A 72,089-nucleotide genomic window follows, 5' to 3' on the forward strand; every position below is an offset into this window, starting at 1 on the left:
ACGGGATGCTGAACTAGATGGCTCTTGGTTCAGTTTGGTATGGAAATGCTCATGCTCTTTTATCATGCTTTTCCATAGGTGTAATAGCTGAATGGGACATTTACATTTTCTGACATCATATAGCCGTAATTCTGTGTCCCGGTATAAATTCTGGTTGGTAGCATCTTCAAGTCATGTGACAGGGGAAAAGCAACTACTTAATCTGAAGGCAATCTATAGAGAGGAGGCTGAATGGGGCATTTCAGACTTCATTAAAGCATTGCTGTTGAAGAGTTTGAACTAAAGCGTTTTGTCTACTTAGATACAGACTGACTCTGTAACCCCACGCCATGGGTAGTGGTGCCAGCTCAGAGAGTAAACAGTCAGCCAAAAGATCAAAGGAATTGGAGAAGAAACTCCAGCAAGATGCAGAGCGGGATGCCAGGACTGTCAAACTTCTTTTGTTAGGTAAAACAAAAGTATATTATTCTATGATTTTATTTTAAAGTAAACAGTATTGTAAAGGGATAAATGCAAACATGCTTTCTGATCCTTCAGTGATACTAGACACTTGACTGAACAGGTTTATTATGCTGAATCTATTCCATTTTAAGTATCTTAAATCTCCAGCATAAAGGAAGGATTTAAGGAATGATCACTCCTGTCAGAACAATTATGAAGAGCAACCACTTTTTTTTAATGCAGCAGGTAGTGTAGAAACCAAAGGGTAAAGGTGCAGTGAATACAACACTTACACATGGACTTAAGGAGGCGATTGATTTAAGGTACAGAAATGACATGCCATCCGCTAATGAAATTAGCATTAACTTTTATTAATGATTGTGAACATCACATTGATTGTTAAGAAGCAGGAAATGACTGTAACAGGCGACAAGAACCCAAGCAATGAATATTGGGGCTATATATAAAAAAAGCTTTCAATTTACTAAGTCCCCATTAGGATGATATCCACTTCTATATATTTCTGAACATTATTCTTATTAATATCTAACAGTTAAATATTTTGCATCACTATACATTTGTTTGCTTGGGTGCATCAGAATACTGGTTGTGAACCAACATTCATATTTTTTGTTATAGCTGCATTTATTAAATACTTACTTAGGCAATAAAGGGGCCCAATAATATGAATATCTGGTAGATCCTCAGCTAATATAACTCAGCAGAGTTCCTCTGACTATAGTTTTAGCCTAAATTATTTAAACCAGATGTGAGTCTAACTATCATTATTTAAAAAAAAAATCTAGAATAAGTGAAACCACCCAGTTACCTTCGGCAACAAGGAGCAGTTTGGTTTCTGTCTTGAACATTCTGCATGGCATCTTCAGCCCTGCGGGGAATAAAAAGATCATTTGTGCTACAGCCACACAAGCTACTTGGAAAAATTAAACCTGTTTGAAAGACCTTTAAATATATATATATATATAGAAAATGTTGTATTTTGCCAAAACACCAAATGCTGAAAAACATTGTAACTTAAATGTGTGTGTGTCTCTCTCTCTTACTCTCGATACATGACTATTCTAGATACAAATCCTAATGTAGTCAAAATGACAGACAGAGGGACAGATACAGGATTTTCTGTAGTGAATTAAAACAGTCCATTTAGTCCACTATCCTGTTTCTGATGCCATTTCTATCCATTACTGAGAATTTGAGAGGAGATATGAGTAACCCAGCAGAAAGCATTCATTGAGTAAACTGTCTCTGAGGAAATTTTCTCCCTAAAACTTTATTATTTAAAGATATCCCATCCAAAAGTCTTAGGCTTTTTAGTATTTATCATCACCATTTGGGTGTTTTGTCTACTGTTCAGTCCTTTTTAGAACCTTTTTAACTATCCCTAGGGACTTTCTGGGCAACACGTCCTGCAGGTCAGTTGTATGCTATACGGAAAATAATTTCTTTTTTTTCAGATTTCAATTTTCTGTTTTCCAATGTCATTGAATGTCTCTTTGTTCTTATATACCAGGGGTAGGAAAATGAGAGTGACTGAACAACTTTCTTTAAACCATCCATTATTTTGTTTGCCTTCCTTAAGGTAGAGACAGAGTTTTTCAATAGAAAATATCCTGGCAAATTTTCTCCTGTAGAACTCTCACAATATGCATTATGAGTTGTCAGCCATCTACTAAAATCCATGTGAAAGTAGTGGAAAATTTACTTGATCCTTTTTAAAACAATATAAGAAGCTATTAAGACACTGTTGTGTGCTGGGTCTAGTAGAGAGAGCTTCCCCAGGCCCAGAACTGCAAAGCCACCCTGAGCTCTCAAGACTTACAGGGGTACAATGCATGGCTCTTTCTTGATCAACCAGAAATGTTGGCAAAGCTAGAGACTCTCCAGCCCCAACAACTTCGGTCTAGATGGGAAGCAGGGACAATCATAAAAAGGCCAAATTTGTTCACGTTATTTTACTTCCATTATCTGTGCCAGAGTGTTGACAGAAATGCTGATTACATCTTTTTCATGGAACAAGGGGTAAAGAAAACTGTAGTTTCCCAATTTACAAAAGTCTTCTAATGGACAGAAGCATAAAGTCCTTTTTAAAACAGAGTCCTGTCCAGGAAAAGCGGTCCCATCCCCTACCTCTCACCCAGACACGCCCATAGATAACACTTGCAGTTATCAGTTAGGGGTAAACTCCAGAATGATAATTAGTCTCCCCATGAACATGTTGAAAGCATAATCCAGAGCTATACTTTGTTCTGTTACATAACATCTAGCGCTCATACTTGACAAGGTGAGGACTTTCTATTTGTTTATACATCAAGTGCAATACGCACCCTTGACACCGCAAAAACAATCAGCACTAAGAATGCAGTAATAATAGGCAAATGTCAAAAATGGGAAAGCTCAGCTTCCATTTGAACAATCACAAACAAACTTAAAGAACTTGCCATGACTCAAAACCCATTCAAAAATATCACCCCACACATGGACACTGGTTCACCGGCCACTTCCAGCTCTCTGGGAAGTTGGAACATAGCCACTTACATCAGACAATAGCCTGTTCCCTAGAGAGGGCAAGGATTTAGATAGAAGCCGAAAAGCAAGAGAATAAGGTCTGTCAAGCATCTCCAGAAGGCTCTCTTATCTCCCAAGAACCCTGGATTTAAAGTTTCAAGAGTGACTAGTGATTTGGGTGCCCATGCTGAGATACCTCAAACAGGACTAGTTTCCAGAAAATGCTGAGCAACACATCTGCTAAATGCAGGTCTTGGTACGGCATCTCAAGCTGGACAGCCAAACTCTCATGTCACTACTTAAAATGTAAGCTTCAGGTAGCAACCCCTAGAGATCTCCTTTCAGACACTGAGGCTCATACACTTGGCTTTCTACTTTTGGAACGGCCCATTTATGCCTTCTACTCTTGTATGGAGGAATGAGAGAGGAAACGGAGAACTGGATCCCTTTATATTATTAGACACTAAGGAAGCAGAGCCCAAGAAACCACTCTGCCAGTTGGGCTGATTGTGCACATCAATATGGTCTCCTTCTCCCTGTGCTCCTGGGCAAGGACAGACTGGGACAGAAGCAGGGAGGGAAGGGCTAGTAAGATGGCTGCACCTACTCCTGAGTTTCTTATTCTCATCCTCATTCAACTACTGGAGATGCAGGTAACATGTGATTTCCAGCCCACTTTCCAGATTTCAGAGGTCTGAGTGATATTTGTTAAAACAAAACAAAAAAATGGAAGGAGACAGAAAAATCCAAAATTGTAGGCAGAAGGAGTCGAATAGTATCTTAATAATAAAGTCTCAGATATGATAATTGTCTTCCTCATTCTTCTTATTCACCCAGCTGTTAGATCAACTCATAGAATTTGCAAATTCAAAGAAACGTTGGTACATTTTGTGACTTTCAAATCAATTCTCAGGCAAAAAATATTTCCTCATGATTTGCCTGCCTAATGCTGAATGCTTATCCAAACAAAACCCTTAGTTTCCTGGATAGCAAAACAGGTGCTAATTTGGAAAAAAGAAGTGGGGGGGGGGGGGAGGAAAAAAAAAGCCAAAGCTCTACTGTTTTATCTCATTTTCATCACCAACCACATCATAGGTAAAGGTTCTTTAGGGGAATAGGGGAGTGTGGTATTCGAAATGAAGTTCATTTTTTTTTCCTCTAAGACTGAGTAAAAAGTTCAAAATGCCCAAAGTCCAGATGATCAAAGCCATTTATGGCCTATGTCCTCAAAATACTTGGGCAGCTAAGTAGTTTTGAGGATATAGGCCTCAGAGCTGGAATCCCGTTTTCACTTCAATGACACTTAGGCCCATACTTTCAAAATCAAATAGGCATTTCTTTACTCACCCTTGCAAGACCTATGGACTTCTTTAGCTACATATAAGCTGTTAACCCACTGTTAACCCTATTTTCATCCAAATGAGGCAATTTAACTGTTTCATGTTAACTGTGCAGTAAAGGCAGTACCCAAGTCTGTCATGAGTACACAAGTTGTATTAGAAACCAGCAAGATAACATCCAGTTGCTAAACACCACCTGGCACCCAGTACAGAACATCCATCTTCTTTAGCAACGTATTAACTAGTTATGGTTCCACCTACAATTGATCCATTATTGCCTAAATTTTAAGCACTACAATTGTCAACACTAGCTATGATTTGACAGAGTGGTAGAAAATAACATGCTAATTAAAGCATGTTGTTGAATAATATTTTCTAATATAGATTATTTTTCAGTGTAGATAACAATCAGCTCACTCCCCAGCCATTGCAGTCCTTCCTGTAGCTTTCAACTTCTTTCCTCGCTCTTGATTTTATGCCTTCCTTCATGATGTCTTTCATCTTCCTCAACATGCATAGCTGAGAATCCTCCTCCCCGACACACAAACACAGGGTACACAGGGTATGGACAGATACTACATTTGCAATGCTAAAAATGTGCTTGTAATCTAAAAGCACAGATCTCTGTATTGTGACAAAAATGGCAGACCCGCCACAAAAAGATTTTATGAGCCCATCTTTGAGGCTATTTCACATAGCAACGTTTCTGTAGCAAGATATTTTATAGCACTGTATGTAACATCTGGTTAGTTACAAGTAGTATTACAGGGGATTCCTTTGGTCCCACAAGAGCCCACAGTCCTCCACTTTCCTCTCCCTCTCCCACCCCCATGCTCCCAGTGGGGTAGGCAGGAAAGAGAACAGCCCACCAACCTAGCAAAATGCCAAAGAGCCTGCCAGGGCCCTGCTACTTCCAGATTGGTTGCCCTAGTGCCACTGGCAACAGTGCCAGAGCCACTATTCCCACCACAATGGCAATACCCAGCACTCTGGCAGCCACACTGAATGCCTGTATGAACCTTTGGTGAACAGGCTCCCCTGAGGAGAAGGGGACAGAGTAGTGCTCTGTTGCTGCAAGGCTGGAGAGCTCGTCTTTGGGGCACCATTATAGTCTTCCAATCAGGGGACTGGAATGCCTGTATGCTCCCATAGTGCTATATTTTTGTAGTGCTACAAAGTGCTCAGGCAAATTAACATCGGTCCACAACCACACACACTTCTTATTCACCATCCACATCCTTCAAATCCCACTTCAAAACATAATTATTCCATGAAGTCTCAACAATAATATCCCCATAACCACCCAATAAGAGGCAACGATATGTATAGGTGATATCTTCAATTGGACCAACTGCATAATTAAGAGGGATTTAAACAAGATTGTGGCCATAAAGCACCATTCTTCAATTCTATATTTGTTTATTTTACACTACTTATGCTTGGGAATGGTGGCTTGATTCTAATGCGCAATACACATTTATTTTGTATGAAACAGTGTGCAAGAACCAAGCTCAATTGGGTTCACTTTGCTTAATAAGTGACTAAATTTTTGAGCCTGTATAACCATTCATAACCTTTGGAAATGCTATCTTCCAGTTGTCAAGTCATTCCTAATCAACATTTGTCTTTAAACTGATCAAAGGGCCAAGTTATTCCTTCATAGGACTAATTTAGCAAAGGTCATTGGGAGTAACTTGGCTTAAAGCAATTTAAAGCAGTGCTGCAGTATCTCGTATTTTAAGAAACCATGCTGCCTGTACAATTTATACTAGTCTGGGCAGAAATTAAGAGTTAACATGGCCCAATATAGGTAAACTTTAAAAAAAAGCATAGTTTTGCTTCAAACCAAGACCCAAGCACTAAAAGCTTATTTAGTCTCTATCCTTCCAACTCAAATCTTTTGACTGTAATACCACAAGAACAAACTTACTGACAAGTTTCCCAGAACCATGTCAGAGAGAATAGGTCAGGAATGTTCAGCAACACGTTTCAGGTTAAGTCATTAGAAAGGTCACTTAAGTCTGTTACAGAATTTCTGGTGAGAACCAGAGAGGGGTACCTCCGAATGATGAGGGCACCCGGTTATTCCAGGTAAGTACTCTAGGTATTGAGCAACAGAGACAATCTCTGTCTCCCTTTCATGGGCAAGGATGAGCGTACACATGCATACAGACTGAATATTTGAGTGGCATGTTTTCACCAGAAAAATAGTTTTTTTTATGGCACTCACTAAGGATATAGCATACCCAGGTCAAATCTTTTGTTAAAAGAAAGCAGGTTGCCTTTGTAGCCCAATAAAAATGAAATCTCAAAATGTTTTATAACATAGAATTCTTGTTTGTTGGCCTTTTTCAAAAGTGGTCACTGACTCTTGGATGGCTCCATTCTTGAGAAGTCTTTTTTGAGGAACCTTTTGGTTTACTAAATTGAGGCACTAAAAACTTGAGACCACTTCTGAAAATGGTAGCTCTGATGTTTTTTAGGCATTGAAGACATGAAGTAAAAGATAAGAGTCATGATTGACTATATCTGGTTCCTGGCAAGCTGGGAAAATAGCCATTTAATATTTTTTAAAGTTAATTGAACTTTTCACAGAAAGAAATGAAGTTTGGATTGAGCTGTGGGCCCAGATGAACATCAGTTCTTTTTTATTCAGAACAGTTGAGCTATATTATCACTTCTTCCCTGGCTCTTCAGAAGGGAGCAGTGGTGACCAAAACCCTATAAACCCTTGGGCAGCAATTTAAGTGCTATTGTGGCTCTGAGCTCTTTGTGCTCAGTTATTGAAGTCCTGCTGCTGAGGGAGAGGAGGGGAATGTATGTAGAGTTATAGTTCTGTTATTTTTTACCTCATTCTGAATGACCTGGCAAATGGAGTTAGCTGGACTTGATGGAACAAGTACAGATGCAGAGTTGCAGTAGATTGTTTCTGTCCCATCCCCTTGAGAGCAAGTGCATCTATGAATGCCTGGGAACTGAGCTTAATTGCTCTATGTAGCCCATTATTTTGTTTTTATTGCTGAGTGATACATTAAAAATATATGCAGATGAGGAAAGATGCACCCATAGGATAGAAAACCCAGATCAGCTAATTTAACCTTGAACAGGAACTCATTTGCATATTATTTTCACTAACATCTTCCAGCTCCCTCCCTGTCCCTGGCCCCTGCAGCATGTGTACTTTGCATGAACGTCAATCCCATGAGTTTTCAAACTGAGGCCAGCAGGGGTGCATGGGGATTTGTTTCATCTTCCAAGGGTATTAGTAAGATACTGAATAACCTATACCAAATTTGCAATTTCCAGATGCAAAACTGATTGTTGACACAGTCATAATTATTCACAGTGAGTGGCAGAGGGCAGCAGCATCTAACTTTGCATAATCTCAGTATTTTTCACCAGCGCTTTCTGTAACTCATATTAAGGATTTCAGAAACTGTTTTGCATATGTCTTGCTATTGGTTGTGATTCATTTGCTTAAATTAATCACTGACATTTAAGTGCTATTCAATTCATAAAATCCGTTTAGAAAATGTTTGTAATCAATTCATTCAGTTCATCCAGTAAGCATCACTTAGAATAGCTACAGCCTGACTGGCCACAGGGCAAAACTGGATGCAAGTCAAAAATACATTGCATCCACTTTGCATTCTTGAAATAAATGACTACAGACAAGGCAGGGCAAAGGAGAATCACATACTTCAAAATTAGCTCCAAAATTATGGCCTTGTTCAACTTACAAACAGTTGGGCCAGATTGTTGTGGGTAATTTACTTACAAGGACTTGCTTCTCCCTGTTAGCAACTCAAGTGAGTAATTGCAGCTACCCTTGCTCTGCAGTAGGAGAAGCCATTCTTCTTCACCTGAATAGGAAGACTGGGGTCATACAGTTATATGAACCCAGACCTGACCAGATATAGATCTCAAATCCTCAACTGACTTTTAGTCAGCAGATGACTGCACCCAGTTAAAATCTGGAGGTGACATTATACATTACACTTAGACCATACTAAAGGCACTTAAAATGTGAAGATGCTTACAGATGTTATCAAACAAACTTTGCCAGAAGAAGCTGCGTGTCAGATCAACCCAGGTCCACAGCAACTGGACATTTCAGTGGAGCTTTTTTGACATTTTTATCCAATAGCTGATTCAATCAATTATTACATAAAAGAGTCAAAAAAGCCCCACTAATGCACCTGATCTATCATTGGGCAAGCTGTGTTCAACTAACGAAATGCCTGTCCTGGGTATGTACTGGACTCAGTATAAGAGCTTACGGAGTTTAAAGTGCCTTTTTTTAAATGTCTGTAAGCAGCCTGTGTATCCACACATTAAAGCTTGTTAATTCATGCTAAGTGCCCTCTCAAAGTTATACTATATCAGGCAAGGTTTAACTCTGGGCCATGCTACCAAGCACATGCCAGGGTCACTTCAGTCCTCTCCATGGAGATAAAACAAGCAATTTGCAGTACTCCAGCATCCCAGGATGCACCACTCCCAGTTCACAGTCCCTCCTCTTCTCCCCTCTCCCAAAGCCAGAGCAGCAATAGACCCCAAGTGTCCTGGCTCCTAACTACACCTGTAGTGGCAAGTCAGAGCTGCACAGGCAAGGCACAATATTAACCCTTAGAGTATGCGGTGAGCAGTCACATGGTATCTTCAATACTGCTTAACATTCAATAGCTTTACTATGGTCTACGTGTAACATACAGCTTCACCCTTGGTCAATACAGCTCCGGGAAGACATGAGCTGTGTCAGTGGCAAAATCAATTGGAATCCATGTTTCACACTCTCTGATTTTACCTCACAGTACTTGGTTATGGAAAACACAAGGCAGAGCAAGTTTGTGTCCATAATGTCTCTGAGTCCATCAGCTAGGGAAATATTAAATGTCCACACCCTCTTTCACAAAAGCCAGTTGCTTTCTTGTGCGGAGAGAGGCACCTGTTGCACTACGTGGAACAATCAGAAGTCAGACTTCTGTCACACTCCAGGGCGAGCGATTGTGGACGGCTCCCCCAGAAGGCAGCATGACCCAGAATTAAGGGCAGCATTTGCCTACTTCTATTCATTAAGAGCTTTCCGCTGCTTTACCCACCTCATTGGATATTGATAAAACCCAAATCTTTTATTTTTCTCTCTCCCTTTGTGCAGCCATATAAACTTAAGGAGTTTGCAAAAATTATGTTTAATGTCTAATAGAGTTAATCGTGCATCAGTCAACTTTTTGAACTTTTCCTTTCTGCAGGTGCTGGGGAGTCAGGGAAGAGCACTATTGTGAAGCAAATGAAGTAAGTTTATGAATATGTAGATGAAGCAGAGAATGTGACTATGGGAAGCATAAAGCTATGAGTTGTTACAGTGAATTTATTTTTCAATATCATGCAAAAGAAGTAATTAAAAAGATTGTCTTGATTATTCAGCCCAGTAAAACAAGGCCTGACAGGGAATCTGACTTCTCTTTACAAATATATCAGGGTAATAAACAGAACCGGGAGGGGGAAATACATTTAAATTAGAGGACAATGCTGACACAAAAACAAAGTTGTTAAACTAGTCTGGAATACCTGTAGACTAGAAACAAGAAGTTGTTTTTCATCATCAAAGGAGTAAGGTTCTGAAACAGCCTCCTACTACAAGGAATGGAATAGCTTTTTTAAAGAGGATGCTTGATCAATTAATGAAAGTCCTCTGCAATAGCAGAAGACTACATTCATTGAAGCAGGAGGTCACTGAATGCAGGTGGAGTCCTTTGAATTAGATTTGAACATACAAAGAGAGGGGAGGCAACCTATTAGCTTGCTAATGAAACCTATCTGATAAATCTTGCATTGATGCAACACCTACTGGAGTTAAAGGGAATCTTCCCACTAGCTTCAACAGGATTTGCATCAAACTAGATATCCTATTAGGGAGTGGCAGGCAGTAGATAAGCACTGATTTGTACACAATTGCTCTAATTCGTACTCATCACCCCACTCCCTTGCAAGAAGAAAGATTGTTTTTGGGCCCACCCTTGAAACACTCACCAGAGAGTGGAACAGAAGGGCTTTTGGATTTTGCTACCATCCAAATAGTAGTGTAAGCCTAGAGCTGTAACAGCTATGACAGCCATTTAAGGGCCTGGTTCTACTTGCATTGAACCTTGGCTTATTTCCATTGAATGCAAAGGGAATTGAATTACACAGTGAATAAACTTCATCATGGATTATTCTATTACAAATCATAACTTGACAGCTCAGGTTCTTTAAGATGTAATGAAACTGGCTAGGAGTTAATAAATCATTTCATTTTCTCATTTTCAAATAGCCAAAGTAGCCAAAGTAGAGACTGCATGTCTGATTTGAAGAAGTAGCTCAACCGTACCAAGTCACTAGCAACATAGCTCATACCTAAATGCATAACCCAAAATCTCTGTATATATAATCTTGTAAAACCTTATAGTTTTGTCTAGATTTCTTTTTCTAAATAGTCATTAGGCAAATTCAGAGAGATTGGAAAATTGCAGAACTGAGAGCACTGTGAACATATCCTCAGCTAATTAGCAGCAACCTGTTCCAAGGAAAACATTTTTTAGCAAGAGAAATTTTAATAGGTGGGCTACTTCAGCCCTTTTTGTTTTTCTCTCTCTCACGACCTTATTCACATATTTAAAGAGCAACTTAGACCGTATTATGTGTTTGAAAAAAATCACAGAATGATAGAAAAATGTTACAATAAAAATAATTTTCCTTTTTGTTCTACTGATTATGTGGAGACACAATCTCAGTATCACCAGCAATGCTTTCCCAACTTCCCATCTTCTGTAAGATGTCTTATGTTTTATTGTTCTCCTTGGGCACATCTACACATGCACTTTAACATGCAGTAGCCTATTTTACTGCGTATTATAGTGTCACAGCAAAAGCCATCCTAATATGGTAATGTGCAGTAAAATTAGGCCGCTATACAGTAAGCATCACTCAAAAGTATGATTTCACTACTGTACATTAGGGCACCCTAATACGTATTTCATTAGAGGACATTTATACATGTGCTCCAGGAGTGAGAGAGAGGGTGCTTTAATTAGAATGACTCAGAGGGTCACTAATTAGAGATTCACTCTAATTAAAGCACCTGGAGCATCTCATGTATCAGTGTCCCCATGCTTCAAAATGGCGGTGGGAGCACTTTATCTAATGCTTATCAAACAAGCTTTAGATAAAAGTGCTCCTGCCACTATTTTGTAGTGGGGGGATGCTGATACATCAGATGTGGAAGGCTGCTGGAGTACAGTAATTGTCACACTTCAACAGACCTGATTAATCAAGTCTGCTCCAATGCACTGGAATTAAAGCACATCAGAACAGCCTCCCTGCTTGTGTATAGGCACCCAGGGGTACTAAATTTAATGCATCAGAACAAAAGCTCATAAATGAACATGTAAATGCACCCCTTGTGAATAAAGCTGAGAAGCAGAGTTAATTAGTTCACATGGGGCATGTCTACACAAGATGCTGACTGCGCAGTAGCATGCCACAGCATGGACAGTGCTAATACACTACTGTGCAGAGTTATTAAGCTACTGCACCATAGCATCACCTAAAAATTTTCATCAGCACTTTGTAAGTACTAAATAAATGCACAGTTACCAGAGTTACTGAGCAGCAGTGCCTGCAAGCATTTTTTAGCTGATGCTACTGCACAGTAGCCTACTGACATGTTTGGTTTTACAACTAGAACAAGTACTAAATAAAAGCACAGTATTGGCTTCACAGCAGCATCTCATGTAGACACATCCACTGCTCTAATTCAGCAGTTTACCCTATTCAGCCAAACATGTCAGTAGGTACTTAAGCCACATGGAAGTTGTACATAAATTCATTCTTATTCTGAAATGCATATAAGCATGTTTGTTTTGCTGACCTGCGAAGCGAGAGATGGCTGACAACAACAGTTCTTAATGGCACTGAGAATTAGACTGAAAAGCTCAAGATCACTTTTAAGGCCCCCATGGCTATGAAATTTACAGCTCAGAGTGTGTTCCATACAAAAAATTGACAAAAATGATGGTGATCATTTTTTTTGCCTTTTTTTCATACTTTTTTTTCCCCCATGGACAGTGTCAAGTTTTTAGCAAAAGTGCAAAATTAAAGTATTTGCAGTCAAAAAAAAAACCATTTAGCTTTTGGGCATTTTTTTCAACAAAATGTCACACACACAGTAGGTTCGGTTCACAAATTATGCTATTGTTAAAAGCCTAATTTTTCATTTAAGAAAAAGCATTAATGGAATATTTTACCCAGTCCTAATGAGGTTATTCTGATCCAGGTAATACAATATTATAAAGAACAGATGATGCTATTATGTGTTTTATTGGTCATCTCGCTGGAGACCTGTTCCAAAACTCACTAAAGTCAGAGTCTATCCAAAACCTATTGACTTCAATGAAAAATGTCCTATGAAACTCTGGGTAAATTGACACCGCAGTGAGGAGATACCAGAACTCTAACATTGGTACCAGAAGCATGGCAGAAACAGGGTAGATTAGCCACAGCTGAGCTAGCTTGTTTAAAGCTATACCACTCATGAATATACACTATACTACTTGGATACACTCTTCACTATAGCGTGGGAAGACATGTCATCGCTCAAGCTTGTGGTGTCTTAACACAGAAAAAAAACAGACATTTCAAACATATGCTAACTGACCCTGCCTGTTGCAGCTGAATTAACCACACCTATCTGATAAAAGTGGCATCTCCCTACACTTAATAACAGGAGACTAAATTTGCCCTAAGGGTGACATGTCACTTATTATGAATAACACCTAACGCAACATGGTTTCAACAACATGAGGTTTTCTGTTAAAGGTTGTTAACTTTCTCAGGAACAAGGGCAGTATTCCTCTGACACTAGGTACAAACGTTCAAAAAGCGCAAGGCCAAATCAATCCAAGTTATACAGTTTTCTGTAAGCGGCGTAGTTTAGATCGGTAGTGAACAGCGCACACATTCTTTCCTTGGTGGGGGGAAGGGAAAATGTTAGGCTGGGTTCTGCCATTTTTAAACCAGTCTATGTGTCCTAAACTTCTGCTCTGCTATGGGTATAGACTGGTTTTTGACTGCTTACACTGGTAAAAGTGTAATGTCTGTACCTGGCCCAAGTGTTAATAACTGATGCTATCTTCTGAGCACTTCAACATGACAACACCGGTTTTAAATCTTTTTTAAAAGAAGTCCATGCCCCCAAACTGTACTTGAATATGTTTCTCTGCTTGCTAAAGGCATCTTAAAAGTTTGCTGCTGCCTTAGAAGTCCACAGGGTAGATGACATGGAAGCTGCCAGATCAAGTAAATATAAGTATACATATAGAAAAAGCCTCAAGAAAAACCAAGGGTTCTTTTCCTTTAATTACAGTAGCATATTTTATTTTGGGTGCTTATATTTTCTTGGTCCCTTTGTTCTACAAATGTTTTGAAAGATAAAACAAAAAAGTTTACGTTGGTTGTTTTGGGATCTTTGTCTCTTGTTTGATCTCATTCCCTCAGATATTTGCAACTCCACCGCGAAAAAAATCCCATTTTTTTTCAATGCCACAACTGCCACATGGACCCTACTGCTTTCTTTGCCATGACAGACTAAAACAGCCAACCTCAGAATTTGAATGTTCTATAGTCTGGAGTTTCCTTGCATTTCCTCCCATCATTCATACTAAAGCACCTGTTCTCAGTACTGATCCTAAAAGGTTTTGAAAATGTGTCTGATTTTTCCCCCTGTAAAACATGCTGTAACCACAACGGTTGAATTGCCACTCAGCTGGGTGACCTACTTTGCCTGTTATGAGCATGTGGACCTTTCAAAATGATCCCAAAATGCCTTTGCTCCCCCGCCCCCCTTCCCCAATATCCCACGCTGTCTTGGATCCTGGACACTACATAAAATTGGGACATATACAACTCTTCTTCCTTCTTGAAAGTTTTTACAAATGCTTGGGGTCTCTCTCATTTTGGGCCAGATGTAAACCACTGGCATCAGTGGGAGTCTCTAACTTCAGTGGGCTTTGAAACACTATATTTTCTTGCATACAGCATATACCCTTCATCTCTTCCCCAACACCTCCCATGTGTAGCGTGCATCTTGTTTTGAAGAGAAGCCAGAAGGAAAAAAAGACAGGATCTTTGCAGCTATGAGTAGCAGCAGTTAAGGACCTGAGCCATCTCCCAATACTGCTACCAGCCCACATGCCCAGTCTAACCCTATTCTCTGGCTCTGGGGATGCACACTGGGTGACAACCTCACATGATGAATCTGGGACACCATGCTGAGTCTCCTACCCACTGTGCTGGCTCTGTGGTCCAACCCCATATGCTAGGTCTATCTGTGAACTAATCCCCTACACACACCATCCCCTCTCAGAGCTATGCCAATTAATGCTGCCATTGCCATCCCACCGGCAAATTTCTGGATCCATTGGGATCCATTTTTCTTGCATATAATGTGCACATCAATTTAACCAGCTGGTTCTGGGGGAAGATATAGGTCATCTGCATGAAAATACAGTAGATTCTAAATATTATTTTAATAATATAGCTGAAACTACTAGCCCCTTTAGGTGCTAAAACTAACTTGGACATGTTATAGAGCATTTTCTTGTCCATCACTGCATGCAACATTGCATCTCCTGTTCCTAGCTGCAGAAAAATAATAGGATGCATGGACAGGTTTTATTTATTAGTAGTCAGCTCCTCTTCTTTGACTGTGATGGCTTGTCTTCTACATGAATATTTGCACCTCTACCCAAAAAACCCTGTTCATTTAGACGTAGTCTGTCAAAGCTTTTACTCACTTGTGTAGTGAGTAAAGATTCCCCTCCTCTTTCCAGTCAGGTTGTAGCTCTGCCTTTTTCCTACTCGATATCCTGTCCTCTGCTCTGAAGCCACAGAGGGGGCAGGATGGAGGGAACTGTGTTGTACTTGCTAGCCCAACCGTGTGGCTCAGTGGGACAGGGGAAAGAGAAAGAGTGGGCACCAGAAAGAAATGAAGTAACTTCTCTAGAACTAGTGAGGAGCTGTGTGTCTTCCTATGTCATAATCTAATCTCGGGGCTATTCCTGAGCTGTGCATCTGTGTCATTGCAAAGCTGCAATCCACCCCTCAGCATAAGATGAATTGACTTTTCTGTTCAACCTCCCTATCCATCTGCCTATGGATTGCAAGACAGAGACAAGTCCCCTGTAACAATCCAGGTGCCACTGAGCCCTACAGGAAAATTGCAGTGGGATCCCTCAAAAAGCAGACAGGCTTCTCAGTTTTCCTAACATTGTGCAAATACTTTACATAATTAAAGGAGGAAATAGAAATGGGATGATTTCTTGAATAAATAACTCAGGGCATGTCTACATGTGCCACTATGGGGATGTTGTTACTGCGCCATGTAACAATCCATACTGCGCCAAATGGGTGATGCACAGTTATTTTTAGCAGCTACTTTGCTATACTGGGGGGCACTGCAAAGTAGCTACTGGCCCTGTGTAGATGCCCACAGATGCCGCGTTACTGTAGTGCATTGCTGTAGTGATGTAGCATCACATGTAGACGTGCCCTCAGAGTAGGAAAACATCACAGCAATTATGGGTGTAATCTAGAGAAGACTAATAAAAATAAAAGTGGGATTAAAAACAGATAAAGAAACCTCTGTAGTAATAAATGGATTAGGAGTTAAAGTAGTGTACACGTATGCAGAGAGGTGTACACAAACATCCAGTGTGGAGGAGTATCAAAAAGATTAAGATCAGTAGATAAGACAGCTTTAAAAAGTGATCAGGAAAGAAAAATTTACCACTGAATATACTTGAATATATTCAACAGTAAATGTTTTAAACACACATAGAATAGAGCGGTGATGCCAAATAAATAAAAGGAAGAGAGTTTTTAGCAGACTAATGGGAGCCTGTCAGGAGATGGGACAGGAATTTGTGCCTGTGCAATGAGATACGACACAAAGAGTTTGCATGGCTGCACCCACCAGCTTCCAGGCCAAGAACAGTTCTTGCTAGTATATGAACCACCCCACAGCTGGCAGAGGGAACAAGTCAGTCTTACATAGCTCCACCACCCAGAAGAGGAGAAGCATATGCAGCACATAATTTTTTTTCAGATCTCTTATCTTCCTGAGATGTGCTGTGACATTTCCTGAACAAGAAATGGTTTTTCTGAACCTGGTTACACGAAGCTCTTCTTCAAGCACAATGCAAAAGCACAAAATCCAGTTCGTCTGAATTCTTTCCCTTGAAGTCATCTAAGATCCATTTTTCTGTTTGCAACACAGGATCATCCATAAAGATGGTTTCACAGATCAGGAGCGCATGGAGTTCAGGTCCATCGTTTACAGTAACACACTGCAGTCTATCCTGGCTATCGTGAAGGCGATGTCCACATTAGGAATTGCTTATGAAAACCCAACCAGTATAGTGAGTATCATGCATGCCACTCCATTTGAAAAAGGTACAAGTGTATAAACTTTTTTATCAAGGTAACGAATTCTTGGGGGCTAGCAGGAACAGTTAAGAGAGTTCAACCATTGCTTTGCTCTAGCACAATGTTTCTCAACCTGTGGGTCGTGACCCAAAAGTGGGGTGCAAGAATATATGAAGGCATCATGAACAAACTTTAAACATGATTTAAACAGATTTTAAAAAGGGATACTCATTTAAAGAACAAATGTGGGAAACTCTGGCTTTTCCCTTGCAGGCTGGCAGAGCTCCGGCCTGCGAGGGGCTGCTTGGGGCCCCCCATGCCCCACACACGGCAGGGCTGGGGCCTGGAGCTTGGGGAGGGGGCAGGGGCAGTGGGTCAGGAGTGAGGGGCACTGGGTCAGGACTGGCCACTGATGTTACAAATGATACAAAAAAAGGTTGAGAGCCTAGTAGAAATGTAATGCTCAAATTATTCTTGGGACAAACCTATGCTTATGAAACACATATTCAGTCTTAACTTCCCAAAGCTAAAACCCAGAAATTAGATGTTTCAAGTCTACCCCTTTGAGTAACACATTACTGTACACAACCAATGAGAGCACAAACAAATAAACCAGCCTCCATTATTAAAGAAATGATAAAATCCCAGAGAACTTCTTTGTAGTTGCTAGCTACTCTGCTCATTGCTGTAAAAAATAGCAGTAATTTTTTCCTTTTTATAGACACGGTTTGTACTTAGTTGAACCTGAAAGAGCCCTAAGCTAGAGGGGACTAGCTAGAGGGGGTATGCTGCCCCCTTGTGGTCCCAGAGCTGTCGTTTTGTACAGAAACTTCACACTAACTGCAAGGGGATGCTGCTTTTCTGCTCTTACATGCAACTGGTAGGTTTCGCCTGCTGGTATACCGCTCTTCTCCTTCCTCTACCCTTTTTAACACGGGTGATTTGATCACCTTGCGTTCCTGAGCTCAGCTCGAGGGTTTTAAATGTGACCTACAGAGTGTGATCATGGAAGTAGTAAAAGAGAAGAAAAGACCTTCGCCATCTCTCCCCATTCATGCGGCATCAGTTACCTTACAGCTCTGTTATGTTCTGATGCTGCATACAGATAATGAAAATGTTAGGTCTCCTCTTTTGATAAATTGACTTAGAAGTAGTCCCCACACCCTCCTATAAAAGAGTATCTTACTTCACAGTTGGCATGCAGAATTGTTATTACTACTGAAGGAAACAATAGGGAAAAAATAAAGGAAGGGACACATTTTCCTTTTCTATATTATGACTACTCTTTGCCAACATAAGTACATATTGTTGAGAACTTCCCAAATGCTCGAGTGTAGCCAGAATTTCAGGTCGTTTTTCTAATTTTGGCAGGTTTTCCCTATTCCCCAAAGTTACCTTAATGTGAATTGCAGGTGCTTATCTGAAATTTGTTCTTGTTCTGGAAGTCATTTTGTCAGTACAAAGGCATATGGTAATTTGGTCTAAAAAGGATAAACAAAAAGTTCATGGGTTACTAAAAGTTACAGCTAACACAAAAATTGACAAACTCAATGTGTCTCTTTTCTCATTGTCATTTGACTTTTCAAGTATTCATTTGAAATTTCACACAATGTCCCACACCGATCCATGAAAAACGGGCTACAAAGTTATTTTCAGAAGCCTGTGCTAATGCAACATTAGCGGCCCATACCCTTCTTCCAGACAGACTTGTGAGTGGACCTAAGGTCTGGATTCCTTATATCCTAAGATGGTCAGATCCAGGCAGACAAAGATCACTGTTCGTACTTAAGGTCTGAATGGCCTAGTGCTCTTTATTATGAGGTGGAGCTCAGCAACCCTACTGCCTTACAAATTAATAACCAATCTTCAACATAAGTTACTCCCTTCAGGTGCTTATGCATGGTCCCTTGGGCTTCTGTCTGACTAGGGCTGATTTTAGCATATCGATACGGGAACAACACGGAAAAAAAACAAGGAACACAGACCTAGCAAAGACAGTTATCTATTTTTGGAAACACAACAAATATATCTGACCCTACTCCCTTTGAGTGCCTACTAGGAGACTTAACTTTTGGTCAATACTGCCTGTCTTCTCTCGTCTTCAGGACTTTCTTGACATGCAACAATAGATTTACCTTCCTAGGAAACATTCCCAATCTGACCCATTTTGTACGTGTCCAGTCTGAGGCACTCCTGGCCCCCCCACATTGAGACTTCTGGATAGAGATTCACTGTGTCATGGTAGTTAGGACAACTAGGGCTGTTGGCTCAAGATTGCTCTATTATCATGTTTTTTCAGTAGATCCAATCCATTAGCTATCAAGTGACTCCTACAAAAATATATGCTGTGGTCCACAGCAGATATTGCAATACTACACAAAGGTCACACTCCAACATGAAAGTTAAAATGAGAAATGGAGAAATAAGCAGTGTTCGCGAAACAAGATGGAGTTCACAATTTGATCCAAACAATGCCCTAAGTCACAATACATCTGTCACAATAGCTAACATGGTAGTAGGGAAAATGGATAGAAAACACTTTTCCCCTAATATTTACTTGTATTTCCAAATCTTGAGTCACTCAAACAGTTGTGATGGCATCAAAGGCAGATTCACAGCAAGCATTACAAAATTATTTTCAGAAGTCCACACTGGTTAGAGAGTGGGTTTTGTATAACTTACACGGCTTATGGAGCTGCTAAATGGAAAACATTCATTAAACAGTTCAGTTGCATTTTTGTTGAATATAAATATAGTTAAGTTATTCTTTATAGTGTAATAAGCCTGCTCTTGCTCTCACTAAGGTTAATAACAAAATGTCTCTGTAGGAACAGAATTGCGGGTGTAGTATAACTATATTCTTAACTCAAGCTCTTTATAAATGTAATTGCTGTTTTAAATGAAACCTCATCATTTTTAAAACTCATTTGGGTTTGAGTTTCACTGCCTACTTGAGATTTATATTGGGTAGGTTCAATGTCTCTAATGAATGTCCCTTCTTGGTGAAGCCAGGCGCAATGATTTTTTTCCATAACACTGTACACACTTTACAATTTCTCATAGTTTTGACCTGAGCAAGGTAATACTCCAGTTTCAGCTAGGCCTTGTACTAGGTGGGTTTTGTTCAAACCCAGTACTGAGAGCATGTGAACCTGAGGGGGGTGTCTAAAAAAGATAAAGAATATTTATGCAAAGCCCTGCAGATGAAATCCAGACTTCTGTCAGTAAGCAACTAATTCATTTGAGAAAGAAACAAAGGAAATGCTATATCAGTTTGTCCAGCATCCATTTGCATTCTGCACTGAACTATTCTGGGGTACAGGAGACCCATTTCTGTCAAACTTCTGAAGATTTGACTCTGGTTTTTGCATTTTACTGAGGACTGAAACAGAAGAGAGACACTAAAAAGAACAAAAGGTGTCTTTACATGTGCCCTGGGGTAGTGGGGTGCTTTAATTAGAGCTGCTCTAAGGAACCACTCTAATTAAAGCACCCACAGTGTTGCATGTCTCCAGCATCTCGTGCTTCAAAATGGTAGCAGAAGTGCCTTGTTCAACAAGTTTGAGTTAAAGCACCTCTGCTGCCATTTTGAAGTACAGGGACGCTGGATACATCATGCCAAGGATGCATGATAATTAGCACACTCTAGAAAACTTGATTAATCTGTAGTCTGCTCCTACACATGCTAATTAGCAAAAATCAGAGCAGGCATCGGGCATGTGTACAGGTGCCCATAATATCTATAGGACTTCATCTACTCCCTGGATTTCAGATTGAATGATTTGTGCAGTGCTTCTGGCATTTTATTTTACCTTTCTTTGCCTTTCTCATTTTTTCCCTGAATAATACCTTCCACCACAAAACTAAAAAAGCCATTTTAATTGCTGTGGTTACTGAATTTATTATTTTGAAGCACGACACAGGGCCCAACTTATTATTATTATTCACACTGAGTGAAGGTTGATAAGACTTGCTCATCCATAGCCCCATCTTCAAGGGGTTTATCTTTTTTTGCCGCTGAATACAATATTTTGTGTTTTATTTTGTGCTCCTCTCCTTCCCCCATGCACACTTTTCAAAGGTTCTCAAATTTGGGCAAAATTGTCATGTCAAAATTCTAGTGTTTCATTTTTGCCAGGCTGCAATTTTTCCAAGGTTGGCAAATGTCAATATCAAACAAAACAAAACAAGTCTTTAACTTCTAAATATTTTATGTGAAAATTTGAACCTTTTTTTAGAAATAAGAATTCCAGCTTTTGAGAAAACCAGAATTTTATGCTCAAAATATTATAACAACTTTAATTATAATTTTAGGCCTACTGAGAGAGTCATGTCAGGTGTCTAGTTATATTATGTTATTTTCTATGATTTCCACTGCTCTGACATTGTATCAAATGACCTCATTTTAATCACACTTTTTCTTGAAATATTCTTCTAAGCCATTAACTACTGAAAAGAAATCAACAGAGTACATTGCCTTCAGTCATTTGTTGATGGACTACAAAAGGACACATAAAATTAGGAAAGATTATATTTAAAACAAGAACTCTTTAATTTTTTTTTTTCAATTACAGATTCTTTCTTTAAAGATCAGATCAGGAGAGAAACGCATTCATTAGTTGGATTCATTTAGCAACCTTTTTTTCTGTAATACCCCAAGGCTAGAAAAATGTGTTAATTATTTTCAAAATTGTATTAAAAAGGCCCTTAGAAAATATTTAAGCCTAAAGTTTCACTCCTACTTTGGCTCAGGAGACATATTTAGAGATTTCAATACAAGTACTCTGTGTAGCATTGGCCTGACGTGAGCAGCTGCCGTGGGAAATAATAGACCCCTGTTACAGGAAGACAGAAGAAAGTTCTCTGCCCCCGTTATGTCCAGCCTCAGAGGTGTGCCAGTGTGTGGGGTGATAGGCAATGGCGTCATACAGTAGTGTTACAAATAAAACTGAGATTGAGAAATCCCTAAACCATCGCTGTTCGTTATAAAACAAGCACATTTAGGAGGCCAAGTGATATGGTATGGTTTCACCCAATTCATTTAAATTTTACTTTAGAAAGACGAAGAACAACTCTACGTTATGGGAAACTCTATGGATGAAGGTACCATGTCTTCTGAGTTGGCAGAAGTCATAAAACGACTGTGGAAGGACCCTGGGATCCAGGCCTGCTTTGAAAGGGCTGCAGAATATCAGCTTAATGACTCAGCTGCGTAGTAAGTTACAAGAATTATAGCTGAAGGATGTTTAATTACTTCTGGGATGGACCTGTGGAAATAACTCAAACTAGTTGGTCTTTAGCAAGTCCTAAAAGGTTTTTTGTGGGTTTTTTAATGTTCTCTTCTAGAATCTAGAGTATCTAGCATATACAGAATACACAGCGAGAAAGGTGGGGATTTAGCAACCAGGCTTCTTTTTGGTCTTCCTATGACGTTAAAATCATGTAACCAAGTGAATAGATATCAATAATAATAGGATGTTTCTTTCATTAGAGACATCTATGCTAGAGATAAAAGGTGTTCTTTTAATTTGAATTAATTTATATAACCTGAATTAAATTGTCCTTAACTTGAAGGTAGTGCAAGAGCAATTTAGCCATGATAGTCCGTAAACTGAGAGAGAGTCAAGGACTTCTTAGGATGATATTGTTTATTGGACCAACTATGTAGCTGGGATAGAGTTAGATAAGCTCTCAAATGTAAGACATGTCAGATCTGAGGAAGAATATCTTGCATTTGAGAGCTTGTCTAACTCTATCCCAAGTATGTAGTTGGACCAATAAAACATACCACCCTAAGAAATCCTTGCCTCTCACTTAAAGCTTTTTGTGGAGTCTAGGTTTGATCTTGAACTGCTAAGGCACCATAGGGAAAAGACCTTAAAGGAGAACTAGAAAGGCAAGAACTGGAGCAAACAGCCACAGGGCAGGTACAGGCTGGAGATCTCTGCTGTAACTATTCCTGAAGCTGCAAACTCTATGGGGAATGTATCTGCAGTTTTTTCCCTGCTGGTCATATAGGGGAGGAGAGGGGACTGGGCAGAGAAATCCTAATTTACCACAGTTCTGAGTCTCAGGATACACTGGGCAGACCCAGCTCCCATTTTACACCTTTTTCCCATGCAGTTTCTGGTTCATCTGTTTCTACAATTCCTCTTACTGGATGAAGTCTGGCTAGAAGTACCTTTACAGTAGTAACAAAAGATGAAGTTTTCTTATCTATTAGAGAAAGGTATAAGTAGCAGCACTGATAGGAAGCTGAAGTCAAATAAATTCAAAGTAAGTGAGGGTACTTACCCACTGAAACAAACTACCAAGGGAAGTAATGAGATTTTCCATTCTCGATGTCTTGCAAGATATTTAAAGGAAAGTTACTGACTACTTACAAGAGAAAATTTCACTGAAATTCAATAGCCTGCATAATACAGATCATGCCAGATTTTTGAGTGATCCCTTAAAAATATAGGCAGCAACTGCGTAAAATAAAGCAGTTTTTTTTCCCCATAGTCTTTTAATATTTTGCCACTATGGCTATGGGATGGATAGTGAAATTCTTCTAGTCCTTCTTTCCCCCACAATGCACATCCAGAAGAGAAATTGTGTATTATCTTCATGTTATGTTAATGAATGACAACTGAGGGGTTCCACATTAGGAAATTTAGCTACCAGGGCCAGGTACAGATGTTATACATTTAGAAATATAAGTGATTGGAAACTGGTCCATACCCATAACAGAACAGAAATTCAGCACACAGACTGATTTAAAAATAGTGGAACCCAGTCTAAGATTTTCCCCTCTACCACTAAAGGGCAAATGTGTGTCCCATTTACTACCAATCTAAACTGCGCCTTTTACAGAAACCATGTAACTTAGATTGATTCTGCCTTGGACTTTTTGAATGTCTGTACCTAACTGAGAAGGTGAAGTCCAAGATAACCTAGTAGGTCAGTAGCACAGCTAGAAGAGAGCTCAGGTCTCATATGTTCTAAATTAGTGTATTGTCTCCTATTCCACACTGAAAACTTATGAAAAGAGGTAAATGCCTTCAGAAAAGCATGGATGGACACAGATTATGTGATGTGATGGGCATGGATCATGTTCTTTTTTGTTTTTAGCCAGAGATATAGTTGAGAAATAAAAGAAATTATCCAAGAACCACCTATTCCAAGGGTCTCATTTATTTTGATGGGAAGTATGCATCTAAAACCTGTTCAGGTACTTTTAAAAATCCAGTTAGGCATCTCTGTGCATCTTAGGTGCCTGAAAACCTTTCAAAAGCTGCTCTGTTGGTCCTAATCCCACACAATGTGGGATTTTTGTCATTTTTGTCATTGCCATCAAGCTTCTAATTATCAATCTAAAGCTTACTGAAGCCAATCAGCCTTCCAGTGTAACAATTATGTTGCTTTTAGAACTAAACTATAATAAATTGGGATAGCTCTATTGACTTCTCCTGAGAGATGCCAATTTATACCTGCTGAGGATCAGACCTTAAGTGTGTAATTGATTATTCTTTAATTAGCAGATTTGGTAAACCAAGTTTAATCACTCTCCTTTTAATTTTTATTTATTTATTTAATTATTTTTTGCTGCTCAGTAGCATTAAAATGTTAGGCTTATTGAATTCTAGTGAAGATGTACTTTCAGGGAGTCATAAATCAGCTGCTGAAAGATGAAGAAAGGGATGAAATTAAGACTATTGAAAACTTGCTGCGTGAACTATAGCATTACTACTACTAATACATTTCACTTGTTTGTTTAGTCACTTGATTCCTCTTTGCATTTAAGAGGGAAGGTGTGAGTATATTAATTTTCATGCACATGTCTGTCTTTTGCTACTTATATTCTTTATAGTTAAGACTGCTGCGATTCATGATTTCTATAGACTTGACCTATAGTTACAGCAGCTGTTAACACATGTGCTCTGAATGCAAATCTAAGAATCAATGAACTAGAATTAGATGGCAGGTTTAAAATAAGGTGTGTGCATCTGCAGCTGGACAGAAATAATGGGTTGACATGGAAATACTGATAATCAGTTTAAGTAGTTTCTGCATGGATGATTGCTATTGAGTTTAAAATATGAAAATCTTCTTACAAACGATTTGTTTACTAACCCGCAAGTGCTGAAATGTTCTAGCACTAGCATGTTTTTTACTTTGCAAATACACTTAATATTGCTTGGTTGAGATGATAAGATCTGGAGTTTATTTGTATAGCAGCAGTTCATGCTGACCAGACCTTTTGTGAGGGATGGAAAACAAACCACAAAACTTAGAAAACATGGGAGAGCCTTACAATGATGAGTTTAACAAAAGGAAACAGGTAATGTAGGCCAAATGGAAAAGTGCCAACTGAGACATCCTGAGGGCCTGGAGTTACCTCACCCACTGCTGAACAATATATCCCAACTCATGTAGTTCTGTTTTTTAATTTTGTTCAGCGTTTCAATATAAACTGGAAAAATCCATTTATTTATATAAACACACTAAAATTTCCACTCTATTTTATGTTGCTTGTACTTACAGGAGAGGAGAAAAGATGGTGGGAAAGGAATTACGATTCAGGGGATCTTAGTCAATTCCCTGTCTTGCCAGACTTTATATGTGATCCTGAGCATGTTCAGTACTTCCATTTCCCCATTTTTAAGAATGAGACTGATATTTCCTCTTTCATATGGTTGTTCTTAGGATCTTTATCCAATGGATCATCAAGACGGCAGGAAGCCACCAGAATGTCCTGCAATATAAATACTAAACACAAAATGGTGACTAAACTAAAGAAGAGAAAAACAGGCCTATACCTTTATCTTGTGAATTTCAGGATGAAGGGAAATAACACTTAGCTATGAATTCCTCCAAACCACCATGTTCTCATTTCAATTGAGAGAGATAAAAAGATTATAATAATCTGGAAGCATTGTCTGATAATATTACCTGACATAATTCCCAGAAGATCTATTTCTAAGAGTTTGGTAATTTCCACTTACTAAAATGTTTGCTTTGCATTTTGAGAAAGGTAAAAAATGTCTCAGAGGGGCGTTATGCTCTCACTTAAAATGGCCAGGCCTCCATTAAAACCTATGTATTATCAGTGGCATATATCAGAATACAATTGAATCCAATGACGGCTGATTTAAACAGGCAAATAGTGCCACAGTGCTGGTTAATGGATGATTACTGTAGCACATTTCACATTTTAAATCTTTAATGTTAGTTGCTACTCAAGCAGCATTGAAGATGGCATTTTCTTCCTGCTAAGCTGCTCTTATACTCAGTGACCCTGCTGACTGCAGTAGAGTTTCTTCAGATTTACAGTAGTGGGACTAGCAAAACTCGGGTCTCTCTGTATGGGAAAAATACTCACTCATCCACTGATATATCAGAAATCTCCAACTCCCTGATTATTAACTTCTGTCTTATTCCATTAGCTATCTTAATGATTTGGACAGGCTGACAGCACCTGGGTATATTCCCAATGAGCAAGATGTTCTACACTCCCGAGTGAAAACAACTGGAATTATTGAGACTCAGTTTTCCTTCAAGGATTTAAATTTCAGGTATGCAGACTTTACCTGGATGCTACTTCCTCAGTTTGTCAGATAGCTAGATCTTTGTAAAAGATTGGTGGGTGAGGCGGAAGGAGGGGGAGAATAAATTTTAAAAGATAACTTATAACTTTTCTGGATACTACTTATCAAATATGGCTTATTGTAACAGAGCACCCTGGGTGAAAGGCGGGTAGGGGCACCTGATAACCCCAGCCCCCACATCCCTGGTAAGTTTATCTATAAAAGGGACTTGGAAGTCAAGTGTGAGGCTCCAGGGAAGGACAGGTCTGGGAGCCGTAGTCAGAGGGGGCTTGGAGCCCAGTGAGGATGCCTGGGGATGGGGATGGGAGCCCGAGGACAGGGCTGAGAGTCAAGAGAGGCTTGTGAGAGGCTTGTGACCTGTTGATGGGTCTTAGAGCCTGAGGACAGGGCCTATGGAAGGGGATGACAGGCCCAAGGAAGGGGCTGATAGGCCCAAGGATAGGGCTGGCTGCAAAGCCGTATGATGATGAGGCTGATTATTAGGCCATATGAAACATCTGTGAGGCATGGGACACATCAAGGGGAGATTGGAGCATTTACAGAGGCCCTTGTCAGTAGGGCAGCTAAAGGGCAGCCTCCCGCCTGATTTAACATCAGACAGCAAGGAACATCAAGGCATGGCAGGGGAGATGGGTGGGTGGCTAGCCCAGAAACAAGTGGGTAGGCCTATATTGAAATTGGTACCAGGATGCCCACTTGTTACACTCGTGTATTATAACATTAACAACCCAGTTACAGAATCTCTGAACCCTCATTTTTATCTGAGGGATCTGAGCCATTGAGACAGACAAAATATTTCTGTGTAAACTTTCCAAGTTTAAGTATATAATGATACGTTTTAGATCCCTAAAGTTAAGCCCCCAAAATGGAATCTTTAGAGTCTAAGGCCAGGTACAGACATTACACTTTTACTAGTATATGTGATCAGAAACTAGTCTATACCCATAATGGAACAGAAGTTCAACATACATAGACTGGTTTTAAAATATCAGAACCCAATCTAAAATAGACCTGGATCAATGTGACTCAAACTTAATCGAGTTAGGTTAGGCTAGTGAATCAAACTTTTGTACCAGATACCCTATCAATTTACGTTAGGTCACTATTCACCACCATCCCAGGCTCCTTTGCAGCCCCCCCGCTAAGCCCCTTACGCCTGCATTCATCCTGTCCTTGGCTTCTCCAGCCAAGCACCCAGTGGGCCCTAGCCCTAAGCTCTCCCTGAACCGAGTCAGCACTAGCCCAGATACTTTCTGCAGCTTTGCCTCCTATCTCTAGCCAACCGTCAGCCCCAGGCAGTTAGAAAAGGGGGGGGAAAGAGGTATCTGTGTCTGTCACAAATCTTGTCATGAAGCACTCCATGATGTACACACAGACCTGACACTGAACCCAGGAGAATTCCCATGAGCGGATGCAGCATCACAGAGCCCAACCGGGCTGCCAGGCATGGGCAAGCGCTCCCTCTGCCCTGCCACACTGTCCATCAGCCACAGGCATCTGTCAGCTTCAGACAGGTTTTCCTGGGGTCAGTGTCAGGTTTGTGTGTGCATACAGGTGATACAGAAAAAACTTTGTGTATCCGCTTCATAGAAGATTATATCATGATGTCTGTGCAAAAGAGGGCAGAATTAAAGCCACACAAGCAACATTAGCTTTGCAGTTTGCAGCTTGTAGACATTGCCATCACTGTTAATTAGTCATGAAGTCGGTCCACTCTTTCAGCACTGCCTGAATAGACATGCCACTGTCCCTCCCAGACTTTTGGTGTTAAAGTTTGGGTGGACCAGGAATCAAAAGGAGGTGCAACTGCACTATTTCAACCCCCTCCTGGATCTGCCCCTGCACATACAAACACACACAAAAGCTGTGGGTGCATGTGTACAACTGAATCTAAGCAGCATTTGAATATCAAGTACTGGTTAACAAATCAACAAAGCTCAAATTCAAAGACACTCTGTGAGAAAGAAAAAGAAAAAGATTAAGTTTGTTGAAAAAGTTGTTTCCAACTCTTTTGTCAGCTCTAGAAATTAGACTTTCATTCAGTCTATGAAAAATGAATAATCTCTACTAACTTTCAGGACTCAATTTGTTCATGGTGAACCAAGTAGAGGGTAAGTATATTGTATAAAAAAAACAATTTCTGTAAAAAATGATTCTGCCATATTTATTAGTAAACTGATTCACTCTTATTGAATCTTATTATTTCTGTTGCTAGCAAAATTATGCTGCATTTCACTCCCACATAGGCTAGGGACAGACATACAAAAAGCCTGAGCCTGAATTGATTCAGTCTTTGCAGGTTAGTCTAACCTGGCTAGGCTAAATCTGTTTGTAACTGCACAGACATCCCAGGCTAGAAATCAGAGGGGAGCAGAGGGTGCTAAAGCAGCCCTCCCTTCTTTCCAAAGTGCTGATCTTAGGTGGGGTGGGGAGTGTCTGGTCCCCAGCAGGATGATCTGATTAGGGAGGAATTTCCCCCACACACGCACACTTCTGACCAGCCCAGCAGGGAATTGACTGCCCCTAACTCAGGGTTTATCACCCCATTAAGAAAAAAAGGGACATTACCAGCTACCAGTTAATTCTGCTTTGTCCTGTCTACCATAGCTAGTGTGTGATCTGCTAGCTAATGCTGAGAGGTGTCTGTGTAAAGCAGAGGGGATAAGGGACTGCCCTGTTTAGCAGGGAATGGGGAGAGGAGGTGGAGAGCAGGGGGAAGCCAGGCAAATGCCTGCAGTCTCTGCCAAGCCCCAGCCAGGGAGCAGAGGGGAGAGGGCAGCTCTGCTCTGGAGCAGAGAGTCCACCCAGGTCAGAGAGCATGCTGGGATGCTGGAGGAGTCTGGTTTAACTTAAATCAGCATGGGGTCTAGGACAGACATTTCATAAACTGATTTGATCCAGATCAGTTAAGTCTGATACTACATTCAACCAGGTTTATCTCAAACCAGTTTCAGCCATTTTCAAACTAGTTTATGTACCCTGAACATCTGTTCTGTTACAGGTTTAAACCAGTTTCTGATCACTTAATCTGGTTTATTTGCAAAATAAAGTGCATAAAGTGCAAAATCTGGCTTGAGTTTCAAATATAAAATATTTTTCAAAGGATGGAGATAATGTAAGAAGGACTTTGCACCTTAAACGAACTTTGGGATTCAAAGTTTGCCAATCTTTTCCCAAAAATCAGGAGAGAAGAAGAACACTCACCCCTAGTACCTGAAGAAATGTGAAGATAAGTGAGAACCTTAAGGCCTGTATTCTGTCTGACCATGCTGGTCCTAAGGAACCAGATTCTCATGTTGAAATCTCAAACTCAGGAGAGTGTTGAAGGATTGTGATGCAAAAAAGTGGTCTTAGCTCAGTCCCCCACATATGGTGTGGTACCTTCTTCTGTGTTTAAGAAGATTGGTGGTTTCCTGCTCTGCACTCTCTCCAGCCTTCATTGCACCTATAAAATATGCTTATTTGAATAACAGTCATATTTAAATCCTCTTTTTTCCTTTAACTATGGAGCAAGCATGTCATGTAGCAGAAGCAACAGGTGAAATTGCCAGGTCACAAAATAGATAAAACATACAGAAAATTATAAAAAATTCTGCTAGTTACACAGCTGTATAACAGATCGAGGAAAGACAAAGAAAACAAAGAGCTTCATATATAAACCCATACTAGGCAATTTATTATAACTAGTATGTTAATTAGTGATTGGATTCCTAGTAATCTTATGTTGATCAGTTCCCTACAAATGTTACAATTAACAAACAAAATAATACTATATTGAGGGTATTTTTAATAGCCAGGGTCTCCCTAGTTCATTTCTATGAGCAGTTTAGAGCCCAGTCTTTCACTGAGTGTCTCTGTCGAGCCTCCTTGACTACATTGGTGCTCTGCTTGAATATAAGGATCCACCGCATGTCACTTTTAGGGTCACCTATTGGCTTCATCTCTACCACATATTTGTAAGTAATATGTAGATCATTTTGACTTTCCAAAAAGAGTATTAGAATAGTACTTGTGTGAGCTGGGTATTTCAATACTATCCATCTCTAATTACATTGTGAGTTTGAAGGTGTAAATAAGACTTCAAAATTTACTGTTATACTTGATACATATGTTATTCCTTTTGCCTAGAATGTTTGATGTGGGTGGACAGCGATCAGAGAGAAAAAAGTGGATTCACTGCTTTGAAGGGGTTACTTGCATCATATTCTGTGCTGCACTTAGTGCCTATGACATGGTACTGGTAGAAGATAAGCAAGTGGTAAGTTGGAAGGAAAAAATAATATCTTATTCTGTGAAGTTTTAATGCAGTGATGGCACATAAGAATTAATGCATCTCACAATAACTATTACAAGCAGACTAAGCAGTATTTCTTTTTGACTAAAATATGTTTATACACACACACTAGATAGAGATAGAGATAGAGATACAGAGTGATGCCTGGGGATGGAATTTGTCAGCTTCTAATGAACAACTTCTGCTTCTTAACAGAACAGAATGCATGAAAGCCTTCACTTGTTCAACAGTATCTGCAACCATAAGTACTTTGCAACCACCTCCATTGTGCTATTTCTAAATAAGAAAGATCTCTTCCAAGAGAAAATAACAAAAGTTCATCTACGTGTCTGCTTTCCAGAGTACAACGGTAGGTTTTAGGGTTCAAGAGGAATACTACATAAAAACAGTCAATGTGGTGGCTAATGAGAAAGTTATTAAAGCAAGAGGAGATGATGTCACCATTACTCTTTGTGGAGATCAATGGTGTTTCACCTACTTACCCCATGTCAGCATCTTTTTTTGCTTGCATTATCTAACAACATTCCATAAATGTAAATGTCTGTTCTCTTACTGATGTCACAATTTCCTCTGCAGATAGAAAACAGCAGTTACTCCCAGTTGGTGAAGCAGAATATATATTACATAATCATATTACATTATGCCAACTGAAAAAAGTGTGTCACTATTCCAGAGTGTTATCCTAAGTATATAGTATGGCCTTGAATTTCAGAAGTGGCTAGCAATTTTGGGTGCCCAGCTGTAGAGCTTTACTTTCTATAACTTAGGATAGTTAAACAATATGGTCTAGACCCAGTGGGATTTTGCCAGTTTACATAAGCTGAAACTCTGGTCCTCCATAAACATGAGCAGACCCAGATATCACTATATCCAGATATTACTATATCCAGGCAGCAACTAGGTGAAAGATGCTTGATTCACATCAAGTCCTGTGTTTGAAATAAGTCCCCAGAATAGTCTTCCATCCCTTTTATGTGAGTGCGGGCAAAATTACATAAAAAAAAATTAACTGTCAACCCTTAAACCTATGCATTTTTCCTGCATTTTTCTTTTTCAATTTCTTTACTCCTTCCCCTTCTTCACTCCTGCCACATCTATCATTTTTTGCAATCCTAATCCTGCTAACACTCCTAACTCTTTCATTCACTCTTAGCTGCAGGCACTAAGCATTCACAACATTGGATGATTTATTTTTATAATGACGTTTTGATTTCAATGGCTAATTCAAACTTGACATTTTCAAGTTTGGGTACCTAAAGTTAAGTGCCTATGCTCTCCCTCCCATTTCCCATTTTCACCTCTCACCCCTATGAAAATCTTCTTTGTTATTAGCGATTAGGATGCCCAAATTGAAAGTGTCTTGTTTCTGTTTTCTATTATTATCTCCAACTAGGAGCAAACACATTTGAAGATGCAGGAAATTATATCAAGAAACAGTTCCTAGACTTGAATGTAAAGAAAGAAGACAAGGAGATATATACTCACCTAACCTGTGCAACAGACACCCAGAATGTTAAGTTCGTTTTTGATGCAGTGACAGACATAATAATCAAAGAAAATCTGAAAGACTGTGGACTCTTCTAAGCATTTGTTTGCCACATCCTGCCTCCCAATTTTCCTCTTTCTTTTCGACCTCCCCCTACTCTTCTTTCTTGATCCTATATGATGAGTGTAAAGGAAAAATGGAAGTGGAAAAAGATGATGCACTCAGCTAAGTTTTCTTTAGATGTAATGCTGAGTCTTGACTGTAGTTACCATTGTAGAAAGCCTCAGTTATGAGGACTATCATGAAAGTGCCACACAGAGGGAGCACCTACACAAGACGCTAAATGTGCAGTAAACCAATTCTACTGTGCATTAGCACAGCAGGCAAATATCATGCCAATGAGCTAATGTGCAGTAGAATTAATCTACTTTGCATTAGGGCTGTGTGAAGCTTCGGATGATGATTGGGTTCAGAGGGGATTCGGCCCAATTTGGCTGAATCGAATCAGGAGACTAATTAAAAGGTTTAAATTGATTTGAAGCTCTCCAAATTGATTCAGAAAAGATTCTAAGAGCTTCAGTGACTCGGACAGTCCCCACCCACTGCAGTAGGGAGCTGGACCTGGACTCCATGCTGGTAAGTAGAGTCTGGGGGGGCTGAAGGACGGGGGAAGGGGACCATGGGAGACCCCATCCCCTGCCTGCTCCCCCAGCTCTCCCCATCCCCCTCCCGGTCCCCCAGCCCGCCCCCCCATGGCTGCCCCACCTGCCCAGCTCCTGGTGCTTTAAAAATCCCCTACTCACCAGGTGCTGCCCAGTGGGGGGTGATCCCTGCTGCAGGGCATCCGCAGGGGGGCTGGGACAGTGGGGGGTGGTCAGGCTCGTGGCACAGCCCTCTATGCAGCATGGGGCAGTGGGGATTGCCCCCCTACTGGGCAGCAGCCAATGAGTGGGGGCTTTTTTTTTTTTTTAAAGTGCCAGGAGCTGGGGTGAATGGGTGGGAGATGAGACCTGTCTGATTCAGACATTCAGCTGAATTGGCAGCAGCCATATCTCTGAATGAGATTCATCCAAATCAATTCAGGACACTGATTCAAATCACCGAATTGAATCGCTATCCCCTGAATCAGCCAAATCCAAAGTGAATGCTAGCCACTTTGCACAGGCCTACCATGCATTAACATCACAAAAAAGCCTGTGCTGGAACTATTGCTCAGTAGTGCCGGTTACTGCACATTGCATTAGTATCTGTTATCACAGATACTAAACTTAATGCGCTTTAACTACAACACATTAGTGCACATGTAGACATGTCCAGTAGTTGGGAAATATGACACTGATCTGAAGAAATGCAGGGAACTAGCATCTTCCATAAGAATCAATGGGAAATCAACATAAATTGCAGGTGATCAGTATTTCCCAGGATAAGACTCTATAATCTTTCATCAAAAAAGGGAAAGATAATGAGAAGTTGGGGTGAAATAGATAATATGGAGCTGAAGTTGTGAGTTATTGTGTTTCTTTAAAGGGTTAAGAAAATCTTAGCATTAAACAAGTCCAAATGTTCTCAAATAGTTTCTTTTCAGTTTTACTTGTGTTTTTGTATCAGGTTCATGATAAAAAAATGTTAGATTAAATCAACAAATACTGATTTATGCAAATATAGCATACATTATATTTAATTCATCTATGATAAAAACAATGCAATAATAATATTTCTGTAGGAAAATAGGGAATCTGTATGCATATAAACACAATACATGCATATAAAATTTGAACTGGGGCTACTGGATGGATGTAAGCACCAGCCATTATTTTAAAAAGTAAAACTCATTAAGGATGAATCAAATTACTCATTATATAAGTTACTGTATATTCCTTAGGAATAATCTTCAAACCTTTCTTTTTAGTTCCTAGGAATTGACTGTAGAGTTCTGAGATCACCTACTGATAGTTCCATTGGAAGTGCTATTCCATGTCCCCTGAATTTGGTGTAGTCACTTGTACTGGGACAACAAGTATAATGTGCTTAAAATGCTACCATTTTATCTCTATGCACTGGAGGGCTAGACTAGATAACCTTTTAGATCCCTTCCAACACTATGATTCTACAGTTCTACTTATGGAGGTAAGTGCTATGCCTGGTATAAGTATTTGCAGGAATAGTCACATAAAGTATGACCGACTAAAAATGTAAATATTCAAGAAAAATGTTATTTAACTGTTTTAGGGATTTGAAATTGGGTGGTAGAAAATGGAATGCTAAATAGCGCTTTTTAAAATAAAAAATAAAGTTTTGTTAGGCAACTGACCTACTCCTCAGGTCATTTGGTGTCTGAAAGCTCACCTAACATCTATCCCAGCTGTACACCTACTCCAGTAGAATATATTGCTGCTCCCCACCCCAACTTCCATCAAATCCTTGCTTTGCACAATTCCTGGCCCATTATGGCACCAATGACACTCCAACCTTACTGCAAGGAAGTTTTGAACATTCTGTTATAATTTTCACTGCCCACTAATTAATAAGCTCAATGATAAGTTCAGAGTCAGTGTGCTTAGTCTGTCAAGCAAAGACCAATACCGTTTGTGCAGGCCCATGAAAATATAGGTTTCTGTCTGAGCAGGCTACTTAGTAAAACACTAAATTAAAGGTCATAAATCACTGAATTTAATGTCATAAAAAGAATAAACAGTAGGCAAATGTTACTCAGCACACTAATGTAAACAGTCAACAATCCAGGAAGTACTTGTGGCACTGTCTGAAAACACAGTCAACTTCAGTTTTCCTTTTGCTATCCAGTTAGAAGCCAATTGTTTAGATTCTCCTTTTCATTCTTGGCATCTGTGCTGGGATGGGCAATAAATATGCCAGCTATGAAGGTGTGTCTTGTATGAAAACCTGTGGGATGGAAAGCAAACCAAGATCAACAGGTAGCTCCCACATGGAAATATTTTATGTCACCAGCAATCTGATATCAATGCCATTCTCTAACCATAGGAACATCAAACTCATAAGGAGTGACTCTAAGAGGTGACTATTTAGAACAAGTTAAAGGGCCTAAACAGACTCTGCATGGGCGACTGGTTTCTCCTGAGTCTGGAGGGGCATCAGATTGTTGATGGGGGGTCCCCCCAGCAGTCAATCACCAATCGGGGGGATCCCCCAGTGGCTGATCACTGACCAGGGGGTGTCCTCCAGTGGTCAACTGCCAAGCCAGTGTTGAAACCGGAAGTGCACTTCTGATTTCAGGGCTGGCACATTCAGGGGGTGCACGGCCAATCTCCGGGGATGCAAGTGCACCTGTGTACACCCCCTACATGTCACCAATGAGACTGTTTAAGTAAGTGAAGAGGAAATGACAGAAATTGATAGGGTTAAATGTAAGATTAATAAGATACTATTAAGAAAGGTCTACTATTAATTTTAGGTCTGGGAAAAATCTTCATGTCGGTGACATTTCTTAGACTATGGAAGGGTCTGCCCTCATTTAAGACTCTTAAAATTAAGCTGAACACACACAGAATAGTTTATCATAGAAGATGGCCCTTCACTGACGGGGGGGGGGGGGCAAGATGACCAAATACAGTGGATCTCTGCCACCTCTATGTATATATATTCTATTCTGAATTGTAATTCTTCCTTGATTAATTCATTATTTGTATTTGCAATAATGTACGTTCATTGCCAAGACATCTGGTTTTGCCTGCAGCAATAAATCATGTTTAAAATGAATACTGTCAAGAGTGGCAGCATCAGAATTAATTTCAAGATGCCCTGATGGTATAATTTAAGATCTTTGTAAAAAGCATCACTTATAATTACAGGGTCCACAGGTTATTTGTGATACCCTTTACATCCCAAAACTTTTCCACCTGAGCAAATGCACAGGCCTTAAACTGTAACCTGAAGGTCAAGTAAATATAAGATTCTCCCCTAAGAATTTTCTTGCTTCATCCTCTCAAGTTACATTTGGTTGCTGCTGGAGATAAACGTAGAGATAAAATGGCATCAAGTATTGTGTACAGTTTTGGGCTCCACTTTTTAAAATGGATGTGGAAAAGTCAGAGAGAGTCCAGAGATGAGCAGCAAAAATTACAGAGGGCTTGGAAGGTAAGCCATATGAGGAGAGGTTGAAGGAAATAGCACGTTCACCTTTCAGAAGAGGTGATTAAGAGGGAACATGATATCAGTCTTCAAATATCTGAATGGCTGCCACAGAGAAGAGGGAGAACATCTTTTCTCCATTTCAACAGAGAGTATATGTAGCAGTGGCTTGAAAATGTAGGAAAGGAGGTTTAGATTGACTGCTAGGAAAAACTTTGCTGTTGTAACAGTGAGGCAGCTGAGCAGATTTCCTAGGGAGACTGTGAAATCTCCTTCATTGGAGATTTTCAATAAGTTATATAATCATGGTTAGGGATAATCTAGTAATACCTGGAGTATTTTATGAAGAACTACAGTTGGAAACACAGGAGCCCCCCACCGCTGGATTCCTGGGAGATCACAAGAAGCCCTCTGCAGCCCAGGGCAGCTGGATATTGGAGAGGACAATGCTCAATAGCAGGAAAACAAAGCAGAACTCAGAGGTTCCTAGTTAAAAGGTCTTGCCCCACCACTCAAGGGCAAACTGATCATTACATCTGGGGCCTGGAAGAAATTTTACCACACAGTCAGATTGGGATGCTTCCCTCTGTAGCAGGGGGCATCGTCCACATCTTTAGACTTCTTGGGCACATCCAGACAAGCGCAGTCATGCAGTATGTGGCACTGCAAACACATTTGCAGTGCCACATACCTCACTGTTCAGGGTTCTCTGCACTGCAAGGGCACACTGCCCAAGCATGCTCTGCTAAAAAGTGGAGCCAGGCGGCTAGGAGCTGCACTGTGGCTGGTGGCCAGGCTCCACTGTGGTAGGATCACTGTCGCTGCAAATCTGGGAGGCCCCCAGGACCCCAGGTAAAGATATGCAGTGTTGACCCCAGTCTGTCTTATGCCACCCAGGAGAACTTGCCACGTGCCAGAGCATGCATGGCATGGGCATTTCCTAAGGACAAGAAGCAGCGGCACAAGGTGCACTGCTGCTACTTGTCCCCAGGGAACCAGATGTCCATGCACGTCTGAATGTGTCCCTTGAGTGCGTTTAACAACCTAACAATGGCAGGGCATTGACGGTGCCCTCATCCCTCTGCTCTACCTGTGGTACGTTAGGGTATTTTGGGTGTCTCTGTACAACAGCGTTGTTTGTGCAATTCTAGAAATAGGTTAGACAAGGACTTGTATGGTTTGGTTCAGATAGAGATGTTTCTGCCTTGAGCAGGGCATTGGATTAGATTATCCCTTTTAGCACTACATTTTCCATGATTCGCTTTCTAAGTTTGATCCAGACTGGCTGTTGTGTTTTTTTTCCAATATTGGGATTGGACCCACCAACTAAGTAAATGAGTTTTGGAGTTGAGGGGGCACTATAAAAAAAGCAACCACCCAAACTCCAGATCATTGGTTGGAGACATACCTCTGCTGCTTTTAGTCATCAGGAAGGACCTCAGAACCAGAACCACATCTATGAAAAGACCAATATTTGCCTCCAGAATATCTCATATAAAAACTGATCTTTTTAAACTGAGCCTAAGGCAAAGTATCTATAAAATACAGCTCGTCCCTGCAAAAATCACCTTATTCTCCCTTCCGAGCAAACTCAGCTTGCTTAAATTCATCTTAAGAAGAAATTTATTGCTTCAGCATTGCAGCCAAAAGTTTCACCATTTCCCTTTAAGTAATCAGTCACAAAAGAAACAAATGGCTAGTGTAGAACAAGAGAACTTCTGGAGCCTAGCGAGATCTATATTAATTCCCTACTTGTTCTGTTGTTTTCTCCTATTTGTTTTCTTTAAAGACATAATTCATGTCATCAATTACTTTTCAGAATTTGATTAATATTTCATGACCCAGCATGCAGAGACGGCAAACATGAACAGAAGCATGATAAATGCTAGTTACTGTAAGGTACAGACTGGCACAGCATGATTCCAGCATCTTCCAGCAGGAACCTCCATCAAAAGCAGCACGTCTAAAAGCAGTAGTAATGATATCAGTAAAGTAAGGAAGGGCTTGGTATCAGGCTTACACAAAGACATGATTGCTAAACATTTTGCAACTGAGTTAGCATTGTTCATTTTGTGGAGAGAAGCGAGAGAAACAGGTTCCGAAGAATAATTTCCTTTTGTAGTGAAGGGAACAACTCAAAAGAAAAGCATTAAGCCAATATATTCTCTCTTTGAAATCAACTGACTCGTTTGCCTCAAAACTCATATTTAAAGAGTGTGTAGATGCTGGCTAGCTACATTTCTACAGCTGTCTTGCTAGGGTGTATACATACCTGCAACCACACGGGGGCATATTGACTCCATTTTTCTCCTGTCAACTATGCTACTTCCTTAAACTTCAATATCAAGTCTGTATTGCTGCCAATTTGCTGTAACAGAAGAAGAAAATAAAAATGGATTAAAAATAATTCCTTCCAGGCACGCAATTTATGCATCCAGTTCAGTACTATACAATAACATCCAAGCAAATACTATGATATAAATACATATTTTGTATGCACAATCATGTGTGTGGAATAAACCTACCTGAGTGAAAGCTCTCCCAAATTACACTCCCTGAAACTGAAATGTAATAGAAGTTATAGACTCTACTAAATCTCCCAATAAGGTATTTTTATTTACAACAAATCAATGTAGTCTGCAGGATCGTTCATTGTCTGACTTCCATGAGCCATTCTGCTAAGGGCTAATCTTGCCACCATTGAAACGAATGGCACAACTCCTTTGATTGCAATGGGATACAGGCAGGCCTTTCTATGTTAATACCACTGCCTAGGTGTTATAAAGCACTTTTCCTCAGTATCTCAAAGCATTTTACAAAGAAGAATGGGTTTCATTATCTCTGTATTACAGAAGGGAAAAACTGAGATACAGAGAGAGAAAGAGATGGATTAAGTTAAGGTCACAGAGTAAGCCTGTGGCAAATTTAAGACCAGAACCAATGCCTCCTAGTTACCAGGAGAGAGTCCTATCCACTAGACCACACTGTCTTCCCTAGCTTCCCCTCAAAGACAGAATTCAGAAAATAACAAACAATTCTGCTGCACACAAAGTACTCATTTGTATTTTCATTTTTCTGCAAACCTCAATGAACCCAAAGAACCTGAAGAAAGGGTGTAAGCTTCCAGTGCACGGGCGGCTGGCCACAAGTTCAGTTCAGGTACACCACACATTAAGCCCTGCCCCAAGTGCTGCTGTACTTCCTACTCACTTCCAGACCTGCCTTGAGCAAAGCACAGCACTGCAGCTACTTCTGCCAGCTATATGGCACACATGCCATGGCTTGGCCATCTGTTTTCTAGTGTATACCTTTTCCCATACCATCCACACTGCTGAATGGTAAAATAGAGGAGGGTGGCATTTTCATTTTATTACTTCTGTTAGTAGTCACAGGCTTTTTTATACCTGACTATAATATCATTTCAGTTTCCTATCACGTTTCTGTCAAAAGCCCAGTAAACTAGTAGAACTGTACAAAACAAAACAAAAACAGAGGAAGTGCTAATTCACTCTGCCAGGACAGAAATAAGCCTCTCATTACTGACTTTTTCAAAAAGAAATATTATGTATGGTGATTTCGTGATTGGCTGTGTTCACTGGCCAAACCATAGGCTGGGGTTTTTAGAATCTCTGAGCAATCTAATGGGTTTGTCATTGACCGCAATGAGAGAAGAAGTGTTAGGTAAAGGCTGACCAGTGACAAACCAGCCACCAAGATCAGCAGTAAGCTTGAGTGGCTCCCCATCCTCAGCAAACCTCTCTGGAAGTGGTTCAAGTGGGTGCTATCTCCATGATCTCAAAAAAGTTATATTGATATTCCTGCATGAGTGCTCCCAGCCCTGCTTTGGTAAAGTCTGCACCCCGTGCTTGTCAAAAATGAACATGATCATCAGTTTTACTGGCTGGGTGAATCTAGAAATCCAGGTCAACGTCTTTATGAAGGATAAGAGATCAGGCAACCTACTGTTTGTATATGGATGTGCTAAAATGTTAGCAAATAGAGTAAGTTAATGTACCATATGCTTTATCCCTTTGCTATGTGATGCAGTACTATACAGTAACCTTAAAGCTAGGTCAGAGGATTTTTATATTACCAAAGCAGCCAAGAGAACTGTGGATAATGTTCTACCTTTTCCTCACATTTATTAAGATTATCTTTAATCTGTTGATTAAAAAATACCAATATATATATAAACATGACTGCTTGTAACATTTAGGGAATAAACAGCTACATGTGTTGTATCCAGGTACCTGCTCTTCTAACAGTGGTGTAGAGTGATTTAATGATAAGAAAGAAAAAAATTACTTTATTTTCTTCCACATAGTTTTCTCCTACCTCTTATCCTGTCTTCCTTCTATTTGCTTTTACTTTCTTCCTCTTCCTCCACTCCTGCAGTCTTTGCATCCAGTAAGGAGTCTGAGATAAACTCTTCCCGGCTCAAAAAGCAGTTACCCCCAACAAAATAGTCGAAAGGGCACAGACCTGTTTCTGAGAACTATCAATGAAAGAGGCTTTAGAGAAAGAAGCAACTGAGTTAATGATGTATTGAATTATCCACTACTGCATCTCTTGGAGTGGGATATCTCCTATTTCCAATTCAGGAGACCGCTTAAGTATGTGCTTAAGTACATGCAGGGTCCCACTGAGGGTCACTTAAAGTTAAAAGATACTTAAGTGCTTTGCTGGGTCAGGGCCAAAGTGGTTAGAGGTGACTAGAGAAAGACACAAGGAAAATTTCCCTCCTCTGGGATTGCACACAGTTTCTCTACTTTGAGCCTAGCCTACAGAAGCAAGTAACAGAAGTCAGAAGTTCAGCCTCCCTCCCCTTCTATGAGTCAGTCAGTCTTTTTCTAATAAATTAGATTAATGACCCTGCTGTCTAGTCTTCTCTCCACAGGGACCTGTAATTCTTACTAGTGTCAATAGGATTGCATGTGCCCATGGAGAAGAAAATAACCACATCACAAGTTAATCAGTAGTGTGCACTGCATATCCTAATATCATTTCTAGGATTCCACTGCTAAGGAGCTTTCTGAAAATACAGCCTTACCATAACATCTACAAAGAATATGGCTGACATCAATCAAATGGATTGTGAGGTTTTAGATAATGAATGTCTCAAAAGCCTCTTAACCTTGGCACAATCCAGAGTCCATTAGAAAAGAAAATTAAATATTTAAAAGCATTTAGGCATTCTTAGCTAGCTGAGCACTATGGCCAAGAGTCACAAAGGTATTTAGGGGCTTCACTGTTGTTGATTTAAGCTTGTAGGCTAGGGACAGACATGCAAAAATCCTGAGCCTGAATTGTTTCAATCTTTGCAGGTTAGTCTAACCAGCAGAAATTGAACTGGTTTGCAAGTGGGTAGACATTCCCTTTTCATTCTGGAAATGCAGACACATGCCTGCAGTGGCTCAGGCGAGAAGCCCAGGACCACTACAGCAGCCCTCCCTTTCCTTCCCTTCCCTTCCCTTCCCCAGGGAAACTGAGCTGAGGAGGGGGGAAGGGGTCAAGGGACGAGAGGAGTGGGAAGAAGTGGCCAGGCCCCATCAGGCTTGAGTAAGACTGAGGAGGGGTTTAAACCCCAACTTTAGCCTGCAGGGTTCAGAGGCTGGAGGAGGAGGGAGCGTGGCCAGACCACTGTGGCAGGCCAGAAGGAGTGGGGGGGGCTCTCCCCATCCTAGCAGCTCCCTGACAGCTGGGAGCAATCCCAGCATACAGGGCTGCCCAGCCCCAGAGGGAAAGTCTTCCCCCCCCCCCTCTCCCCTACTGCCGTGAGGTGGAGAGGGGGGCTCTGTTCTGTGCTGTGGGGGCTCTCCCCCTTCCTCCATGCCCCCCCCCCCACAGTGGCGTGGAGACAGGAGCTCTGCAAGGCTGCCCGGCCCCACAGGGGGACTCTTCTCCCAACACCTCCCCGCAGGGGGGCTCTTCCCCCTCCTCGTCCTCCCCTTGCCACCATGGGCAGAGAGTGTGGGCTCTGTGCAGTGCTATCTGAACGAGCTTTGTGGTACCCACGGGCCTGGAGTCCAGCAGCCGCCCACTGTGGGGGCTCATTGAGAACCTATGAGCCCCCACAGCACTTCCAAGCCACCCTGGGTAACCCACTGCCCAGGCAGCCGCTGGCCACATGCACTGGGCCAGGCTGGGATGTGCTGCTGACAAGGCTCTGTGTCCCTATCGCTGAACTGCAGATGCCAGGGGTGGCCCCGCTCCCAGGGCCTGGTCTGGCCCACCCCATGCAGCTGCCTCAGCCAAGGCTGAGCGAGGCTGGTCAGGTCCAGGAGGTAGGGCCACCGCCTGTGGCTGCAGCTCAATTACAGCTGCCCCAGAACAGAACAGAGCCCATGGGGGGAGGAGGGAAGGAGTAGGGGGAAAAGTCCCCCTCTGGGTCCAGGCAGCCCCACACAAAGTCCCCTTCCCCTCCCCAGGGTAGGCCAGTGGGGGGAGGACGCTGCTCTACCCCAGCTGCAGTCCTCTGGTGGAGGGGAATTTACCACTTCCTTACCTCCTTAGCCTTAATGGGGCTGTGCCAAAGTAACTGCTGTCCTTGCTGGTGGGACAGAGAAGGGAGGGAAGGAATAAACCCCCTCTTTGGCACTCTGATATTTAGAGAGTATTTATGTCCCCCCCATCCCCTCTTTGTAGAGTAAGTTCAGGCTGGACATCAGGAGGCACTACTTCACAGTCAGGGTGGCTAGGATCTGGAACCAACTTCCAAGGGAAGTGGTGCTGGCTCCTACCCTGGGGGTCTTCAAAAGGAGGCTAGATAATCACCTAGCTGGGGTCATTTGACCCCAGCAGTCTTTCCTGCCCAAGGCAGGGGGTCAGACTTGGTGATCTACTCAGGTTCCTTCCAACCCTACCAACCAACTACCTGCTCCAGCGGCAGGGATGTGGCCAGACAACATCCTGCCATGGCCCCATTATGGTGACGGGGGCAGGGAGAAAGTTTAACTCCTCCTTCTGTCCCTTCTGCTCTGCAGCCAGGTTCTGCCAGCCCCAGGGGCCACCACTGCCGCCCCCTCTCCTCTTCTCCCCAGCAGACAGGCAGACCCCAGCTGTGGTCGGGAAGAAGGGGAAAGAGGGAAGAATTAACCTCCTCCCAGCTCACTTTGCCTTAACGGGGCCATGCCAGCTGGCGTCTCACCATGTCCCGTCCCTGCTCTGGCTAGAGAGCAGAGGGGTGGGGCAATCTCTGCTCTGAAGCAGAGAGCACAGCACAGCCCAGCTGAGAGAGGATGCTGGGATGCTGGGGGACTCTGGATTTAACTTAAATCAGGAAGGGGTCTGGGACATAACCATAAACCAGTTTAAGCTCAGTCAGTTAAGTCTGATATTACATTCAACCAGTTTATTTTACCAGTTAACTGGTTTGGGCTGTTTTGAAACTAGTTTATGTGCACTAAATACCTGTTATGTTACAGGTTTAAACCAGCTTCTGATCATTTAAACCAGTTTATGTGTAATGTCTGTCCCTAGCCCGATTGTATTCATGTGGGACCCGGATCCTTTCAACAAAGGAGAAGAAGGCCCTAAAATGCATTGAAACAGTCAAGATCTTACTGCCTTGGGGTGGTAGTAAGTAAAATTTCCCACAAACAGAACTAAAATTGAAAAGGGCTTCCCAAGTGGGCAGCGAGAGAGCCATTGTCTAGATTGTCCCCAGTGTAAATATTGAATTTGGGACAACTGAAATAATAGAGCAATTTTCCTATGGAAATCTTTGATCCTGTAGAAATAACATTTTCAATCAGAAGATTCCTAACCAGATGTAATAGGTATAGGATACTACACATGATACATGTATCTGTAATTGGAGAGGCCTCAAAATTCTCCATAGGCTACACTTTACTTCATAAATATGGATGATGTTAACATAGCTTTCAGATGAGAAGGATTACAAACCTTTATACATCTGCATGATGCATGACACTGCTCTGATCAAGTATATCAATTCTCCTATTGTTAGAACATGCATAAAATTGGAAGGTTTTTACTGATACTTAACTATACAATAAGTTTGGCTAGTTTGATGATAAATGGCTTCATCCTATCACATCTATTCCTATTATGTTATACAAAACACTTAATTTAAAAAGGAAGCCAGTCTCTCATTTTTCTTAGAAATACTTCTCTTTTTTTTAACAAAGACACATTGGCTGTTTGTAAAAAATATATGTGGTAGTTATATGGAGGTCAGGCTATGCCATCACATTTTGAGCAAGAGTTCCTAGATCAGTGGTCCTCAACCCACTAGGAAAACGCCAAGTCTTAGTTTTAACTTGTTTTTTTGACTACAAAAATAGAACAGTTCTGTCCTGGGGGGATGAACCAAGCCCCAGTGTCACGGTGGTGGCCGGGGGTGGCGATTGAATACGGGAACAGGCCGGGTTTTCTGGCGAGGAGAACTGAGACTCGTGAATTGTTCTTTTTCCAAAATAACAAAGGGTTTATTAACTTATGCTTTTGAGGCGTAGGTGATGATGCTTCTTCGGTTACAGTTTTTTCTGAACACACACACACAACAAAAGGGGGTCTGTTGGCCCACAGGGCACACCAACAAGCCCTTGCTTTCTACCCCACTGGGATAGGGGCGGCTGCCTGTTGGCTAGTCCTGGGGCTGGTCAACAGCTCATGGAATGGAATCACAAACAAACAAGAACTGTAACTTGTAGAACGGTGAATATCGTCATGACACCAGTTCCAGTAATGAGACGCGATGCAGCTTTAAAATTGGGCTGATCATAAAGAAGTCGTGGTCGTAGGTATCCGTGAGAAGAATCCAAATCGTAGTCAAAATGAGGTGATCAGAAATCGATCGAAGAATCAAGATCGGAAAGTCAATCTGAAATGAGAAGTCCTGAGGAGGGATTGGGGAGTCTCCCTCCCGATCACAGGGCTAAGCAACAGCAGCCTCTGTGAGGAGGTTGAGTAACTCCCTTTTCCCACTCCTCACGCACTATGACAAAACCCAACCAACCAACCAACACCAACTTATAAATGCACTAACTCATCAACCAACCCGCCTAAACTAACTCCCTCCTCTTGGTGGGGGGCTTACGGGTCTTTATAGAAAATCTGTGGCCAATCAAATCGTTCTCAGAAGAGAAAGTTCTAGTCCAATTACGTCAGACCAGTTCTCTTCTGAGCATGCGTTCAGTCAGAAGCCGCACACGTTCTGAGCATGTGTGAGCCAGAAACTAGGTTATGACTGACTGACAGCTCCAGAGGTCGAGCAGAAGGCAAGCTCTGGTTGTGCTGCAGAATTTTCCACTCATAGTCAGACTCACTTCCAGCACTGACAGCACTCATATTCAAATTTTTCTTTCACAAGTTCTTCTACTGCAAAGACCTCAGAAAGGCCACAGAAGGATAGAAAGTTTTTAACACTATGGGTTCCTATTTGAAATCTCTGGGTTTATTATATTGGGAATCACATGACAACAGCAATAACATTGCATGGCAACCTCCGGCACCCCCAAAAGGATCTCAAGTTATTCTATAGTGCCATGGCACCCTGATTGAGAATTACTAGTCCAAATTATTTCAAATCACTGTGTTCTCCATAAAGATTAATGACATGACATTGCCATGTTTAGGTTGACCGAACAACTTTGTTCCTTGCTGTCATGATATTATTGAAAAACCAACATGAGCACATATGTTGTAGTTATGTTTGAAACTGATGTTTGTATGTATAGTATTAGTAACGTAATAGTAATGAGTAATAAGTTGCTATACAATATAACATGCATACATATCAGAAACAGTGCAATTCACATTTGTAAAGCATGATGCTTTCTTTTATACTGTATCAGTAATCTTACTCTATAATAGTCTCATTGTTGTTGCATTTTCAGGCATGCATCTACACATCCAGGGAATAGGGAGAAGAATTGCTGCTCTTCGCACCAAGTTTCCTGAAGCCCTGCAATGGGCTGCTGCCATCACTGGGGAAGCTTCAGGTTCTACCCCAAGTGCTAACCCAGAGGCTGGCAGGGAGCACTGGTCCAGGAGACAGCTCTCTCATGGCCCTAGAGGGCTGCTTGCTGCTGGGCCTGGGACAATGTCCACCTGCCCTGGAAGCAGGGAGCTCCTGGCCCTGGTTCTCTGACAGGAGACTTAGAAAGAGCTGTAAGGGAGGGGAAGGTCCCAGACCCCTGCCCCAATCTGCTGGTGGGGCAGCTAGCAGCTAGCCCCAGCCCTGCAGCTCTTTCCATGCATAGTAAGCATGTACACATGTAGATACAGTAAACTATGCTAATGCAAAGTTGAGTGCCTCATGTAGACGCAGCTAGTGTATCCTAGTTCCTGACAATCAAAACAATGCAAAATCTAGAAAAACAAATTCTCCTGGAAACTGTAAGTATTATAAGGTACCTTGCTGTTTTCTATTCAAAAGTGATATGATGACCAGATTTATGAAAATATACTACACATTCTATTTAATAGGCCAGCAGTTTTAGTAAGTTCTATATAGTCTTAATATAATTCATAATATGGCAAACTTCAAATGGGTTGTTGGACTAGATAATTTAAATGACACCTGCTACATTTCATCCTGAAAAAGCTCAAGCACCAAATAAAAATGTTGGAAGTTTGAGATGATTTGTGTTAAAGGATAGAAAGCTGAAAGCAACACCAAATTAGAGTGAAACAAATGAGGTAAAGAAAGAAACCAAAACTTTGTACTCTTAGAATATGTGGTCAATAGGCCTTTGTGAAACGGCTAGTATTCACTTTAGATTTGGTTTTGGCTGACTTGGGGGACAGTAATTCAATTCAGTGATTCAAATCACTGTCTCGAACTGATTCAGCCAAATCTGATTCAGAGATTCGGCTGCCATTGGATTGACTGAATCTTTGACTCAATCAGGCCCCATCCCCTGCCCACTCTCCCAGCTCCATCAATGGCTGCCTCACCTGGTCCCAGCATCCTGGCTCTTTAAAAAAAAAAAGAAGCCCCACACTCACTGGCTCCTGCCAGGTGTGGGTGGGAAGATCCCCACTTCCCCATGCTGAATGGGGGTGGGATTGAGCTCTGCCATAAGCATCCAGAAGTCCTAATGGCTGCTGCAGCAGGCAGTGAGTGTGGGGCTTTGCTCTTTTTTTTCCTTTTTTTTTAAGTTCTGAGACCTTAGGACCAGACAGGGCAGCCACTGATGGCACTGGAAGGGTAGGCGAGGGTGGGGGCCACTCAGGGGGGCTAGTGGAGCAGGCAGGGTATTGGGCCTGGCAGGGGTCTTCCCATGGTCCCCACCCACCTCCTCCAGTCCCCCTTCCCCCTCCCGCCCCCTGGTTACTGGCACAGAGTCTGGGTCCAGCTCCCTGCTCTGGCAAGCGGGGACTGCCCGATTCTCCAAACCTTTCTCAGAATCTTTTCTGAATCAATTCAGAGGCTTCGACTCAATTCAGGCCCTTTTATTGGTCTCCTGATTTGATTAAGATTCACAGATTTGGCCGCAAAATTGGGCTAAATCTTCTCTGAATTGAACCAGCACCCAAAGCTTCGCACAGCCCTAGTGGTCAGCTCTGGTTTTGCTTACTGCAACTTTCTTAATTTTAATGGAGTGCCATGGTATGACCAAGCCAAATTTAGTCCACAACAGCCTATCACATCAGCTCATTATGAGTATGTGAGCTTGATTATCTTCCAGGCCTTGTAACCTCATGTTTAGGTCTCCGATCCTAGAGTCATGTAATTACAGTTCAAACATCAAAGTGTAAGCAGGGTGTGACTGATACACTAATGACTTCCTGAACCTGCAGAGAATCTGGAAGAGCAGCTCTAAAGAGCCTGAATAATATATCTCGGCAAGGATTAACTTCCCCACCCCCCACCCACCTCACATCTCAGGGGAGTATAACTGCTAGATCAAATCAGCAGACTATGCAGCAGAAAGGGGAGAGAAATAGCATACTCCATAAGCAGAAACACCCCAGCAGCTAGGCCAATTACTGTGCCTCCCCTGGTTTCACCCCACCTACTGAGAGAAAGAAATGACCCATGCTGCACCCTTCACGTGAATGCTGCATGCTCCCAGAGGCTGGGGCAGGGGGCACAACAAGCTCCTGCAGGCGGTGGAGCTGCTGTTAGCAGTGGGAGCATGGCAGCGGGAAGCGGGGAGCTCCCACAGGCAGCCACGGCCCTCTTGCAGGTGTGGGGGACAAGCACCGACCAGCAGAGACCACCCACAGATGCTGCCAGCAGCATCGACAGCAGCCAGCCGCAATCGCAGACCACCCACAGATGCCACCGGTGGTGTCGAGAGTGAGGGGCGGGGGGCAGTGAGCGTCAATCGCCCACAGACACTGCTGACACTGCCAGTGGTGCCTTTTCGCAGGGAGTGAACCACTACACTCAGGGCGTGCACGTGCACCCCCATGTATCACCAATGACCTTTCCTCTTCCTATGGGGAGAAAGAGCAGCTAAAAATCAAGGCAGAGTGCAGCTGCCATCCTTGGGGACAAAAGGGCCCCAGGACACAGGACATTTAAGATCCTCTGCCATCCAGATGGGGCATGGAGCCACAACAAAGGCTCAAAAAGGGCACATGGATGTATGCTGTGTTGTGATATGCCTAATGCTGCAGATTGCCTTAATCTAGACCTCATGTTAATGGGTTCACAGGGACTGGTTGTGAGGACTGATTTCAAATTATTAGCAAGAAAACTTTGATAGGAACATTTCCAATTGGGAAATAGATTTTCATTATAATAAAAAAAAGGAGATCCAGCCCTGTCTCAGTTCTGCCAAATTTTGTTTTTGGGGAAAAGGGAAAGTAAGTTTTTTTTTGAAATGCCAAAAGAGCCTTCTCAGAAGAAAGCATTTCTGTTTTTCTTTGTGCAACATCTCTTCACTCTGAAGCATTTTATTTCATATTGTGTTTTTAGAACATACTTTTTAAAAGGCAAGATAAAAGCCAAATCTTTTGGCTGTACTGAAAGAAAGCTGCTTAATGGACCTGTGTCTGTGAAATCTGCAAAATGTCCAGATCTGAAATAGAAACACATTTCAAACAAATCTTCCATGAATCAGAATTTCTGTTCTCTGCAGAGCTCCAGTCTGCGCTATGTAGTCAGCCTGCATACACGAAACACAATATTCACCACAAAGAACTAGTCTGAAATGCTTGGAAAGCAGAGGGCAGTGGTGTTCACACAACGCGCTGTCTAAGGCCTAGACATGGCAAGATTGAAACACTTGCCAGCACTGCTTAGACAGAAGACTTTCCCTGCCTGTTAGCAACACTCTCGAAATCACTGCTCTGCTGTACTTCTGGGGCATTGCCTAAACTAGCAGAAGTCATTTCATTGATGTGGCACCGCAGGTGGTCTAATTAACATGCACACACAGCAGTACTAAGTAGCCCACGAGAAGCACTAGACACTTGCAACTATGTGGCATCTGGTTTAGGATTTGGACACAGTCCATCTGAAGGAGTGCCAGGGGTGTGTCAAGGCCTGGCATGGTAAGTTTGCTGTAGAGACATTCCTTTTTCTGCACAGATACTGAATGGGATTTGAAGGTATCCATCACAACGTATGGGGTGCGTAGCCCTCACAGAATCCTGCCCCCAGACTAAGAACCCTTGAACATTTTAATGTATAATGGCTTTTAGCATGAGAGCACCAGTGGAATTCAAATTCATTAGATTTATTTCCCCAATCACCCTATAAAACAATTCTTGCATATACAATTTAATATTTAGCTGACAACATTACTACCCCATTCACTCAAAGAGAAGCCTCACTGAATCCAAATTGCAAGCCACCTGGCTCAAGGGGACCCCAGCCAATTCCTGTTTATATTACCCTCACTGATCTATGACAACTGAATACCCAGCTGAGTCCATGCAGGTTTACAAGTACAATGAATCCTGGGGTTAAGATATCAAACAAACACTCGCTAATTATGACATTAATCTCATAATGTCTGCTGCTGAGATGTTAATGCTATACTAGTGGCATGCTGCCTTTAAAGTCATTTCATCCTGTGCTGTAAGTCATGTGGTTATGACTGCTTGTTCAAGGGGTGGTGGAATGGACAAAAAAAAAAAAGAGCACAGCAAAAACCACATAGTAGTGTTGGTTTTAAAAGCCAACATATTCAGAGTTAGCCTCTGATTTTAAATTCTTCCATTTATAGGTGTCCAGCTTGAAACATTCATAAGAAGCATCCAAAATATCCTGACACAATCAGAGGAGGCCCTGAGCTCCCTTTTTAATCTAATCATTCTCATTGAAAGCAATGGAAGATGAAGATGAAGACACAAATCGCCTTGTGGGAGTGTTCAGTAACCTGCAGAACTGGTTCCTCAGATGAAAATAATGAGGTATATTATTTTTAAAAGATAGCTATAAAAAACATAGAAGTAAATGTGCTAAAATATTCAGAAATATACCTTTAAACAAAAAAAAGCACCCTCAAGTCATGACATATTTTTATTCAGTTCATCAATTCAAAACCGCAAACATCTGTTCTCTTATGTCAGAAACGTACAATGTGATATATGTATCCATTCAAATTAGCAATAGCTGGAGAATCACGTACTGAATGCAACAAAATAGAAGAAGTAGCTGGAAAGTGGGTGAAGGAGAAATCAGGACATTTGGGGGGGAAAAAATTCTCCTCAAAATATTTTGTTTGTTTTTTAGTTGATCATGAAAGAGCGCCCAGCAAACTGAAAAAGGTTTGAATAACTGAGTAACTGGAGAAAAGAGATAGTGATATATTTAAAGAGAAAAATTTGGAAACAGAAAAGCAGCAGAATGAATCAAGTAAATTATTCATTAATAACTTCTAAAAATTCAGGTAACATGTATTTGCATGTTACAATGGTTGTTAATGCTACTACTTTGTAACAGATCCAGATACATATCACAAACCTTACCCTGGTTCCACTGAGTTTGATGAAAATTTTTTCTTGTCTACAACAGAAGCCAGGCCAATCTCTATGGGGCACATGAAGACAAGATCAGACCTTTGCTTTGTAAAGTTAGATATGCAAAACACATTTCTTTTAAAAACTGTAAGAAATTCTGGATTCTCTCAAAGTACAAAAGGTGGATGTTGTTACATTCACTGAAGAAAACAGGTTTTGGAGATTTACCATGAAAAACTTAATCCCTGGCATGTTGCAGCAGGATTGAATTTTGCTTTTATAAAAACTTGAAAACTCTGCAGTAATGCTGTGAATTTGCTGGATGAAAAACACTCATTGACCACGTACATCGACTTCGCAATAGGTAGCACTTTTTATAAAATGCATCTCTATGAACCCCTCTGCACTGGCAGGTAATGTTGACCAGAAAGGGACAAGTCTCAATCAACTGATTACTATTTTTAATTAGGGTGAGGCCCTTAAATCAACAGGCAGCACAAGCTCTCCAGTGAAAGGGGTGGCCAAGTAGAATGGACCCTATAGGTACTTGTGGCCCAAAACTACTTGCTTTGAGCTCATCAGTGTAAGCTAGAAGCCCAGCTTGTTTTGCTGGTTAAATAATTTGTATACACACAAAACAGTTATTAAATAAAACTGGTTATTATTGAGAACAAAGGGAGATAACAACAGTAAAGGGGGGACAAAACAACACAGAGTGATATAATATCAAGAGAGATGTAAGGCAATTGCAGTAGTGATCCTTCAGGAAGACAAATTGAGTCCCACAGCCAGGCGGCACTGTGCTGCTCCATTGCACAGCAACCACACTCATTCACTCTCACTTCCCCAACAAAAACTTACCGACCCATGCTTTGAACTTTACAGACACACAGTTTACAGACCCACTGATCCACAGACCCACTCACAGACTTCATCTACCAACACACATCAACCCACACACAGCTGCAAGCACAGGATCTCTGGCAACATGGGCCTTTATAGTCCAAGATCACTCCGAACTAATCAGCACCCAATCTGTGCTGTCTGTCAGTCCATCGATACAAGGGTCTTCATGGCAGGGAGACTGAAGCTAATGCAGTGGCCCAGGCAGTGGCCCAGGCATGGGGGTGCATGAGCAATTCCTATGGCTGAGACACAGTTCACTTGTGGTCTCCCAGCCATGGAGTACCCCTCAGACTGGGACCCCACAAAAGCAGCAGTCTCCCAGATGCTGAAACATGAACTCCTGCAGCTGGGAGCCAGTGTAAGCTGGGAGCTCCCTGGCTGAGAGGTACACATGGGCTCCCCCTAACCGCGGGAGCTCCTGTCAGCTGATGGGGGTCCCTGGCCACACATTCAATTAATGATGGATAGGAAACAGCTGCAAAATTATTATACATATTTTGTGGAATAATTTGTAGCTTATTCCTTTTTTTTATCATGCCATTAATTAAATGAACACATGGCTGGGTGAGCACTTAAGACATGATTAACTTGCTAATCATGTTGTAAATGTAAATGTAGATGAGGACTATTAGTACCCAAGCCATTGAAGTCAGTGGGAGAGGCAGCATTTAGTAATATCCCTAAAAAAAATTACATGGGGCAAAGTTAAAACATACTTATGTCAACTGAAAAGTAGTATTCATGCAAGGACAAGTACCTTTCCCACATTAAGTATCTCTGTGGAACTGCAACATCTGGGAACTCTGGAAATGACTGTAAGAATATTGTTATGACCACAAAAATGGTTTACATGCTTTTTCAATTAAAGATTTTACATTCTGAGACAGACATGTGACCAAAGTAAAGTAGCAGACAAGGCTAGTGTCCACTCAGGACTACAAGCTCCAATCCGGAATTGACCAAAAAATGCCATATCAGAAAAATGGTAGCAAAGTGTCAGGCTGGTAAAGCTTCAGCATCCTCCATCTCTCTCTCAGCAGTTTGAACTGTCTTATTTGTCATAGGCAAACTAAAATCAGATGTTCTGGTCTACAAAATAATGGATTTAACTTGTTAGCCCTTCTGTTTCCTTAGAGACTTCTATGTTACAGAATACAGAAAAAGAATATTAATGCAATTAAAGCACAGAAACTCACTTAGCATGGATTAGTAGAGGCTGCAATCTTAATGAACCATTAAAACACAGATATCCTTATGGACATCACAGGTTTCCCACAGCTGAAGGAAAGCCAAGCAGTAGGCATCATTTTCACTCTCAGTGGGTGCATCTACTTATGTTAGGGTTGCCAAGTCTGACTGAAGCTATTCTGGGAGATTTTTTTCCACCCCCACATCACATAATGTCATTAACAGGGGTGCCCCGATAGAGATTTTTTGTACCAATGGCCGATTTTTAATGAGCCATATCAGCTGATTGCCGATATGCAGCCAGGAAGCTTGGAGAGCAGTGTCTGGCTGGGAACTCTGTTGTGAGGGAAGGGATGTGGGGCACTTGGGGTAGGCAGCGGTGGCACTGGGAGGGGAGCTACAGGGGAGGGCTGCAGCCAGCCCAATATTTGCCATAGCCCCGCTCCCAGTGCCACTGCTGCCCACCTTGAATGCAGCCCTGGCCCATCCCCACCACCAGGAGGAGCCTGGCCCCAGCCTACAGCAGCAGCCTGCCCTCGCCCCTCATGCAGATCCAGGGGTACATGCCCCACATGCTGTCCTGGGGTATATTCAGTGGTGGGAGCTGCCACTGCCTCCCCACACCCTGTAGACAAGCTGCTTGCTGCTCCATCCCAGATGTGCAGTGCCTGCCCCTGCCCCAGCCCCACTCCTTCCCTCACCACTGAGGCTTCAATTCGCTCCCCGTTCCATGCCCCTTCCCTCACAACAGGCTTACCAGCTGGACCCATCTGCTCTCCACACTCCCAGGCTGCGCTCCTGGTCACCTGCATGCACAGGGCATTTATCTGTGACATTATTGACAACATCAGTCAAAAAAAACTGATTGCTGATATTGTCAATTTTCCTTATATTTGTACTGATCTGATATGGAAGACTGGATGCAGCTGTTATACAGAAGACATGTTGTGCTCTTATGCTACATGCTGGCTTGTTGGTTTTCCTTTATCTAAAATGAAAGGTTATTCAAACTGAGAATAGACGATCACTTCACTTGAGCATGGAAAGCATTGAGATACCTTTATCTGCTTAGGTCCTTGTGTGTTTGTCAACACTGCTTCTTTAAAAGTGTCAGAGTGCCTTAGGGGAACCTGGGGGAGTATAGATAAGGCTATATGAAAAAAACCAGAACAAAACCTTGTTGGTTTTCATGAAGACCTACAATATAAATATCTGATACACAACCATCTTAGCCCTGTTCTTGCCCAGATGGTGCATATCTAGGGGAGATCTTGCTCTGCAAGGTACAGCACAAATTTGAGGTAAGTCAAATTTGAAGAGCCTTGTCTGTGTGTATTCATGCACATGCATACATGCACACGTGTGTGTGTAATCATTTAGGATACGAAAAATTTCATCTTTTACACATTGCTCTTAATATTTTTCTGTGCTGAACCCTCCTGGGGAAAAAAAAATCAACAGCAAAACAACACAAACCTCTCCACCATCTGTAATATATTTTCTCCTAAACTATTCTGAACTGCAACATATCATTTTCTGTAGCCATGAAAATTACAGTATAGTTAGAAAGCTGCTAACCAGTAACATTCATGACATGCAGCTTCTGACTCTCAGTGTTTTGAAGCTAAATGTGCCTCATGCTTCCAGGAACCTATAATAAAGAGCTAAACTTTATGTTCTAAAATTGTGGGGCAGGATTTTAAAGAGACAGGGCTATTCATCTACTTTAGAGCTTTCTATTTTAGGCTCTGGTCTAAAATTTAGGAAGCACAAGACTAAAGTTTCATGTTTATCCTCTCTCTCTGTCAGGCCTAGGATCTGGTATAAGCTTGGGCTCCTGCAATATTTACTGTTTGTGAATATCTCACAAGCCACAGAGTTGCTATTATTAATAATAATGGGACTGAGGATGCTTCCCAGGTCCTCCTTACATATGGATATCTTCTCTCCCACATGGAAGGAGAACTCAGTCTCCTCCATGGCATAATATTCATACCCCAAGGCCTCACTGGGATGCTAGAGGGAAGGAGTGTGAGAAGCAGGCAATATTTCATTTGAATATGGATTTGGCTTGATTTGGGGGACAGTGATTCAATGAGCTGATTCAGATCACTGTCCTGATTCAATTCTGCTGAATCTGATGATTCAATTCTGATTTCGAGAATCAGTGATTTGGATATAGACACAGCTTTGTATGTTTTGTCTATATACCTCAAGGTACCAGGCGCAGCTCGTGAATGCTGAGATGGTGGGGCAGATGAAGTATCCCACGGGAACATGGGGGGTGGTCCGCTGCACGCTTGATGGTGGACCTGGAAGTGGACCAGAAGTATTTCTGGTCCACATCTGGGTCCACTGCCGAGTGTATGGGGGATCCCCACCATGCCCCCCCCCAGACCCAGGAAGCACCAGTTGCCAGAGCAGGGGAGTGACAGGGGGCCACGCACTCTGTGGTGGACCTGGAAGTGGACTGGAAGTACTTCTGAGCATGCAGGGTTTCCATGGGATGCTCCACTGCCCCACCATCTCATCATTCATGAACCACACCTGGTACTTCAAGGTACATAAAAAAAACATTTAAAGCTGTGTCTATGGCCGACTCATCGAATCACTCAGATCAAATCAAAGGCTTTCGATTCAATGTGAAGGCATTAATGGGTCCCTGATTTGATTTGTATTTGGAGATTTGGCTGCCGAATCAAGCCGACTCTCATCCAAATCAAATCAGTGACTGAAACGTCACACCTCCCTACTAGAGGGTACTGACTGCATTGTGAAGTGTCCTCTATGTTAGAGATGCCTTTGTAATGGAAGTCATAAGACGACAATGGTGAGAAGGTTGTACAGCTCCACTGGAGCTTTGCTGGCAGAGAGGTTCAATCTCAAGCATCAGTGAGCCTGCACACAAGAAGCTTTGGTTTCCTGTAAGAACTGGGCAGGTCTATGACTTTGAAACCTTTGGGAAACCCTATCATCCTTTACCTCCCCTATGCATGATGAAGTTTCTTTTCTACCTGGGAGAACTTTTACAATCTTTGAATTCTCCTCTGCCTGATGAAGGGTGTTTGGACCTGTAAGCTTGCAGAGAAAGAATTTTTTGCTATTTAACTGGTCTAATAAAATATATCACCTGTAGCTCAAGAGTATTGTCTGCCTAAGACTTCCAAAGCATCTCAAAAGTGTTAATTCTGGAATCCTGGCCAGATATTAATACAAGTAATTAAACTCTCCCTCCTCCATTTATCCTTGCATTGTCATTCTGCGACATTTCCTGTGCTATAGTATTAATCATTGAATGAGTGGCTGCCACATTTCACCCCAGAGCTGGATGCATTTCAAATAGAGCTGAAAGTGATCCTCAGGCAATGCAAATATCAGTTGGATAAATGTGTAAAGTGCTCTGAGATCCTCTTGAAGAGAAGTGCCATACAAGTGTATGTTATTGCTTGACATTAGTGTAGTAAAAAGTACTTAAATCCCTGGTAAGTACAGTACAGAATTAAATCATCTAACTTGAGAAGAAAGTTTGTGCATTTCAGTGTATAACAAAGTTCCTTCTTTTTTTTTTGACAGGTATATTGGACATTATTTAATAAGATTCTTAGCATTCATTCTACTGCCAATTATTCTACTGTCCCTATCTTCAAAGCAGGCAATGTGTTCAGCATAAGACAAAATGTTTATTTGGAAACTAATGGGCAACTTCTTTCTGTCCTTTAGTACACTGTGGCCTCCCTCTCCCTCCCAAATCCCTGTCAGCTTCCAAAGCCCTCAAATGGCTCAACCCCTGGTTGCCACCCCTAATTTTAAGCAATGCGACAATGTCACTAATGCTAAGGGATTACATAAAACAATGGCCATAGCCAGATGTTTTCACTAGAATTTGTGTCATTGCTTGACACTGGAGAAAAAAAGATTAGAGATGTTGGGAAATGTTAGAAAACATCTCTTGTGTAGACAGACAGAGAAGGGAGGATAAGCAGGCAGGAGTTAACAGTTTAAGCACGACTGCTCTTATTCTTTTGCTCTCACTATTTCTTGAAATGTTTGCCTTTGCAACTTAACGTCCACATTTCCATAGGCGTGCTCTTCCTTTAGTGACTCCCTTCTTAACCCATAACAGCATCCAGCTAATGAGTCTTATAGATACAGGGTTTACTTCAGGCTTCAGGATCAAGAATGATTTCTTGGGTGACCTTCTGAATTCTTTAATCCAGGCAATTCATTAGTTCCCTTATCCTAATGCTGTGACCAGTGTCTTGCCTTACACGCTGCTACTCATCACAAACGAACAACCCAGTCCTTGTGAAATCAGCACAGTGGCAAATAATATGGTTCAGATATTAATAAATCCAGCTGGAATGAACAGTTTCAGCTTCTAAGCAGTTTTATGGACAGTTGCAAAGTTTATGACTTTCTCATAAGTTGTTTGGAGATTTTTTAAAGTGTTTAAACCACTTTTTGTCTAATAAAAAAGATGAAAACATTTCATTTTGAAAACAACAAAATGTAATGTTTTAACACTTTGTTTTAAATGTACTCCCTACTTTTCCTTTCCTACTTTCACCTGATTTGTGGAAGTGCTTTGCTTATCCTGAAACATAGTCCACTGGGAAATGGTTCCAGCAAAGTTTCTCTGGACAACCCTATCCAGCAATCTAGAGAGGGAAGATCAACTCAGTGTCATTGTCTAGAGTTCATGCCCTAGCACAAAACTAATATGACGATAACTGGAGGAGGCTACAGACTCCATGACTGTATATCCTGCCAGCTTGTCTTGTGCTTGGGAAGCCCCTGCTGTGAACTACTCAGGTAGTTCATCTCCCTAAATTCAAGCCTGTCCAAGAACTATGTGGATACCAGAGTATTTTCTCAAACCCTGTAAGTTTCTGAATGTACTTGCCACTGTACTGCCTCCACAACCCAGCACCTTTCTTGCAGTGCAGCCACAATGATAAAGCCTCCCAGCCACCACTGCTTCTCTGACTAGGGTTAGGTTGATCTAAGTGTGAACTGTACATACATTCAAAGAGTTTAGATAGGGCAAAAAAGTGGCTGGCCTGATCTAATTTAGTTCATCTAAGGAGGTGCACTACACAGATCAGGCTAACCCATGCCTGATCCAACCAAATGCATATTTATGTTTAGAGTGCAGTCTCAGCTGCTAGCCCTAGCCCCATGGGTGCATTTTTTCTATGCCCCAACTGACTGGGCTATTTTTACTCCTCTGATCCCCTCAGCCCCAAGTGGACACTCTGCCCCCATGGACCCACCAGCCCCCCTCTCCCTCTCACCTCCACCATGCACCAACACACCCTGCAGACCTACTAGCTCCCATGACCCCACCAGATCCCTCCCATACCTCCCCCCACTATGACTTCCTTAGACTGCCTTCCTAGCACAGCTCCTGGCACCAAACATTTGCACAAGCAGAGACTCAATCCATGATGGGATTAAGAACAGGATGGGATTCAACACTGACAAGTGCAAGGTGATGCACCTGGGGAGGAAGAACCAGCACCATACCTACAGGCCGGGGAACTCCCTTCTCATCAGGGCAGTGGCAGAAAAGGATCCTGGTGTCATTATAGATTCCAAAATTAAGATGGGCCGCCAGTGTGAGGGCACGGTCAGGAAGGCTAACCACACCTTGTCATGCATCCACAGATGCATCATGAGCAGGTCCAAAGAGGTGATCCTCCCCCTCTATGCGGCACTGGTCAGGCCGCAGCTGGAGTAGTGTGTCCAGTTCTGGGCGCCGCACTTCAGGAGGGATGTGGACAACATGGAGAGGGTTCAGAGGCGGGCCACTCACTTGTCAGGGGCAGCAGGGCAGGCCCTATGAGCAGAGGCTACGGGACCTGAACCTGTTTAGCCTCCACAAGAGAAGGCTGAGAGGGGATCTGGTGGCCATCTACAAAGTGGCCAAGGGAGACGAGCAGGCCACTGTTCCCTCCGAGCACTACCAGGAGTAATGAGGAATAACAGCCATAAATTGACCAAGAGTAGATTCAGGCTAGATATCGGGAGGCACTACTTCATAGTCAGGGCGGCTAGGATCTGGAACCAACTTCCAAGGGAAGTAGTGCTCACTCCTACCCTGGGGGTCTTCAGAAGGAGGCTAGATAATCACCTAGACAGGGTCATTTGACCCCAGCATCCTTTCCTGCCCCTGGCAGGGGGTTGGACTTGATGATCTGCTCAGGTCCCTTTCAACTTTACCTACTGTGAAACTGTGAAACAATGATCATGGCTCAAAGTTTACTTACTTTAAAATGACTGATCATACACCAGGTCCTACAAGTGGGTGCATATATTCTAAGTGGCTAGCTGGAAATCAGGGGGCATGAAGGATACAGTGCAAAGCAGCTATCACCCAAACTCACACCCACCTACCTGTAGCCAGCCCTCTAACCATAGAACCTAAAACTAACTGATCAAACACAGAGGCGATTTGGGGGAATAAAAAAGTGACACTGCCTCCTGCTCAACTCTCATCTTCTGGGTCTCCAGAGAACTCTAGTTATCTACACTCAGAGCACTGGAAGGGAAAGGATGTGACCCAACATTATTATTTATGTTGGTGATATATTTGAGAGTCCTCGATTGGAGGTGAAGGGGAGGAAAGATGTGATCCCTTTGATGCTTGGCAGCAACTAACTGTTCCCTCTGCATTGTGGCTGGAGGGGAAAATTGCAGGAGACCTTTGCCCGTAGGGCTTTGGAATCCTGTCATTCACCTCGGTGTCAATTGCTAGGAAATGAGCTCACATGGAGACAGACCAGACCTTTGAAATGTACTCAGACTTCTCTCTCACAAAGGTGATTTTCAACTGGCAAGTTGACTTAGAAGACTACAATACAGCCAAAATGTCATGGTTTTAGAGAAAGAATGCTAGTAGTCTGTCATCCTTAGAAGGCGTTCAAATTATTGTGGTAGGAAGGATCATTAAATATCTGGATAGAGGGACCGTTAGACGGATAGACAGATGAATCACCAGAAAATGAGAATATTAAATACACTCAGACTTCAGGTCTGAGAGTGACATTGTCTGGCTAAGCAACTGGACCTACTTCAAACAGAGGTATATAGACTGAAAATATTTTTAGCTCCTTGGTGTTAAGCTAGATCCTTGGCATTTGAGAAGCGGCTCTGGGCAGCTATCCACTGACCAGAGCACAAGACTCTTGTTCATGACAGACAAACTACATGGTCTGAGGGAACTCCCTAGGCATGATAAAAAATATACAAATATAAAGTTAGATATGATAACTGATAGTATTTTGCAACAGTAATATAGAAACAAGCAGATGATACTGTACTTACACTGAAATATGCCAAATACAATCTATTTCTCTGTTATTTTCACCTATATTACCACTTTTTCCTACCAGGAAAATATTATAGGCCGTATTCAATCATTACTCAGACTAAGTATGTTACTTGGGAGTAATCAAATTGAAGACTGTCACAGAGAAAACTGCTATTCGTGGAGTAAAATACTGAGTCAAGTCAGCAGAAAACACTCCTGCAACAGAAATATAGAGCTTAATTTTTCTCTCTGTATTTCCACTATAAATCCAGAATGACTACACTAACTTTGGGGACTAAATGAATTTGTAGTGGATCAGCTCAAATCAGAATGTGTCCCCTGGCATCTTTACAATGTTGCAAAGCAAATTGTTCTCTAAAGAACATTCAGGCACATAAGCAATTTTATATATTCAGGAAGTTACCTATTGATCTTCATGGGACTTTCTGCATGAGCAAAATGTACATATATGCATAACTCTTAGCAGGAGTAGACTGTAAATCTGTTATCTAGCAGAAGTCATAAATGGTTAGCTAGATATCATCTTGCATTTTTCCAGACAGGGAACAGCTTACAACCATCATTTCAAATGGACAAAACCAAGGCATATATTAAAATAATCCTGGACAAATTAAAGATACATTTTATATGAAATTGAACATTTCTTTTAAATGGAGGGGAAAGCAAATTTTAAAAAATTGTGAAAAATATGCTACTTCCCAGCACTCATAATCACCCCAGACTACTGCAGAACTCAAGGTCATTGCTCTGCCTCTCTACTTGACTTATCAAAATTTCAGTTGTCAAAAGTCTCAGGAGTATCTATTTTAGGCACCAATTTTTTCTCTAAGTTATTGTCACCTTACCCTCAAGTAATCTTTTTAAAAGCGTGTGTGTGTGGGGGGGGGGAATTAAACTATTTGATTCTCAAATTTGATAAAGTATTGAAAAAATCAACTCATTAGTGAAGGCAATATAACCTTTAAACTCAATTGCTAATTACTCATACTGAGTTGTTATTGTGGGTCAGAGCTTCTCCTAGGAACTCTTACATGAAACAAATTAAAACTTCAGGATTGCCTATTTTAGAAAGGGGATTTTAAAAAAAGAGGGAAGTATGAGAAAAGTCTGCAGAATAATGAATGGGTTAGAATAATGGTAGAATGGGGGCATCCATTTAGCCTGTCTCCACAATAAAAGCAACAATAAAAATAATAAAACCAGGGGGGTCAGGATTAAATGAAACAGGAGGGTAGAGAATTCAAAATGGATATGAGAAATACAACACAATTAGTTTGTGTAATTCAGTACCAGAAGATACCACTGAAATCTAAAACTAAACAGAATTCAACAGAAGACGATTGTCATTTGTAGCAAGAACAAGAATATCCACAATTACAACAACAAATCTTTAAAGAATCGAGAGGCCTTTGGGAAAGGATATAAAGCCTCCTGGTTTAGGTGATAAACGAGATGGGAGAACACCTCTTGATAAAGGTTTTTCCTAGTATTGCCTACTGCAAAATTTGTTTGTGCATCCTAGAAAGCATCTGGAACAGGCTACTGCTGATGAAAAACTAGTAGGATGCCCAGACACTACATCTGATCCAGTTTGGCAATTCCTGTGTTCCTATCAAAGGCCAATGAAGTCAACGGAAAGGTAGTTTCTGTGAAAGCAAGGGCACTAAAGTCTTGCAATCATGTGAATTTAGGTATTAACACTGGATTCCAAGATATTCTACACAAGAAGCTGTTCTTAAAAACCCTGGCACCTGTGATAATTGATGTTACTTTATTTTTTGTTTCCACGCAGAACAACACATATCCTGCTGGTTACTGATGACACACTAGATTGATTCTCTTCTCAGGAAAGTAACAGAAGTGAGTCAGCAGCATGAAGAAATCACTCTCTAATGCAAATATATCCTAATGCAGGCTGCAGATAAAATGGACACAAATGACTTTCTGTAAAAGCCTGACCACTGGTTTATTTTTATTTGTCAGGCTTAGTTGGGCACTAAGAATGGACTTGAGTAAAAGTTTGATTCTGCCCCAGAACACTTTTCTCCCTACTTAGAACTATTTCCTTTGAACCAAAGCCAAATTCACTTGCTACTTATTATCATCCTTCCCAGGATGCAGGTACCCTCTTGCTCCCCACCACTGGAGAACTGCAGAGGGAATATAGGTTGGTCCTGAACTGTTTTGTGTTGGAATTTTCTATTTGCACAAGAGAATAAGGCAATCCTACGTTTGTGACTTTAAACTGTATTGGGTTAACCTTACTGGAGAGATCCTAATTATCATCCTCACAGTGGCTAGCAGCCTTCTCCTCTAATCAAATCCTCCCCTGGATGTCATAACTTTATTAAATATTGGGGTAACAGCATGTTGACTTAAAGCCACTTTTACAACCCTGGGATTCTTTTTCTGGGATGCAGAGATTTACAGGCTTTATTTTTTCATACAGAGTTAAGCTATTTCCCTCATTTTCCCCAATGAAAAATAAAAGGAAAATAACTACACGCTTGACTTGAACATCTGTGCTAGCATGAATAGAGACAGAGTATCAGCTTCTAGTAACACATTGATTCAGGCTTTGAGGTTGTACTATACACCTTTTGATTTGAGAAGGTGGGGTTCAAGAGTTTGGTGCTGATGCTTTTTGATTCCAGTTATATCCTGCAGCTAGATACATTTTTATGAGAGTATTTAACATTTCCTCCTAATCACAGCAGGACGATTAAGTGCCATTAAATAGCTTCCAGAATGTAATTTGGGTCCGTTTCATGTACTGACAGAAAGAACTAGGTAATATATAAAAGCCTTCCAGGAGGTAGGGCAGGATGGCACCCTGGAGTACTGGCTATATTAACATAAAAGACTTGTAAGCTTGGAGTTTGCAGCCGTCTCATTCCAGTGTGTACTTTATACCAAGTTAGTGTGATGTGTGAGCTGAGTTGTATCTGCTCAGGGCTATCTCCAGGAGGTACTGTGATCAATCATTGCTCTGTACCATAACCCTCCCCTGCTTGCTCCCTGCTCCACAAATTCATTTCCAGTATATTCTACAACTACGTTATGGTACCTCCCACACCAGCTTAGTCACACAGCCCAGTGAGTGTGGGATAGAGCCAGACCTCCACCTGCTCTTCACCCTTCCCACGCTAAGAAGGGAGTAAGCTGGCACACAGCCTCACTTACGTTCTGTTCTCTTGAACTGAAGTTCACAGCAGCCAACAAGAGGCATAAAGTGTGGAGGAGGTTCTTCTGATGTCTCACTCCCCTAGAAGGATATGCGGCTTGATTCACAGCCCCACGTCTAGCAGAAACATTGATCTCAGAAGATTAAAATTAAAAGTTCACATGGATGCTAGAGGTGGAAAATCTTTATCAGGCCATCTGAGGCAGAAAAACTACTTTGGCCTTGTCACTTGAATTTGCTTCCTGACTAAACAAAATTCATTCAGGGCACAGCAGCAGGAGTACATGGATTTCCTTAAATAGTTCATGCCTCTGAAGGCATACCGTTCCTGTCAGAATCCCTTGTTCTAAAAAGGTAGATCAAAAAGTAGAACATCACTGAAAATAGAAGAAGGGCACCCTCAGTGGCATGGCGGTCATCTTAGAAATTCATTTGTAAGTCTAAGTGGAGGAAGAAGGCTGGTGGTAAATACAGAAGGGAGGTAAATATTATTTACATGGGCCAAATCACTGAAGTCCAAGTACAGATGAAGCCCTCTCCTCACACAGCCGGTGCATGTCACAAACACAACATCCCATATGAATAATTGTTTGGTGTTAGTGGAAAATATAATTAAATGAACTTCAGAACCTAGTACACTGCATGCCTCAAGATAAAGCAACAGGATCATATGCCTCATTATTTATAGAGAGTCTCTTAACCTCCACCTCCCTCTTTTCAAGGATCCCTGAATCCAAACGATATGTCCAACCAAGCTGGGAATAATAGAGGCAGGAGGTTTGGGAAAAAATTGTATCTAGTTTACATGGTGTTTACATGCCTCCCCAGGTAAAGAAGGATTGCAACAGAGCAGAAGTGTTGTCTCATATTCAGCTTACTGTCCACTGTAACCCCCAGGTCCTTTTCTGCAGAGCTGCTGCCCAGCCAGTCAGCCCCCAGCCTGACTAGCTAAGCAGCAGTTGTGCAGAAAAAGACCTGGGCTTAGAGTGGACAATAAGCTGAATGAGCCAACAGTGTACACCTGTTCCCAAGAAGGCCAATGGCTTAGTAGAAGCATTGCCAGCAGATCGAGAGACATGATTATTCTCCTCTATTCGGCACGGATGAGGACACATCTGGAGTTTTTGTCCAGCTTGGGGCCCCCCACTGCAAAAAGGATGTGGACAAAGTGGAGAGAGTCCAGTGGAGAGCAACAAAAAATGGTTAGAGGGGTAGGGGCACATGACTTCTAAGGAGAGGCCAAGGGAACTGGGTTTATTAGATGCCTGTATGATGCCATGCAAGATGATTCATTGAATCTGCTGGAGCATTCCAACTAGAAGGCTCCAGTAGCCTTGCTGGTCACAAGTATTCAGCGTCCCATGCATTTCAAAATGGTAGTAGCGGTGCTTTAACTAAAGCTCATTGAACAAGCTTTAGTTAAAGCACTCTTGCCACCATTTTGAGGCATTGACACTGAATACACAAAACACTGTGGGTGATTTAATTAAAGTGTATCCTGAGAGCCACCTTAATTAAAACATCCCTCCCACACACACTGGACCACATGTATAGATGCCCATTTAATTTGGAGAAGAGAAAACTGATGTGGAGGGAGAAGTTTAATATTACCCTTTAAGTACTTGAGAGGTAGTTCCAAAGAGGATGGAGCTAGACTTTTTGCAGTGGTGGCAGATGACAGAACAAGGAGCAATGGTCTCAAGTTGCAGCAAAGGAAGTTTAGGTTTGATATTCGGAAAAAACTCTCTCGCTGGAACAGGCTACCCAGAGTGGTTGTAGAGGCTCCATTCTTTGAGATTTTTATAACCCAGCTAGGCAAAACCTTGGCTGGAATAAAATAGTTGGGAATGCTGCTTTGATGGGGGGTTGAACTAGATAATCTCCTGAGGTCCCTTGCCACCCTAATTTTCTATGATTCTATGTGGCTGGAGAAGATCCTTTCAGAACATGCTGAGAAGGGCAAGGCAAGTTGTGAAAGCAAAGGAAGATCAAAAATCTACTTAAGTGGCCCAAAAAGAAGACCCCTATGATGGCTGAGAGCGAGCAAGTATATTTACGGAGAAGGAGAAACTTGAAATGAATACTCCTGCAGGGAGTGTTGGTGGTGGGTTCAGATAAAGGTGGAGTGAGCTTGGTGAGTAGATGGGATGGTGCCTGCAGATAAGTGGTTGTGCACTCAGTAGTTTTTTTCCTATAGAGCAGTGAATTGAGATAAAATATATGTTGCTTTTATTATCTATAGTACCAGCCTGAAAGCTTCACAGAAACAAAAGAAACGCTGTGTTCCAGGGATAGCAAGAAGAGGGGCCGGGAAGCCCCACCCATGGGGCACAGCACAAGAAGAAATATGAAAACTGTGAACGAGCCTACCGCTCGCCTGGCGATTTTAGTCCCGATGTCTGTTCTTCCTATCACCAGCCTCTCCTCTGGTCTTCCTCTGCACCCGCCGCACTCTCCTGCCACGACTTTGATGTTGCTCCTGGTTCAGTTGGATTTTTGTGCGGCGCGTGCAAGAGTGTCCGAAATTGAGACTGGGGGTCCATGGGACTTCTGAGGGCTCCTCCTCCCCTATACCCTCACCCGGTCCTCCGGGATGAGCGTCCTCACCGCTCTCTTCAGCAAAGCCTCAGTCCCCCTTCTACCAGGGGTGTTGCCGGGTCAGACCCCACTGCCTCGGTCCTCAGTCTAGGAGGTTCCAGCCATTTCCTCCCCTACGCTTTCCTAGCGAGGCCACCACTTGGGGTCCATCCACCTTGGCCGGCCCCAGGGTTGCGTTCCGCTCTCTGCCCACCGAGTCCTGTGGTTCCTGGGAGCCCCGCCACCTGACTCACCACCGGTTCCCCGTTTTCCTCACCGAGCGTCCTTGCTCGCTGCGCCAGAAGGTCTGGGCTCCCTGCCAGATGGGGCGTACTGGCTTGTCTGCTTCCTCGCCCACAACTGAGGTCTGTGTCAGCAGCTCTGGCTCGGCAGCTCCGTGCTGGGCGGAGTGGATCCGCCCCTCCACTCTCTTGCCTGCAGCTGTGAACCACGCTGACCGCTCTGGCTCCGCGGCTCTGCGCTGGGCGGTGTGGACCCGCCCCTCTGCTCTCTTGCCAGCAGCTGGGATCCGTGCCAGCAGCTCCAGCTCGGCGGTACCACGCTGAGCGGGGTGGATCCACCCCTCCGCTCCCTTACCATCGGCTGGGGAATGTGCTGGCAGCTCCGCCTCCGCGGCTCTGTGCTGGGTGGCGTGGATCCGCCCCTCCACTTCCGGTCCCACTGCTCGCCGCCCTGGGTCAGATCCCAGGCTCTCTTTTAATCCTCCCACTTCATCCGGGTGCCTGGAGTGGGTGAGTGGTTGCTCCGCCCCCTGCGCCCGGGCTGAAGGAGCCTCACGGGGCCTCCTAGTCCGGGTAACTCCTGGACAAAAACAAAGAAGGAAATACAAAACAAACACTTACCTGCAGGAGGAGTGACATGAGAAGATCAAAGAGAAGAGCCCTCACGGTTTACAAGTCACGCCTTTATGCAATTAAAGCCTGGCAGGTGATGTCACAAGGATATACCAGCCAACAGGGATAAAAACGGCCACTGGCAGCAAGGAGAGGAGAGCCAGTGAGGAGGCGGAGGCTCTCCATGCCGGCAGTGGATGAAACTGGCACAAACCAGGAATGCCTGGATGAAGGGCGGCTGCTAAAGCAGCGAGGTCTCCTCACACTTGGGGCATTGAGGTTTAGCCCCAGGAAGGGAGAAACACTGGGGGTGACTTCCCCCTAGTGCCACAGAGGAGGTTCAGTGGTAGAGATGCCAAACAGCGGCACAACTGGGACGACGACCTCTAAGAAGAGGCTGAAGCCGACCCCAGGGAAGCAGAGGTGTTCCCATTCAATTGCTCCCAGGTACCAGGTCAGGGAGCTGGGCTAGGGGTGGAAGAGAGAGAGTGACCCCACGGGACCAGCGTCCGGTGAGTACTGCCAAGTTCAGACACGAGGGCTGGAAAAGATGACCAGTCCTGACACCGGACAGGAAGACCCTTTTGGGTTCCTTTTTATTTATTTATTTTGCTGATTTTCTTCATTTTGTTTTCTTTACCCCTGCTCAACAGGGGCACACATACCAGGAAGAGAACCAACTGGCTCAAGGGGATCCTGGGCTTAGAGCCCGAGCCAGCTAATTATCCTTCCTAAGGAGAAAGATGGGATACAATAGGGCACGAGGAACATTTACACTGGAGAGGTGCCCATTTTGAGGTCTGGTGCCTCACCAGAGGTTGGTGTAAGGCTGGGGTGTAGGGGAGGTGGAGCCCCACAAGCAGAGTGGTCATCCCTGAGGGGAACTTCGAGGCCGAACTCCACACTGACGTAACATTCAAAGATGTGGCAGGTAAGTTTGGGAAAGGCCAGAGGGACAACCAAAGCCCACCTTGGGGAATCCACAAAGGTAGAAAGCATACACCCTCTACAGTCCGGGCCACCGTGGCATGCAAGCGGGCATTCGAAGCCAGGCAGGTGTATAGTGGTGCATTGGCCGGGAAGTGCGGTAAAGATCTGGCCCCTAGATGACCTCACACCATGCAGCCAGAAGCCATGGCCCCTCCAGACATGCTGGGGCACAATTTGCAGGCCCTCATGAAAATCCTCGATCCCCAGCAGCAAATGATGAAACGGCAGCAGGACTGGCTGCGGCACAGTTTGACCATGTTTAGGATGTCTAAGATGACACGGGAGGATGATCTGAAGGCTTACCTTGAGGCCTTTGAGTGGCATACCATTATGATAGGCCTAGATAAAGGGTATTGGGCCAGCCAGCTCAGGGCCCTTGTGGTTGGCAAAGCCCAGACCACATACTGGACCCTTCCCCGTGATGAGGCCCATGACTATGACTGGGTTAAAACCACCATCCTGTACTGGTTAAAAATTAATCCAGAACATTACCAGTGACTATTTTGGGCCAAAAAGGGATCAGAGGAAAAACAACCTCAACTCTTGTTACAGTTGCTATAGGATGTCTTCAACAAATGGCTGAGCCCCGTGTCCTGTGACTGAGACACTGTAGCATATCAGATACTGCTGGAGCAGTTTATCAATGATTTAGAAGAATGCACACAGTGCTGGGTGCACCAGCATTCTCCCTGTAATTGTGAAGAAGCACTCAGAGTAGTGGAAGCATCTGCAGCCTCTAATACCAGTTATGGTTGGGAGAGGTGAGCCCCCGTCCCGCCGACGCTTAGCCCAAGAGATTCGGAAAAGAAGTGGACCGTGTTCAGGCGAGTGAGCAGAGGTTTGATCCGTTTCTGTTGTGGAAAGACTGGCCACTTCTCCAAAGAGTGCAGGAGTGAACTGGCAGAGTGATGGTATCCCAATAATACTGGAAGGGGGCCGATGGAGGGATGAAAGGAATCAGACCAGAAAAGAATGGAGCCCATGGACTGCAGTTATGTCACCAGGGGAGAAAATGCAGTCTAGAAGTGCCCAGTAGTAAAAGCCTGGATTGGGAAGTGCCCCTTTTAAGCCATCCTGGATTTGGGGTGTGCGCAGTCATTGGTAAGGGCTGATTTAATCACCCCCATGGCAAGACCAGGAGGCAGATCTGGTGAAGGTGTCATGCCTCCATGGGGAAACTAAGCATGTCAGCTGCCAGTGGACAAGAGTCATAGAAAACCAAGGAGAGCTGCTGGTGGGGATAGTCCCCCACCTGGCTTGCGACATGCTGCTAGAACATGACTGGACCCCTATATATGATGCATTTGAGAGGATTTGAGATGCTGAGGCAGTGGGGAGAAGACTATGCAATAGAGAAGGATGGCTTGGAGAACTCGAAGACGGCAAGAAGTCAACAGAAGATGTGGACATACTTGACCTCCATGACATAACCAGCAGTCGACAGTTCCAAGAGGTACAGGAACGAGCCAGCCAGCCTTCAGGAGCTGAGGATGCAGGCTATGAACCTCTCTGCCACCTGAGCAATGGGACCCAAAGATGCTCTTCGGTTTGAGGTAAGACACCAGCTCCTGTACTGTGTTCACCCTGGAAGCGGAGGGGAGCCCGAAAAAACACAACTCATGGTACCCACCCACTTCCGCCATACTACCTGGTGCCTCGCTCATTCCAACCCTACCGGGGGGCCATATGGGTTGAGACAAAACAATGGCCCCATGAACACCCCGCAAGGAAAGTGGTCATCCCTAAGTGGAACTTCGAGGCTGCACTGACGTAACATTCAAAGACATGGCAGGTGAGTTCGGGGAAGCCCAGAGGGACAACCGAAGCTCACCACGAGGAATCCATGAAGGTAGAAAGCGTACACCTTCTACAGTCCAGGCCAAGGTGGCACGCGAGTGGGCATTCAAAGCCAGGTGGGCGCACACTAATTTTAGAGAACAAAGAATCTACTTTGATTTCATCCTTATTCTTTTTGTTTCTGAGGAACCTGACAGCAGCACAAAGGCAAAATAGACCTTTAATAGAAACTTTGTTTATGGGCTTGATAATCAGCATGATTCATCCAGAGTTCATCTTTCCAGCTGATTTTATCCCTTGAAGGTTCGTCTGTTTACATCTGAGGCTGGTATTACCACCTTTCCCTGATAAAAGGGCTAGTGCTACATTTGATTTCCTGACAGTGATAATAATTGGCACTCTCTCCAATATTTAGTGGAATATCTTTGGGCCTTTTATTTATCCTGGAGCCTCTTATTGCTTCATATTAAAAACAAAGTCACATACAAATGTTCTCTATATTTTTAATTGTACTTTAAAAGACATGGTGCTTTATTTTGCAGCTTCCCCTGACCTTCCCATCTTCTCCATTTAGTCTATCTAAAACCTAAATTATTGCTATGTTATGCCTATAGCATGAAAGAAGAGCTCACTTTGCAACGTGGTATGCTATGAGACTGGACAGAACTAGCACAAAAATCAGATGTTTCTTGGAGTACCAGAAAAATATCATCATCATATTTTGCCAGAACAGGCTGAATATACAGTCGGTTCCTCTAAACAGATATAGGGATTAGGAAACATTTTAATCCCAGCTTTATTGTATAGAAAACACCCCACTAATTCATCTTTCAGGAAAGGAGTTGTTTGGGAGAACCCTTCTGAATACAGTTCTTTATCAGTTTTCCCTTTTTTATTTAACATAGTTAACACTTCCAAAAGGGCAGGTTTTCAGAAGGGCAAACAAAGTTCTGCAAAACCATCTTTTATAGAATCTATAGTATGTGTTTAACAAATTCTAGCACAGACTTAAATAATACCATATTTACTCACAATCCACATGCAATTTCCCCCCCAAAAATCAGCCCTCTGAAATTGCAGTCTCTCTCTTAAGCAGGGAAACTGATTTTCTTCACCAGAAAAGTAGAAGCATACAGACACTCTACTACAAGATGACTATCTGCTTCTGTCCACTCTACAGCAAGCAGAAAGGGATGCATTTCACTGTTAACATTTTCATAGATGCTCTCAAACTGCCACCAGTTTTTGGCAAATTTTATCCTATAAAACAGATCTGGGGGATAGGTAGTTAGAATAATAAAAATTAAGGGCTGGAAGGAAGCTCAAAAGTTCATAGAGTCCAACCCCCCTCCTCTGGACAGGAATACTGCTGAGATCTAATGATCCCAGCAAGATGTCTGTTCAGTCTCCTTTTGAAGACTTCCAAGATTGGGGACTGCACCACCTCCTTGGGAAGTCTATTTCAGATTCTGATTACCCTTAAACAAGATCTTTCTTGCATCCAACCTGAAATCATCCTCTAACAGTTTACAGCCATTGCTACTTGTCCTCCCCTGGGGCACCCTAGTGAACAGTTTTTCTCCCAGCTCCCAATATTCATCCCTTACATACTTACAGATGGCCACCAGGTTCCCTCTCAGTCTTCTCTTCCCCAGGTTGAACAGTCCCAGATCCCTTAGTCTTTCCTCATAGGGTTTGTCCTCCAGGCCCTTAATCATTCTTGTGGCCCTTCTCTGGACCCTTTCAAGATTCTCCATATCTTTTTTGAAGTGTGGTGCCCAGAACTGGATATTGGTACTTCACCTGGGGTCTCACCAGTGCCGAGTAGAGAGGAAGTTCTGCTGGGGTCACACCCATGCCAAGTGCTTCTGTGGTGCCACCTCAGTACTACCTATCCCTAATATCTTTGTGTCTTATTTGAGATCCTTCTCAAGCTTAAACCTGCTAACCAGCTCTATTAACTCTTAAGATCTCCCGCTAGCACTCAAGCTTGAAAGCCTTCCTGAATTCCAGGGTCCCAGGTCATGGCTGCCACTAACACTTCCCTTCCCACTTCTTTTTGGATCAGAATGAAAGAAAACCCATTACATACAATATCTGCAAAGTCACAAGCACAGAAAAGATTGAC

The 72,089-nt window shown here is 42.4% G+C and overlaps 1 protein-coding gene across 1 annotated transcript; it reads left to right on the plus strand.

Moving 5' to 3' along the window:
• The first annotated feature begins 329 nt into the window (after positions 1-329).
• On the plus strand, positions 330-32,429 carry GNAT3 (G protein subunit alpha transducin 3). The gene is made up of 8 exons (XM_090046290.1): positions 330-447; positions 9,560-9,602; positions 16,621-16,762; positions 21,827-21,984; positions 26,198-26,326; positions 30,488-30,617; positions 30,849-31,002; positions 32,047-32,429. The coding sequence occupies exons 1-8, from the start codon at positions 330-332 to the stop codon at positions 32,235-32,237; spliced, it is 1,065 nt and encodes a 354-aa protein (XP_089902416.1). The 3' UTR covers positions 32,238-32,429.
• The last annotated feature ends 39,660 nt before the right edge of the window (positions 32,430-72,089 follow it).

This window comes from Crocodylus siamensis, chromosome 4, assembly GCF_052110815.1.
Source record: "Crocodylus siamensis isolate JL-2025a chromosome 4, ASM5211081v1, whole genome shotgun sequence".
NCBI classification, from domain to species: domain Eukaryota; kingdom Metazoa; phylum Chordata; order Crocodylia; family Crocodylidae; genus Crocodylus; species Crocodylus siamensis.

Excerpts from the sequence above, each read along its gene's own strand:
- GNAT3 (XM_090046290.1), top strand. The coding sequence starts at position 330 with ATGGGTAGTGGTGCCAGCTCAGAGAGTAAACAGTCAGCCAAAAGATCA. Across the intron at positions 26,327-30,487 it reads TTCAAGGATTTAAATTTCAG|AATGTTTGATGTGGGTGGAC; the intron begins GTATGCAGACTT and ends CCTTTTGCCTAG. Across the intron at positions 31,003-32,046 it reads CTGCTTTCCAGAGTACAACG|GAGCAAACACATTTGAAGAT; the intron begins GTAGGTTTTAGG and ends ATCTCCAACTAG.